Genomic DNA, 72,089 nt, shown 5'->3' on the forward strand with positions numbered 1-72,089 from the left:
ATTTATCTATTTCTAGTACAGTTCAAGATAGTGCTTCTTAAGAGTATTATATCTGACAAGGGAGGTCTCATTAACAATTAACAAAATGTTCAAAAGCTTAACAGCTTCGCTCCTTACCATAACGTATTCGTACGTCGCACTTTATGAAAAGCTTATAATGACATAAATCTTTTTTAAAACGAGTGGGATGTATACGGCTGAAAGGCTGACGAACTACTTTTTTTCTTACAAAAATAAAAGTTTTACATTTCTCCAGCAGACTGAAGATAATCTTAAATACACCTCCTGGTTTTTTCCTATTATTTAGTTATCATTTGCGGCACTGAATACACTTTTAAACATCCTAAAGATAAACTGTGCATTGTCATTTTAATGCCTTACGTACACTCGACGGAGTAAACAACCTACCCCGAACAAGGTCACGGGTGCCTAATCACTGAACCCGACATTAGCTACCTACGTCTTTTGTAAACACCTTTCCTATTGGACAAGAAGTCGTGCCTCTTCACTATATAAATTACTTATGTGAAAGTTACGAAATTATACCGTTTTCTTTAAGACTTGTGTTGGTAGCTCTCTTCTCTTGAAATGAAAGCCATGGTGAACACTGGAAAAGGATCGTTGCTCCGCTGTGTTATGCTTGGTGACGGGATGGTGGGGAAGACCTCTGTTATTCACTCTTTTCTGGGATATACACTGTCACCTAGTTATACAGCCACTGTATTCATGGATAACTACTGTACTCACCTCAGTTTGGCTGGAGTCAAGCATCAGCTGCAAATCACAGATCTCTCAATTGAGGTAGGATACTCTCTTTTATTTCTAGATTCTCTAAAATAGCAAAACTAATACATTTCTGGATTATTTAAAAAAGAAGAGAGTTGATGCAGAATTCTTATGGTTTATATTTTGTTTTTTGCAGGAAGACCTCCACGTGAGACCTAACTGTCAGTCTAGTAACCTAGTTACAATCGTCTGCTACAGTGTGGTGGATAAGGATTCTTACTATAACATCAAGTCTTTCTGGCTACCCTTGATTCGAAACATCAACCCCAAGATCCCCATACTGCTCGTAGCCACACATACAGACTTAAGATGTGAAAATAACCCAAACCACGTCACAGAAGTAGAAGGAAGAAACCTGTGTAATGAACTCAATATGTCCGCTTTTCTTGAATGTTCTGCTGTTCAAAAAACTGGTATTTCCAATGTCTTCGAAATGGTAGCTGGTCTTTCACTTCAGCTCACCCTGAAAAACAAGAAAGCAAAAGTCAATCAAAGGAAACACGACCGGTGAACTATAGAAATACGTGAACTGTTTCTTTATCCATCCAAAGCTTTCAAAGCTTTTTAAAGAGGGCCCATGTCTCCGTACAGAGCGGCTATTTCGTTATGTGTAATATGATTTGTAATGTGAGCATAACTCTTGCAAAGAGACACAACGACTTAGCTATACACGTGAAGCACAAATAAGAAATTGAGAGCTTGTACAAACCAAAGCATGTCGCAGCAGCATAGTAAAACAGTAATCCTGGTGAATACTCTTAGATCTGACTACATGAATCATTTGTTTCCTTTTTTATGTGCAATATTATTATCGTTCATGAATGTTTTGTTTGTTTTGCTCGTTTGTAAGATTTGTTCTAACATATTGTTGTATAGTTGGTGCATTTTTCATATTAATTTATATACGTCATAAAGAAAGGTATTAAATCATCTATATTTAAATCTCGAGAATCTTATCTTTTTTTAACAAAGCAGATACACTAATAATTTTAACAAGTGTTCAGATCCGGACTTCTAAGCCACTGCTGAAGTTCATCGACTCCTGGGGAAAAACTTTCATTTGATAATAAGCCAAAGTAGTCCTGGGCTATTTATTGTATGTATATTAAAGATGACATCGCTGGAATACAATTTATAGAAGTATTTGGGTCATAAATTTGTTCAGTTCTGATCCCTGTGAATGTGTCTTCTCTTTCAGCAAGACCGTGTAGTCATTGCAGGTAACAGGGTACACAGGATTAAGTCTAAGCCTGTATTTGTCTGCGGAATGAATAATATGCAATGAAAATTATTTTTCTTTTACCTTTTAAGTATCATTATTTCTTAATCTATCCTCGGTAGTCCGAGAAAGGCGAAATTGATAACTGCAGATACCAAGAAAAAGAGTTGGGATCATACTGCGTAGTTATGGTTTCAAAGAACTGGGAAAAGAATTCTGAATACTGGAATCAAGAAAATACGATATTTCTAGATTGGAATACCAATCAACATAAAAGTGTAGTTTGCTTTTTGTATCCCCCTATCAAAGCAACAGTATGTTTGCTTATTGCATTCATACTCTCGTTTCTAGAGTTAGAAACAAAGAACATGTTTACTTAATCACCAAAGTTGAGCCAATTTAAAGAAGTTCTAACAGAACTCCCTGACCACTGTCCGAATCTAACTTTTGATAAATGACCAAGTACAACACGTTTACCAATCACGTGAATGTCCCTGGGTGTTTGTCTGTTCGGGAGGGTAAAGTACAAGGCCCGTGGATTCGTTCTAGCTTTCCGCGTTAGTTATTTCAGGATTCCTCCCAAGGTCAGAGGCATTAAAGGATACTTGGTTCGTCACCTTTCTGGTGGACAAAACATGTTGAAAACACAGCAGGTGTCGGAATGCTAGTGGCTTAACAGACTTGGATAAAGATTCCAGTTTGGTAACCTGTTGCAGAGCAAGTTGTTTACTTGGATAATGCGACGTTTGACTTTTATCACGTAACAACTCAATGGTTTTGGAAGTTTTTGCTGTATCTGGCATCAACTCCATCTCAAATTGTAGCCAAGATTAAACACTGCGCAAAAATATCAGGTCTGATCGAAAACAAAATTCCGTATTGTGCATCTGTTATATCAGTTAAAACAAGTAGAATGATTTAATATGCTTCAATCGAATGACTGGCGCACTTCATTATAATCAAGTGCATAAAAAATATAAATAAGACGCCACAAACTACAAATATTTAATTGCATTTTAACTTCTTTCTCATGTCAAGTGCATCAAAAATACTTGTAAAATAAATCGATTATACATGTATGAAAACAGCTAAACCAATCAAAGTTCATTTCTTGGAAAACGAAAAAGTCATTTTAGAGTACTTTGTACTTTTAATTCATTAATTATCATTTTATCAATTAACAGTATGTCAGTGTGTCAATTCGTCCATTAATTAAATTTTAAAACTAAGACAGGTTTAGAACAGGTGACATATGTAAGGGAAGTAAAAGGTGTGCTCTCTGCTGTCTAAACCCAAATATATGAGAAGGTGTGTTCTACAATTTGATCACATATAAGAGTCCTAATCATGACTATTAATGTATAATTAGAAGAATCTGAAAACTTTGTAAAATACACACGAACGCAAAATGATTAAATGGTACATAGATTTTTTTTCTTACTGAGTAAATTATCAAAATACATTGTACTCAAATGTACTGAAATTTCAGCACATAAATAAAAAGAAAAAATCTCTACTTTTTTATTATTGTTTTTTTTTATTTTGATTTGCAACTAATTAAAAACCTTTTGTTCTACGCACAACTGAAATTTATTTAGAGAAAAGCGGCTGGATGATGATCAATCAAGATGTGCATATACAGTAGATGTTACGACACAATCTTGTTGCATTTGGTGAAAGATTTAGGTTTTTGTTTTTCCTCTTGCGTCGAACATTCTTTTCAAATTTGTATACAGTATCTTTTTGCAAGACTTCAACTTGCCAACACTTTTGAGCCAGAAACTTTCACTATTTACATTTCATCCTCATACTGATTTATTCCAGTTTTAAGCAGAAAAAGAGGTGTTTTTGCTACTTCTTGCTACTTTATTGTTACCTTGAAATACAGTGCCATGTTATGTATGTCAGAAACTGTGACGGTGTTCCAAAGCATCATAACAGCGTTAGTAAAATTACGTATTTGATTAAGGTCTTTCATTTTTACAAATGATTTTTTGAATGAATATAAGGATTGGAAAAGCATGAATGAAATAACTGTACGTAGTACTAGAAGATCACCAAATGTTTGATTATAACTTGATTCCTCAATAGTAGCACGGTTCTCCAAAACCAAACGACAACAAATTGTTTAATATATTGACAGAGTATTTATCGTCTTTTACCAATTGCTTCTCATGGCGCCCCGCATTGTGGACTTATCTTGGTCGACAATGGTCCCGTCTTTTTGGGGTTGTGTGTCTTACTGATTTAAGGTCTGCCACAAGATGTACATAAAACCCCTCCATTGTATGAGTTAACCATTCCGGTGATCCGGTGAATGGTGCTCCGTGTTTGGTTTGTATTTTGTCCGTCTCTACTCTATTTGCTCTGGATTTGTACATGTCACCTTAAGCAGTACAAATCGAAGAGGGTTTGGAATCATTTATTTTACAAAAAAGGTGCGGTCCCCTTAAAATCCCGTTTTACTTTTTTTAAGAGTTCAAAGATATATATTTTATGTTTCATTTAATTTATTTGATATTCATCACATTGATAAGGGTTCTGGGTTTCCGGAATGGTCTTACTCATCGGGTAAAAGATCTAGATCACCTAGTTTTCTTTAGCTACCATCACGCTGGTGGTCCGAAGACAAAAAATTATATCTTATCCCGCCTTTTTCATGCTTGTATTCCCTTCTTAAATGTATACTTTTTGCAAAGTACATTTAAAGGAATACATGCATGAAAAAGGTGAAAATATCTTTGAAAACAATATAAAATTAAGTTGCAGTGTTTATGTTTTTTTTGGTTATTTTAATGACCTCTTAGTTAAATAAAATTGTGTAAAATCGTAACTAAAACTGCAAATTTTGCAATACAAAATGTCATGCTTAAATTCATTATCATAACAATCTTTGTAAAAATCATAGGAACCTGGAAATATTTCTTTTTTCTGTTTGTGGGTATTTGATTGTTATAGATATCGGTAATTGTCGCGCCTGCCTGGTGTGTGTCTCTTTCTTCTTCTGATTCCAACAGACACCCGTGATAAAATCATCTCCTCTGCATTTTTGTCTGACTTTTACATGAAGCTCATTTCTTACACAATACCACACTTTGATGCATTCAAAAATTGGGTATTTAACCGACACTCGAGCTGCTTGTGTTGAATACACATTTAACCCTGAATAAACAGGGTCGTTTAAAGAGGTAAGAAAGTAGTTATTGCCTACACCAAATGCTAATGAAGAGGTTAGCCTCTTATGATAATAACCAAAGCCTTAAAACCGCAAAGTCTTTTTTCTTGTTGAAGACAGACGATCAGAGAACGCAGTGATCTTAGTTCGGGACTTAGAGACTCGTGTTTTAAGTATAATATTGAAGAAGTTCGGTTTGAAAGAAAAGTTTGCGGTGTGTTTATCTGTTTCTCTGTATTGACTGTCTTTTGGTTGATCTTAAATCGGTACTTCACGAACCCATGATGAAGCAATTTGCAAAATTCAGAAGTCATCGCATTATACAGAGAAATGTTTTGTGTGTTTATGTTTTTAAAAGTGTATTTGTTATTTTCTTTGTTAACTCTCTAAGCATAAAAACTGGTGCACTGAGTACGTTTTACCTCGTTATATTTAATTTGAAGAGTCGATGTACAGAACGTATTATGTAAAGCAAATGTTATATAATTTGTAATCCATTTGCTTTTATTTTAATATAATAAACGTGGTTCGGTTTTTATATCCATTAATTCTCATTACCGAGCGAGAAAACATACCAGGATAATATCAAAATAATGAAAAACATGTCATTAATTTTAACTACAAGTTCATAACACAAAAGATGCAAGCAAACTATTTTCAAATTGGCTAAATGTACATTAAATAATTGTTCACCATTGGATATATAAAACATAATTTAATTCAAAATTTACTTTCATAATAGCTCTTTTTCAGATTTTTGTTCTTCATGTAGTTCACATATTACAAATTTCTTTACAAATAAAAAAAATCATCTCTTTTTCGAACTTTGCAGTTCTTGGACGAGGCTGAAAATTCAGAAATAATGATGACTTCAAATTTAACAATTTAAGGCGTACTCCCACAATCAGTACAATGATAATGATTGCACATCCTAATTGGTCAAATGGCATTATAAATGGATTTGTTTTTAAAACAGATTTTCCAGGTGAAGTCAAATTTGAAATCCGAAACATCGAAAATCATGTGCCTAGTCGGGAAGAATAGGCAACGCTGTCTGCAGGGGAACTGTCGAAAAAAAGTCAACTCTATTGATATGTCCTTGTTGTGGGTTTTTGGCGAACCATTGGTTTCCTTATTTAATATAGATTAAAAGAAAACACCAAACCATAAAAAGTCCCTCAAATTAAAAATTTCATAAATCATAGACTGCAGCTCTCTGCACTGAGTTTTTGACAGTCATTCAATTTTCTTCTGCGTCTGAGAGAAATCTCCCGGGAAAGTTTATGTAATTTATAAATATACAAAGTGATTTATAATGTTTAGTTTTATCAAATTACTCAGGGGAAAGGTGACAGATTTGGTCCCGGTACAATCGCTAGTACAGACTAGCATTTAATGCCTCTTAACGCGTCAAACAGGAAGGCATTCCGCGGCTGTCGTTCAATGCGGACCGTTGGAATTCATTTGACCATTTAATTATAATCATGCTGAAACGTCTGTATACAAAATTGATAAGCACATTCCTATGTATTCCTAAGGTCAGGTTATGTAGTACAATAATTTGTGCTTCTTCCACAACAGAAAATCATATTAGAAAAGTCTGCATTAAAATGCTACTGAATACCGCACATTAATAATGAACTACATGTACTAAGGGTTACATAATAAATTATTTTAAATACTGCTCGTTGATAAAGACCTACTTTTTAAAAGAAATTGGTTCACGTGCTCTTGCTATGCATACAGATTGCATGTAGGGGGTACAAATTTCAAAACCGTGTCAACATGGGAGAGAGGAATTCGATACACCCTAAGAGAACTTAAAACAATGGAAAGAACTACGACATTACTCTCCAGGAGATATGGAAGACTTATATAACACATGCTTTCATTTCAAATGAAATAATTGCAACAAACTTTGCTCTAGCTGCGAACAAGTCAGAAACAACATGGTTGTGTCTAAGATGTCTGTCAGCTGCTCTGTAGTCGGGGATGGGATGGTTGGAAAATCGAATCTCATTCAGTCCTTCTTGAACAAAGTGCCATCTGAAGGGTATTTGGCGACAGTTGTAGAGAACTACGTTGCATCCGTTCCAGCTTATGGGGACCATTATTTGGTCAACATTACAGATTTTGGTGGAGAGGTAAATATTTTTTAATTTTTTTTTTTACATTGAATCAGTGCTTGAAATTTTTTTACTACTGTTGCAATCTGATTAAATTCAAAAATTGAAAGAAATTGTATACTGAACTTTGTTTTTGTTACATTGCAGCACCAAATGGACTTTATAAAGACAACAAATAAAAGTCGTGATGTCTTTGTAGTCTGTTACAGTGTTGTGGATCGAGAATCCTTCAGGAATGCAAAAGACTTTTGGATACCATCCATCAAAAACCTGAATAAAAGACAAAACATCATCCTGGTGGCAACCCACGTGGATCATAGAGAAGGTGATGACCCTGATCACGTGACATTTGATGAAGGTTTTGAATTATGCAAATCGATTGGTGGAAACTCTTTTATCGAGTGTTCCTCAAAAGACAAAGTTCGAACCCAGCAGGTGTTTGAAAGTGTAGTAGCTTCTGCTCTGGCACAGAAGAAATGGCGATTTAATATCATAAAAAGGATCATTGGACGCTGAAAATGGACATTTTAGGTTTCACCCAAGAAACTGGAAAATAATTTCGGATACTGCACCCGATTGCATTGAATGGAATATCGTGATGCTGGGTAACTACACTATCACTGAAGTGTACGTTGGTGTATGTTACGCATGCATGAAAGACGTGATTTCAGACATGTGAATGATGAACTTAAAACTGAAAAATCTTATTAAAGATATCATTTTTTTTACATGTACATATTTGCATCATGTTTCAAAATTAGCAAATATAAACATTGATTTTGATATTGCTGTTTGCTTTTTATGTTTTCTTAGGTTACTGAATGGACATCTTTTTTCAACAAATAAATGAAAGATTTTTTTCGGAAATTTAAGTGAAATGAAGTTATCTAATAAGTGATATACCTTATGTGTCCTAATCTCCATCTTATTTCTAAGGTCAACGGAAATAAAGCCGTATTTATTTGAAATTTAAATTACAAAACATGATGGCTCTTCCTCCAGATGGTAAATGGTCTAATAAGTAATAAACATTCTGAAAACACGGCTAGTTATACAGTGTAATTTTTATTCTGTCATTTTCATGACAGAAAGTTCATATGTTAAAGGTATTCCAGATTTTAAAAATTTGGTTGGAGTTAAGAATCCATGAAAAATTGATCCTTACGTCGCGGATTCAGATTCTACTGCGGGACGTGGAGACAGGTCCTTCGGATGAGACCAACTGAGGTCCCGTGTCACAGCAGGTGCTGGCATAATAAAAGTACCTCATTGCTCAAATGCCCATAGAGGCCGAATATAGATCTAAAATCAGCCCTCCCCGGTAAGTGTTGCCAGCTCAATATGAGTGAAAAATTCTCGAAAGGGTTTGATTGATAGTATGTTTTTTTACGTCCCATTCGAGAATTTTTCACTCATATACGAACGTCAGCATATACCACTGAAGTGCTTCAAATTTAGAATTTTACTCGGCGTTGAGGGTCCATTTAGCAGAGAGGGATCTCTATCGTGCCAACGCCTGTCATGATACGCACGGGGCCTTGGTTTTCGGGTCTCGTCCGAAGGACCCACAACTTGCACTTCAAAGTGTCAAGCACCTGTAGAAAGAAACGTTGCTACCTTTTTTAAATTTAATTTTTTTTTAAGTAAAACCATAAATGAAAATTCCTTCTTCTATTTTCCTCCTGTAGCAAAATCGAAATGTACAATTTTGTAATAAAACTTGAATCACTCAATTTGATAAATTAATGTTAATTCACGGTTCGGGGAAAAATTCCCATATTTCATGTTTTTGTAACCTTATTTTGTTTAGGCAAAGTTTCACGGAAGAAAAGAAAAGAATTTACTGTGGATAACATTACAAGTAAAATATGCATATGTTTTTTTTTGTTTTTTGTTTGGTTATTGTTTTCTTAATCAGAAACTAAATAAGGCCTTTTGAATTCTCATATGATTTATTGAGAGCATCTAAAAGGCGGTAAAGATAACCAGATATATGAGGCTGATATTTTAAGTCATAATTATGAAAAGTTTAACCTCACACAGTTTCCAGAATATTTCCCCTTTGTTAAAAGGAATGGAAAGTTTACCAAACAGTGAAGGGGGTCATCTTAAATTACAATCAAAACACAATTCATGTAACGGAACAGCTGACCTTGATTCTAAACAAACCCCCCTACTGAGAGTCTCTTTCGTTAATTTAGTAAGACCAACACTTTAAAAGTTCCATAGTTCAGTGATATTAAATTCCATTATCAACAAGGTAACTTAATATATTAATGATTTTGTAAATGATTGATTATATAAATGTAACCAACTTTTGTTTTGGAACTTCCTGAATGATTTTTCCATTCCGGAATATATCTAAGTATCCCTTTATACATGTATATTTATCGTAGATTTATAACTTAAAAAATCGATGTATTTCGTTCTGAAGCAACACTCCGAAATTTTCAAAAAACCATTTTTTCCATTGGGAACTCTGCAAATGACTGACACCCACTGCCATATGTAGTTGGCATCATTTCAATTATTCTTAATTTTGATTTACATGAACAAAGATCCCCTTTGCTTTTTCATTTACAAAAAGGAAATGTGTTCAATGAACATTAACCAAATACTAAGTAATTACAATATTAAGTTTTTAACATCTTTCAGAAAAATCCCCTGTCTTAATTGAGCGATTTACATTACATACTACAATAGTCATAATAAATGTACTGTAATTCATTTATAGCAGTACAAGTATATACATGAATGAATGTTTTAGAAAAAAGTTTCCTGCTAACAAAGTATTCGTAATCTTTCTAAATTGCACCTTTCCATCAAAGTCATGTTTAAAAAAAATTTAAAATAATGTTCACCAAGGAAATGCTCCGCCAAATGATGTCAAGTTATTATAGTCGTGATATTAAGAACTATTTAGATGGATATACCACCTTAATTGACCAAGACAAAAAGTTCCATTTATCATTTCTTTTTTTTTTTAATTTAGTCATATCTTAAATTTAAAATGTTGCGCGGCTTTAACTGATATTTAATCCCTTAAAATCGGGCGTTTTATAAAATATCGCTCAACGAAAAAAATTACAGTTTTAATTTTCATTAAGTAATCATTATTATAAGATTTTATTTTCAATGTTGACACAAAATTATCTATTGTACTAAATGACGCTTAAAATATCCCTCAATAGCGAAGAGAGCATTCAGCCTACGGTAACCATTTTCTGAATTTAATTCCATTCCCCCTCTTACGTTTCTCTGTTTTATTTCTTCTGCACTTGAAAAGAAACATCAAAAGTACAGTTTAAAAAGAGATATTTGTTAATTGCATTATTTATCACTCTCTTTAGATGCATTGAAAGATTCTTTGAATTGATAGAAGTTGTGTAAGAAGGTGCAGAGGAAAGATGAAGCTTGTCTGCGAGTCTCCTTCTTGGAATCTGCACTGAACGACAGTAGAAACTCAGAGATAAAATACAAAGTGCAGCAATTTTCATTCATGGATTCGTCGGGCAATTTCTGAAAATGCTCTCGCTGATAACGAAGAAACGTGGTGTTATTGGGTTATCTGATCCGATATTACAAATTTTATATGCAACATAAGGAAGTGAGAGAATATCTATATTTATGTTAGATGTACCTGTCTAGATAACACATTAACTGAAAGCCTTGTGACTTTTCACAGAAAAGGGGTGGCCTTTTTTTCCTATATAGATAAAGCATTTCTGTAAAGTAGGCATTTTTCTTTTTTGCCAATATAAAAGTGTTTTAATTCTTTTAAAGAGATACATTTTAACAGATTAGTTTTCCAGAAATAGACTTTTTCATTTCACGTTTAAAAAGCTTTCTAAAAGATGATTTAACGCTATATTTTTACTTCCTTAAAAATATATCGAGTATCGCTTATAAATACATGAAGAACGCCCAGCTAATGATATTGACTTTGTGTGTAATGGTGTAAAAATCAGGTCCAGTGTTGCATTTTATTGCTCTGACACATAAAAATTGAATTTTTATTGTCTGTTTTGGAAACAAACTGGTGTGTTTATAACTAGACTGGATCCAGCCCTAGAAATACATCCGTCTTCACGACATGATTATTTAGTCATACACCTAAACTTTAACAAATTACTTAGATGTTCATAATGTACTTTTACATATTTATATCCATCAGTTGTAGATGTCTTGATTTTAATTGTTTTCACATGGTCTATTTTTCAAATAAATACTTAATATTTAATTGGAGAAAGAAAAATAGAAATTATTTGAATTTTCAAATGTGTTTATAAGTTTTTTATGAATTATAAACTGAATTTCATTTTACATGTATTTCTAATAAATTTAATATCAATTTATCAAATAACGTTTCTCTCATGTTTAGAGAATAAAAACTTCAAGGTTAAAATCCTTCTGTAAAGTGGGACATAAATACACGATAAAAACCATTGGCTGCACGTAATGCATACAACTTATTTAAATAAATACATCTGCATTAGATCGATCGCAATCTGTGTTTACCTGGCTGATAAAGCATACAAAGTGATTTCGGCGAAAAACAACTTAACCCGATTTCTTAATTTCCCGGGTTTCAGGTATAATTTTAAGAAGATACATGCACAGGTAACTGCCTGACAGGAAAAATGACCAAAATCTGCAGGTATACGTGTACAGGTCATTACCACTGCATGACGGCGTAAAAGGACCGAGGGGCTCCGCAGCTAAAGGTCTTGATCTTTGGGTGATTGACCGCAACTTGAAGCCAATTAGTTTTAAATTTGGAAGAGTGTACATATTTATAAAATAAAAAATTTTATAAGTCAATATGTCGATTTTCTCAATAAAAAAAGTAATACAACCCTAATTACATCTTATTATCAGGTGTATAAACATATCAAAATCGTAGGCGAAAAACCTTGACATATTGACAACGGTGGTTTTGACCGTAGAAGAGTTTACTTTTACACAATTTCAAGAATTCTGACGGAATAACAACGGTGATTTTGACCGTAGTAGAGTTTACTTTTAAACAAATTCAAGAATTCTGTTTTTACGCTTTAGATAAAGTCAAATACTTATAGTGAAAGAAAAACACATACTACGTACTTGTCAATTATACAAGGAATACATGTACATGATAATGATTACATTTCTATATTAAAGGTGCACATTTTTATATGAACACGACAAAATGAAACAGTAACATCATAATCGATATTTTGATTTTAATTTCAGTAGTAAAGTCTGCAAAAGTTAAGTATAAAGTTAGTATAATAGTATTTATAAACTATATTGTAAATTAAAAGGATTAAAATACTTTGAAAAAATAACAGAAATTGTTTTTGTAAATTAGTCATGGTCCTAGTTGGTAACCTTTGTAGAAGAACTTGCAACATTTAGTTAAATTTTTCTTGCATCATTAGTCGCGACGTAAACGGAAGTTCCAGAAATAAGGACTATCAGAAAAATTGATAGTAAATACAAACAAAAGACACACCTCGTTACAAAGGTAAAATCTTTACACAGGTAATCAGAGTTAACTAGATCCTCGTGAGCTCGCACATGATTGGCTGTCAGTGAATCCCATGACTCGACGCACGTTTAAAAACTGGGCGATATCGTCTATTTATATCATTACTTAATTGCAACAGAACCAGACGCTGTGTCTTTGCTGTATTGCCTGTGTTAGGATATACAATGGTTCATTTAAGCGATATGAAGAAACCAATTAATTGTACGGTGATCGGGGATGGAATGGTGGGGAAAACTTGCCTGTCGGAGGTTTTCTCTGGACTAAGCATGCCCCAGGAGTACGTGTCCACCGTGTTTAATAATTACGCCGGGAACTCCACCGTGGGAGGGGACAAATATGTGGTCAGCGTCTTTGATTCTGCAGGAGAGGTAAGCATCAATTCCTTTTTTCATTTCTAGATGATGTTTTGATCTTTATATACATTATAGCATAGATTTAGTAATTCTAAAGGGTTAGTAAATATATGTATTTTTATTATGTAATTTATATCTCTGACATTTCTTATTCCTTGTTTCAGCATGAATACACGGAGCTGAGGTCCTTCAGTTACAAAGACAGCGAGGTCCTTCTCCTCTGCTTTTCAGTCTCAGACAGGGACTCGTTTGAGAGCATTAAGGAATTCTGGGCACCTGAAGTCAAAGACTTTCTGGGAAAACGTGTTCCTATTATCGTAGTGGCCACCCAGACTGATACCCGCTCTACCCTGGGGGGAGTCAGCGTCAGTAATGATGAGGGCCATAAAATGGCCAAAGAAATCGGCGCCGATCGGTACGTCGAGTGTTCGTCTTCAGACATGGAAAGTGTACAGAGAGTGTTTGAGAACGTTGTGCTCACAGCTTTGAAACAGAGAAAGAAGATGGGGAATATTTTCCGCCGAGTGCTCGGACGCTGAACTTTATAGAAATTTAACTTTGGTTTTATTTCGAAGACGTATACCCCATGCGTCTGTTTTATAAGACTCTCGCTGTACTGAGAAAGTGCTGGTCAAGGACTCGGGTGTGTGTTACCCAAGTAGGGAAAACGCTGATAAGACCGTCATTCAAAGGACAATTTGCAACAACCTTTGGACTGGCTTGGAACTGACCCAAGCAATGTGTCCTTATTTGACCAAATGTGCCGTGCTGGACTTAGAACACTCGCACTTATTTTAAGGTGTGGACTTGGTTTTTCCATTACCGTATACTAGTTCCTGGTAAATGAGAAAGAGGAGCCATGCATAGACTTGATAATGTTGTGAAGACATTTAAATCAATATCCATCGTAAACATCAGTTGATTCATATAATATATACTTCTGTATGATTTTGAATAAATAATACATTTGATAGAATCTGATACGCTTTTATTTTTGTACTTTTAAATTTATTTCAGAATATCGGGGGTGGGGAAGGTAATAAAAAGTTAATTGAATGAAAGGATTTATCATGCTACGGATCAATGAGTAGTACAAAAACAGTGGGCCTTATCCAAGGAAATTTTGAAGGCATCTTTTAATATTGATTTTGACGGTATCGGATTTATTTCTTTTTGGTTATATATATACTTTGACTTATACAATCAATACAAAGATGGCAGTCTAGTTAGGAAAATACCTTGCAGTAATATGACATTTTCGATTATCCATTTAAAGAATGGTAAATACTTCCTCAAAGCTTAAAGAATAAGAATTTTTATGATAAAAAGTGGGGGGAAATTCTACATATATATTTTAAATGATCTCTCTATATCGATTCCTCTCTTGCAAAATGATCAAGAAATTTTTTTTCCCAAGATGAAAGTGTTTTGGACGCTCTCTGAGCCAAGTCGTTAGCAACAATACATCTCTTGGAACAAATTAACATTCATACGGTGCTCTATTCTCAGATGAATGTAAACCATTAAAAATAGTTCATGGACCATATTAAAAGTAACCGGTATCGATTTTTAATGAGTTTCTATAGAAGTTTCCGGATGCGAATAATTGGACTTTTATCCAAGCAAGGAAACTGTCGATAAAGAAATAAATGGTCTGACTTGCAGTTCCTTTATTTTTGAATATTTTTAATGTTAAATTTAGAATACCTCATTAACCTTACGCTATAAGGTCGTGTGATTTAATTTTCACGTAGAAAAAAAAATCAATATATCAATTTTCACACGTGCCACTTGGCATGCGATTTTTTGAAAGCACAAGGATTTAAACTTGTCTATTGGGGATTATGATGCTAAAACAACTTGGCTATACACGTGTATATATACCTTACAGTTACAATCCTTTGAAATAGACAGGCTAATTACACGGATTACAAGTTATTTTATTTCTGTTTTATCTTTAATCTAATCGGAAGCTATTTTTATTTCGGCTGGTTATGAATTATATAGAACCCATACTGTGTTTCGTCCATATATATAATGATATAGAAATACCACATATTTTATGCCCAGATCAAAGCCTTGAAACCGACGGAGACTTGCATATTGGTTTTATTTTAACAAAATTTAAACAAAACGTGGGGCGAAAATAGTTCTTTGATCAAACTGTTCTGTATCAAATTAATTATTTGATAACTCTTGGGAGAAATATAATTTTTTTTTACACTTGGTTGCAAGCCATATATTATATACACTCAGTTTGGTTCAAGGTTACTGGAATGGGGTTGTATATAGAGAGGTTTCGTCAAAGTGAAATATATTTTTTTTTCTTTTTGATTTCTCAGTTAACTTAAAATATTTGCACACTTTTTAAAAGTCTTGGCAAAGATTAAAGCTTGTCAAAACATTTTAAAACGAGTTTACTTATTTTCAATAGTATGATAAAATGTCTTGTAATTATTTTCAACTTCATATTGAAAGTTGGTAAAAGAGGCATGGTTTTCATGTTTTCTCTTATGCTTGGAAATCCTGTATTTTCAAAATCTTCCTTTTAGAATACGAATAGGTGCCAAATATGATAATATAATTCTAATCGTACCTTAATCATGTTAATTGTCGATGATTTTGCTGGAAAAGATACATCATATATAGTGTTATGTTATTTTACCACTCTCATTTCTCTCTGTATGTATTATTTGTTTAAGGTGTAACTGAAAATATAGATACAAAATCTCCTAACAGAAGAGAAATATATATTTTGGAATGATGTTAATGCAGCTCACACGAAGTTCAACATAAAAAATACCTGAATTTTTTTTCAGGGATTAGGAAAGGGTACAGCTCTGACAGGCAGATACACAGATGGCAAACAACACACAACAATTAGCTTTCCGTTGGAGGCGGGGGTTGAGAGACGAGTAACTTATTTCCGGGATTCGTCAAACAGTTCCACCTTTCATCCCCTGCCAAGAATTTTTTCTATTTATCCAGTTTACTTTAAGTTCGTAATAACACGTCCTCCTGCAAAAAAACAGAAAAAGAAACTCAGAGCAACAAAACACATTTCTAATGAAACAGTCAGGCATAGGCCTTGATAACTGCTAAACACTATCATTTAAATTCTTTCTGCGTTATTTTTGGCTCTCCCATTCATACAAGATGTTATTTTCTGCAGTTGGCGTAAATGAAAAGCAGAAAAGTACAAATTATCTTGTAAATTTCGTTGTCAATTGAACTCTCTTCCTTGTGTGGGTAGCCAATGGGATGCAGAGTTCAATAATAAAAATAGCTAAGTAAAATGCAGTGTTTAATCTATTTAATTGCGGGCGTTTCACGGTTGTCAGCTACAGACTTTTTCTAGGCTTTTTTTGTTCTGTATTCCCAGGAGAAGGAGAACACCAAACCTCTGTGAAGCGTAAGGCTGATGTAGGCGGCCGTGATTGATTATGTCGGGGCGACATGAAATGATTGAAAACAAAATATATTATAGGATTTACAACAATAGATAATCATTAATCTCCTTTATTTTTTATATTGTTTTGCTCTATTTCGTAAATAACAAAAATAATTGACATTGACAAGAATTTAAGTATGAAATTATTAATTGAATTAGGACGTTTGATGAATAATCGACAGTGATTTTGACGATTCCATAGTGCTTTGGATTGCGGGGGAGGTTTTGTGAACAAAGTTTACTTGTTTTTCTTTTTGATTTTCTAAACATCTAATAGAAATATGATGAAATACTGTACTTGTACATTTGAATAAATATATATTTTAAAAAAATCATTAACGACACATTTTTCAATATGTATTATTTATACATCACATAAATATAGATGAAATCCAAACTTTTTAAAAATTACAACAAAAACCACTTAATGTGTATTTTTGCAATATTTTATTTTTTCAAAAGAACTAAAGTTTTGAAAATTTCAAATCAGTTTTAAAATCAGTTTTAAATCAGCGTATTTGCAAGCCTATTTTATTTTCATAAAACTCGTGTGTGGCACTATAAATTCGCTTTGTCTTTGTGTTTTATGAACTCAAATTAAGTATTGAAGAAAAAAAAAAGAATGAGGAGCGATATCTCCCGCTGATCTGCCACCTTGTTTGTTGTTGTTTCTTTGACCAGAACATTGAACTTCTCTCGGTTCCGATGACAAGGTCACAAAGTTTCTCGTGTTTTTTGAGTAATTTACATAATTATTTGATAAATTATGTTTTTTACACCTTGTTGAGTTTGTGTACATAATCCACCTTCTTCTTGACTCCTCTGTGACTTCTACCAGGGAGATACATTATAAATGTTTAAAAATTTTATTTTTAGCATATGTTTACAAAAAATTAACGTTAATATCATTCATCATTTGATCGCCGTGTGTGTTTTTGTCATTGAAGTCTATTTGTGTGGCTTAAGATAACAAAATGAATAAAAAATCACACAAGGCTGTCAAAAAGACTCAATTTGTTCAATAAAGCAAAAATTTTCTTTCTCGTTTTTATTTTATGATGGGGAAAATGATAATGTTCAACAAGCCTGAAAAATGACATTCTGAATATAATCAACGGTTCAAGGTTATATGGGCATCAAACTACAAAATATGATAAAACCATCGTCATCAATTTGTTCAGTTATGTAAAAAATGATTATCCTTCTGTCGAGGCCTTGGAAGTAATAAATAAAAGTGTTTGACAAATACTGATATCTCACAAGGACATTAAATTGACCATTGCAATGTCCACTGTGTAGAGACGTGGCCACTACTGATTCCACGACAGTTCAAATGAAAGGCGCCGAAGGTTAAAGGATCAACATTGAAGAAATAAACAACCTTTTCGACCAGTTCCTGATTTATAACCTAATCCAGTCATTTCTGGATTTATCATTACAAGTTATCGTGATAGTACTTTTGACTCGCTGCAATTTGCTACATAATTTAAAAAACATCTTCATTTTTAAGACAAAAATTAAACTTTGGTGATAATTAAACAGGATTTAAATTGTCTTATTAATGGAGCTTCAGCACATACCCAATTTCTAACATGTTTAAACGGACTAATAAGAATTTTAGGTGAAAATTTCTATTGAACAAATCCATCAGCGCGAGAGCGAGCAGTACTTGTATAATTTTTTGGATTTACCATGTGCACCGCCAAGATTTCTGATACACGTACTAGTATTTCAAGGTCAATTATCATTTATATATACACTAAGAAGTAAACATTTTAGGAATCCTAGAAACCATAAAAATGTGTTAAAGTGCACGAAAAAAGAACATAACCAACAACCAATGTGAAGAAATTTTTTTCGCAGATAAAAGAAATTAATAAAAAATTATCATGAAAGCCTTTATGATAGGAATCACATGTGATAAGTTAACAGAAATTAACAGGAACTAGATCTAAAGTCAGGAAAATGTTTTTTTGAAGATGAACTTTTTCGGGGTGATTGCGAGTTTAAACACACGTTAAAAGTACAGATCCTCACACTATACCCTAACGAGTCCTTCATGAGGAATAGTACAAGTATCCATAAATAACAATCATTTCATACCTCTATAGTGGAAAACCATAGAGTGGTCAAAGGTTCTAATGGTCAATAAATAGGGGCACCTCTTGAAAACGTGAAGATAAGACCAGAGAGTTCGTCGCAGGTGAGAACAACTTGATTCTTTGAAGCAAATGATCACTTTAATGAAGACCTTGAAACAAGTGATTGAAAGTGTACGACAAATACTGATAACTTTTAAGGGCTCTTTGCTTGACCGCTAAGGTATCCACTGGGAAGGAGCATGGCTATTGCAGTGTTATTCGAGTTGTGATTGCAATAAACGATGCCTTTCAAATAATGAATTTTGTAACCTTTTCCTTCCGAAAATGGATATTTGGAATGCAATTTTTCATAAGAAAACAAGTCTTAAACTGTTCTAATAATATCTATGAAGTAAAAGACCCCAATATCAAAATGGTTTGATAATGAACATTTAGTGGAGGTTCAACATTTACTCCTTGGCCAGATAATGTTCATTAAAAAAGTCAGATAATAACTCACGGTGAGTCTTGGCATTTTAAAGATCATGTACAAAAATAAATTTTAATGAAAAGCTTTTATCCAACATATTGGGGTAAAAAGATTTGTATAAGTTTTATTTCAAGGCAACATAATCTGACTTTCATTATAAAAAAAAACATATACGATAACACATGTATTACACATTCTAAAATTTACCATAATCTGACTTTCATTATAAACTTAAACGAATTTAATTACAATATTTCCCATTGTAAAAATCTAATTGAATGGCTTATACTTGAACTTCCACTGAATCTGCATATTTTTGAACCTTTGTTATTTGCCAAAATATCAAGTCGAACATATACAGGCAGAAATGGAGACTCATAAAAGTTATGCATTATCACAGTGAAAATAACATTTTAGAGGGAAATTAAAAAATAAACTTTAAAAATGTGCCTTTTATGAAAAAGAAATTAATGGTGATTCAATGAACAATGCTTTTTTAAAAGCGTAAATTCTTTAACCCCAAAGAAGAACACGAGAAATCATTGCTTATTTGTTTGTTTGTTTAATCCCACGTTTCGTGCCAGCTACATTTACCACCGCGACTTGAGACTTCGGTATACAGATCTCATCCGAAGGACTGGTCTCCACCTCCCAAAATGATTCGAACCTGCGACGTAAGGATCAACTTCTTACTCCGCGACTCTAGAGCAGACGCTGTAAGCAATGTTCCACATGAGCGTGCGACTTAAGGTTCATAAACCTTTCATATTTTCCAAAAGAAATGTATAGGTAAAATACAAACAATTTTAGCTTAACGTACGGGTCAAAATTGGACAAAAATAATTTTTAACCTGACAAATATAGAAATGAATAATAGACATTAATGGCTAAGAGATACATCTCTTATCACAGTATCAAGATGAACTCTGAGTACAGAGAAACAGCTTAGTCAATGACCTGTCCACCTCATTCGTTTTGATCACACGGGAGAACGTGTCAAAGTGTTCTCTCTGAGAATTAAGTGTTCAAGGCTAAAAAACACTTAATCACCGAAGAGCTTAATGAGATTTCAAAGACAAATTGTTACGGGCAATTCTACTTGTTGTCCTTTCTGGAATCTAGAGAAAACGTGCAAAAAGGCACAGAATCCAGTCCAGGCTTGTCATGTCAGTACTAATGAAATCGTAAAAAAATAATAAAACATGGAAAAAGGAACAAATATTGATCCTTAAAAGGAACCATTAATGATATCTTACTACGTATTTTATATGCAATTAGGGAAGTAATGGTAATGACAATGCGAGTTTCTTCCCTCGTTAAAAGGTTCAATCTATTGCTGATGAGGACTAGTGAAATATAAAAAAAGACAACCGTATTTTTCTGAAAATGACAATATGATAATGGGACCTTCGTCCAAGGTCTTCAAGGAAAAACGGTAAGACTTGAAAAAAAAAATTGATAACAATTTCTTGATAGCAGAAATGAAGCCAGTTTAGTGAGAAATATCTCCATTTAATTAAAGGCCTTCAGAATTAAAATAAAAATTTTGCACAACAAAATTTTAATGACAATTCTGTAGAGTTTGTCAATGTTCATAATGATACAATAAAAGACGTTAAAAAATTAAACTAAATCATACACATATATGTGTATGGCCACGTTAATGGTTCTGACTATTGATTCTCGTGTTGACTGTTAAGCGCACTTTTATTTTGCAGAAGTTTACGATTCTTTAAGCCGAGAAACGTTAGGATTTATAACCCTAGGACGTGATCTTATACAACCAAATAAGTATATTAGGGGTTAAAAACGTGAAACAATAAAACGATCTGAAAGTTGTTGAGCTGAAGTAATTTATTCGCACTGGTCATAAGGACTCAATCATATCGTATCGTACTCTTGCTCTTGCGGCTTTATTTCACGGTACCATCATACACAAATCTATTTCTCTGGTATCTAAAATATTAATATGAAAAAAGCACGCAACAGCACGAGGCGCAAAATTCAGCATCAGCAGTAATTGTATCATCTTCACAGATATAAGTGGGAAAAGGTTATAGAATAGAAAAAAAATTATTGGAATATCAAATGGAATTAACTGATCATCATAAATAGATATTTGTTTGATTTTGATGCACGCTTTGAAAAAATGGTCTTTTGATAATGTACTTCTTTCAGAGGAACTCTAAGAGTAAACACATGATAAAAGTACACAAGTTCACATCACAGTTTTATTGCTTCCTTTGAAGAGTAAAATGTAAATTTGCAAAATAAGATCATTTCAAACCTCCGAAGTTGCAAACTGTCACTTCAGTGTACAAATATTAAAATGCTTGTACAATGGAGAGAACAAGACAATTCTTCACAAAATAATTTGACCTTAATATATTGAGACCTTGAGAAACAAGTAAAAACGTTGTACAAATACTGATAACCTGCAAGGACATTAGACTGACCAGAAAATGGTCACTATCATTGTTACTGGTTCTTTATATCACCAGAATATTGGACACTATCAGGGGTAGTGGTTCTTAATATTATCACTGCTTTGAAAAGCATTAGGACCTTGAGATGGTTAACCAAACAGCAGGAAAGACACAAACAACACTATTAGGAAAAACTTAGATATTAAATCAGACCACTTCTAAGATGGTTATGAGATGTTGTAATTGTTGATATGAATGTTACTACGTCTAGTATTAACATCTGAAGGTCAATCATTCTGGGGATTTTGCCGTTGATTTAGCTTATTTTGCAAAAACTGGAAAAATCAAGGTCAAAACTCTTCAGAGACATTAAAAGACATTCCTCAAAATTTATGAAAAATATGGACTTGACTACTTCATTAGGTTTGGTTACCAGGAAGCCTAGATGGGCTTTCTTTGATATTTGTTCTTTCAAGGTTGAAGAGCCTTTGAACATAACAAGTCGAGAGAGAGATTTTAAAGACAAATAGATATATACCGTGCTACAAAAGCATCATTCTGGAATGGAAAAAACACGTTCTGGAAAACACGCGTAGTAGAATATAATCCGTTTAGGTGATTTACTGGTTTTTGACGATTTTTCGAATTAAAGAAAGTACATGTAACATAGATTTCAGTGTCATCAAAAGACAAATCATATTGAAAGAAAATTTGGTTTTGCTTTTATCTTAATCATGATCCAAATTTTCATAAACTAGTAAATTGTGTTTTTGTGTTAATAGTATTTTTATGGCTTTTAAGAAATAAATGTCTAGCATTCTTTTCATTTTGAAACAACAAGTTACGCAAAGTCATGGTCGTTATTCACTGAAAGTGAAATATTTTGACATAAATGATCTTGGATTCCAAGACCTTCGTGACATAAAGAGAGGGCCATGATGAGGAACACCCTGTCCCCCTAGTACCTACAGCGAGGACAGAAACAATGGCGTTCTTATAAAACGATGGTAAGGTGATATTTTGACGACCCGACCCTTAATGATGGCGGGGATTAAGGTAAATTTTGTCAAAATGTGGGGCAGCCACCTTAACAGAATTGATCTCTTTGTTCCTTATGTTTGTTTATGGAGAGTCAACTACCTTTGGTCGCATTATGAACACAACAGGTGCTAAAACACATACTGCACTGTTCAAAGCTGATCGTAAATTAAAATCTTAGAGGTGTCAAACTGTTTACACTTCCTTCATCTTCAGCTATTGAAAGTAGAGCACTTGATAAATGACGTCGATTGAACCGTGCTTTTCTTACAACCGCCTTGCTTAGTTTTGTGTGATCATCTTGCAGGGCCGCCCGGGTAGGATTTCATCTCATGATCTGCGTTGTCAAACTCATACAATATTACGATAATTAATGGGTTGATCTTGCACAATACATGTAATGTTAATTTTTCACTTAATTTGTGTACACTATGAAAAAATACAGCTTTGGGACATTGTCCATTCCTATATTATCTTTAGGAGTTGTGTTTATGATATAAATGTTAACAACAATGTTCAAACAAAAAATTCCCTCGCTTTTCGTTCTTGAAATGCATAATTATGTTTGATTATTAGAAAAAAAGTAGCCTGGCTTCGTACAAGGTTATTATCGCCTAAATTGTGGTTATTTTTGCCAACTGCCGGTATGTTAACCAGAATAACTAGCTAGAGGCTGTTTAAATGTGTTTGAGTTTTTTCAAGAAAAAAATATTGTAATGGATAAAAAAGTGCCATACAAAATATAAATCGTCAAGAAAATTTAATTAACAACAATCGTATTGACAATTATGCTTGTCTAAAAACATGTGATCTCCAAAACACATGAGGAAAGGATACCAACAAGAGGCAAGAGAAAATGTGAGTGATCGAAATCGATGATACTTGGTACGTCATCGTGTATCTTACAACACCAGGCAGTTCATAAACCCCGGTATTTGATCAAGTTGATGACTATTTCTTTTTTACAAAACGTGAATACACGCAATATCGACACAGATATTGTTATATGGAAAAAATAATAAGTACAATGTATCATGATTGTAAATTATTAAGTAAGTTTGTTTTAGAAACAAAGAGGGAGAAAGGGAGGGGGAGAGGGAGGGAAAGAGAGAGGGTTATATAAAAACATTCTTATGGTACATGTACATACAAATGTCCTTATTTGATGAGAACACCTGTGGCAATAAAGGATTCTGTGTAGATTTTAATCTATTCCTTTTTTACAAAACCTCACAATTGACTAACTTGGTTCTGATAATAAGGGTCTTCGGGTGGTCTGGGTTTTACAAAGTTAAGTCAACACAATTATACTCCTTTTTGGATGATCAAAAAATTCCTTCTTGAATCTTTCGCAAACCATGATTCTTTACCACGAAGATCATTTTTATCAAAATGGCTTGTTGATAAAATGTCATTTAAAAGAAGAAAATAGAAAACAATAATTATTTAGACATGAACATAATGCTTCAACTACATCAGAGATATTTTTTTTTATCAGAAAATAATTTTTTTTATCGAAACATTATAAAATTATCAAGTACAATATACCATTCAATGTTTTAGACAAGAAGGTTTGTCTCGATGTTGCCAATAAAATATATTTATTTTAGAACTAAAACTGAAGAGAAGCAATGATTTTAAGAATTTTCAAGCATTTATTTATTCATAATTTTCATTGAACCATTTTCAATTGAGTTTAACTAAAAGTAAAATCTCAGCAAAATATTTAGAGAAAAAAGAAGTCATTTCTTTCAAGCGATCATTATGACGAATGCTTCTTTTATTCCTTTCAATAGACTAAAAATTCCAATGGCGAAAAACCGCCCTTTGAAAAAAGAAAGGAAATCATCATGACATTAAATATATTAAAAACATTTTTGGTGCACTTTTAAATACATATTTTAAATGTTAATGTTATGAACACCTTATCTTTCCAGTTTCACTTGTCATCATCCAAATAACACGAGGACATATATTTTGGAAGCTATTGTTATTTCTATAAACAGACAGGTGGAACTGTTTTGTTTTCATTTACGTGAAAATTTCACATCTCGGAAAAAGAGGAAGACAGCATGTTCCTTACGGGGGAATATGTGAAGAATGACTGTTGGTAATCCAATCTGCTGTTTATGAACAAATTTGGCCAATCTGTATTATTTCATAGGATTGTTTGCAATTCATGACTTGCAAAACGGTTTCAAAAATATCTCAATACATTTTCTGCATATTTAAAAAAAATTCCCCCTTTTTTAAAAAAAGGATTATAATGTATAATAGACATCGATTCCTTAATGACCATAGAATTCCATACTAATGTGCAGAATGAACATTCAAAAAGATTCTATTTCAATAGATAACCCTTATACACTGTAATTGATGTTAACATTTTTTTCAAATATTAATGTGATTTGTTTTTCTCGTTGCCAGAGTTTTGTTCTTCAAAATTAATATGTCGTTATCGAAAATTCGAGGGTAAACCTTTCTTAGGGTACCCATATATTTGACATTACAATGTTCTTTCACTCATATCAAGAAGCAACCACTTGCAGACGGAGTGCTACATTTAGCTTATTTTCAGCTTTTAGAGCGATTCAGCTGTGAAGGGCATTTTCTCGCCAGCATGCACATTCTGCGACACGGGACCTCGGTTTGTACGGTCTCATCCGAAGGATCGATATCCATGTCTCGAAGTTAGATTCAAACCCGCGACGTAAGGATCAACTCCTAGCTCGATGACTCCATTTAGAACAAAATCTCTAACCACAAGGCCATGCGGTCGATTGCAGGAAAAAAAAAGTATGCCGTCAGTGTCATGGAAGTTATTTTACTTCTATCGCAGCTCAAATATTTGTATATCATACCAAGGATGCAAAAAATATATCAATAGATAATGTGATGACCACCTCTTGTTTCCAATTTCACTTGTCATCATCAAAATAACATGGGGGCATATATTTTGGTAATTGTTGTTATTTCTATAAACACTGAGGTGTAGCAGTTTTGTTTATATTTACGTGAAAAATTCACATTCGGAAAAGAGAAAGACTGCATGTTCCTTACGGGAAAATATGTGAAGGGTGACTGCTAGTGATTCAATCTACTGTTTGAACAAATTTGGTCAATATGCATTATTTCTTAGGATTGTTTGTAATTCATGACTTGCAAAAAAGGTTTTTAAAAAACCTCAATAAATTTTATGCATATTTTAACATTTTTATTTTATTTTAATAATAAGGGTATGTTTAAAACATTCATGAGATTCCCTGTATATAATGTACAGAATACTAATATGTTAATAATTCGCAGATTCAAAATGATTCTACATGTAGTACGAAAATTGGTTGCAAAACTTCATCTTTATGTAGATGCTTACATTTAAATAAATTATATACATGTAATTTTTTTCTTTTCCTCTTTGCTTTAATAAAAGACGGATCAATATTGATTTATCTTTTTTGGTTCATCTATGTTTTCAGAAAATGAATCTGATTAAGAGGTCAAGATTGCATCTTTCTTTGACAGGTCATTTTATTCCAAATATTATTATCTAGATATCTTTCCTATACATACCAAAAGGAAGTTTGAGGTCAGTATCCCGGATTTGTTATTTTTACTTATATCTAAGTTCAAATATTTGTATATCCTCCCAAAAGGTGCCAAAAATAAAGCTCAACGGGCAAAGGAGTGTTAAAAAAATATGTCAAAAAATTATAATTGGCATTGATACTATTTATAATACATGGATTTAGCTTATCACACCACGAGATTCCTCAGAGGCAAAGAACTTTGCTCTAAAGATGTATACTTTGTCTACCAAAACTATGAATTAAACGGTCATTAAATGCTACGTCGATGACTTGTTGCTTAGAAAGGATAGCTAATTTGTTTAGATTTTTTTCTTGAATAAATTTGCACAAACATAATTATGTCATTAAAAGCCATCCCTTAACTTATAACAACACTTACACAGCTAAAAATATTTCTCTGGAATTTTTACCGAAGTTTACAATTTGAAATAAATATGTATGACATTGTTATGAAAATATATGATGTAAAGAATTTACCGGATATATATTTGATATATGTTGTTATTCCTATAAACAAGTAAGAAGTCTATAAGATATAGCTTACGTGAAGTCTTCGGTAAAGAGGGTACGTTTTGCCTCTGGAAAAATGTGAGACGATGGTAGACATAAGATTGGTCAAACCACCATTCTTGTTTACTTCGAACAAGCAAGCACATTCATTCTGAATATTGTATAATTGCAGAGAGAATCAGATCTTTGCAATGTCGATTAGAAGTTGAAATCGAGTGAAAATGCGTTTTAAACGCAAGTAACTTACTGATTATTCAAATTTAATAATGAATAAATCTTTTTTGTTTTTCCTTGTTTAAGTTTATGGTATACATGTATACATCAAATATTTACAACGTATATGCTTGTGAAAATAAAAAAAAATATGAATTTCTACCTATGTCTTATTAAATTAAATATACTAAACTAGCTGATTTGTTAGATATTTAACAAAACGGTAAAGTGGATCCGAACTTCTAAATGATTTTAGATTTTCTATCTAATTTGTTTTCCACAGTAGTTTTTTTAATATAGACATTGGATCATGCAAAATGCATATCATCATGATTTTCTTATTCAATTATTCAACGTATCTGCAAAATCACTGTTATCTCTAAAAACATGAACGCCAAGGCAGTCCGTCATGTCTACACGTATATAGGTATAATTATGTTTAATTAAGAGACCACAAACGCGACCATAGATCCAGTTTTGGCGTCTCTTTACGGTTTTGATATTGCTTCAAATTCAATAAAGCAAAGCTTCTCTTATCTCTGTCTCTAATATAATTTTTTTTTATCAAGTTGTGGTTATATAGAAATAATGTTTTACAGCGTTGTTCTATATTGAAATAAAAGTTAACATTTATCTGGAAATACAATGATATTCGTTATAATTTTGTTAGGATAAGATCAGATATTCCAAACCTACTCCAAAAACCAAAAGCATTTACACTTAAAATATTTTTTTAAATTTTATCAGTTTATACTTATTCAGGGAAAAAAAGGAAATAAATGATTTCGAAGATAACACACTTTACCAAAAAAAGAGTTTTAATCGATATATATATATGTATTTTACTATTTTATTTCATTACTTTATTGCTTTAATTTTGAAATCTCGATATATTTCATTCCACAAAACTGATTATAGCCAAGATTGAAAATTTCATTACAGACTTGTTTAATATTAGCATTGGTTAGTATAAAAACTGTTGGAAATAATTATGATAAGTACTGGAGAAATTGACTTTTAAAATTCTTAAACGTATTTTTTAGTTTTATTTACATGTACTCTCATAACTTCAAAGTGCAAATGTTTTAAATGACATTTATTCCAATAAAATATTATTCTATTCCTAAATATATCAGGCACTTTTATCGGGGAATTCTTTGATAATTTTTTCATTCAGTGATCAAGTATTCCAAAAATACTCCAGAACCAAAAGAATTTACTCTAAAAAGATATTTTCCTCTTATCACTAGATATATCTCTGGCGAGAAGACAAAAATAGAGCGTGACCTTTCATTCAAAAAAAGAAGAAAAAGAAAAAAAATTAACACGTGATTTCTGCGGGAGATATGGCACCTTTTCAGGTTTTGTAATAAGTTTATACGGTACGTTGAATATGTACGCAGATTGATATATCTACTTAAACTGTGAAGATTATACATGTTTTTATAAAAATCCCATTAGTTCAACACTTCAAATCGGTGTCTTGTTCGATATTGGTAAATTTTATCAATGTAATGGCAAAAAATGTCTTTTTTTCAAAATTCTTAAAATAATGTAACTGTGATAAAATCAAAATGTTAAGATAGTCATTGTAATGTGTTCTACTTCCATCTTACACCACAAAAATATTAATTTTTAAATGGAATTCTTGTTCAATAAAAAAAAAAATAGAATAATGTTTCCGAAAGATAAGGTGGTTAACACATCCTCGACAGGGAATGCTCAGTCCTCCATGGCTTAAAATGCCACCTCTGATGTTTCGGAGGTCCGTGTTTGCTCTGCTCCAGGTTTTTATTGTTTTATGGACGTTTAGGCTTGAATACTGTACGATTTTTTTTAAATATATATTTCAAGTTAAAGGCGTTTAAAAGAAAATTTACAAAATTAATTAGATTTTTTAATGATTATCATTAATAATATGATGTATGTAAAAGTGAGGCAGAGTATATTTGGAAAATTGTAATTGCAGTTACTATATAGCTAGTTAGGTAGAATCACTGTGTTAAATGGTTGTTTTAGAAAAGTTACATTAATAATGAATTTTTATCCGTTAGTAGCAAATACTTTAAAAGATACCTGCTGAAGTATTTCCAGTGCATATATTAAATTGATTAAAAACAAAGCCATTAGAAAAAAATATATTTATAATCTCTTTAAGTTTCGTACGTTTTGTAATTTACCATAATCTAGAAATTCAAACTTCATTAAAGCAAAAAAAAAAAAATAATAATAAAAAAAAAAAAAATAAATAAAAAAAAAAAATAAAAAATAAAAATCAAGTTAATATAGTTACATTTTTCTATGTCATTGCCAAAAATTCTACAATTTTAATGATAAAATATGAAGCTAACGAACAGAAGTCAAGCTCAAAAGCTCTTTGAATAAAAAAAAACCTGGAGCAGAGCAAACCCGCAGTGTGCCTCTGATCAAGATTGAGAAAATGCAAGTATTTCTGTTATATTACAATTTACCTGTAAATTTAATTATTACATTTTATTATATTTTATAAAAGTCATGTTGTTCAAAAGTACTGAGTATAAGGAAGAGTGTCAAAAAAGTATACTAGTCTCTTTTAATTCAAAGAGTCAGAAGAAGATTTGATTTTTAAATACATGAATATAACAACAATTTTTCAGTGAAGCAAACCGTCTTAAGAAATTAGAAAATATTTAACATGTTTCAATACAGTTGCATATTTTATTCTTAACAAAGGCACTGTAATGAAAGTTTTCCCCATTACAGAAACCTGTGCGTTCGATTTTAAGGATACTCTAGTAATTAGTCTGCATATTTTCTCTGCGATAATCTTTATTTTGCTGTGCATATCCTATTAATTAATTTAACATTACAAATCAGCCCTCTTTGTAAGAAGCCAGTGAGGAGGGGAATAATGTTAAACAGGTTTTATTTCTTCGTACTTTTTATAGCTTTTGTAAATTCACTGCTAATCTTTCTTAAACGATTTTTATTAGGCAGATGAAACTGTTTAAATTTAGTTATCGGTTGCATTAATTACACATATTAATAATTCAGTTGCCTATTTCCGGTACAAGTCTATAATGTGAGTACTTTTCCAGTTAAAATCAGATTATCTCGATGGTAGCACTTCGTACCAGGCAGCCTTAGTAATCAATATCTGTCAACAGGTTTGAAGAGAGAAAAAAAACTTGAAACACCCTCACTGACCCAAAATTTACAGATTAACTCACTATTACCCATTTCCTAGTACAGAAACTTCTCCCTCTCTTCAAAGACAATTGTTCTTTTAGTTCTAATGTTAGTTGAAAGTTTGCAAGAACACGTAAGAAGAACACTCGTATTTCGATTTCAGTATTGACTGCTGAACTCAAAATTTGCTGTGTAAGAAAGGTTCAATTTTGGTACATTTAACCTAGATTGCTCACAGTTTGAGCAATCTAGGTTAACTGTATCAATATGTAGGTTAAGGCATCCTGTATTTAATTTGATAATATACACCATAATAGTTATTTAATGAATATGTTACAAGGTTCTCTTTTGTAATTATGTTCATCAAAAGTTGTTCACTTACATTTTACAATGCTAGAAGCAAAAACCACGCATTGTAATCTTTAAAATGAATGAAATGCAGAAGTATATGATGATATATCTCAGTTTCTGCATTTTTATTGCTGATTACAATAATATACGTACCCCGGGTTATTAAGAAATAGTATCAGCCCACACGATCCTGCCGGATAGTCCTTGTACAAGCATTGCAAATTATTTATTGAAAGGTCACACTCGGTGACCCAAATTCTAAGTTCAATATCTGAATCCGCGATGTCATTTTCTGTTGTTTTTTGGAGTCTTGGGTTTGTTCTGTTGAGAAGTTCGCCATGAGCCCTTAAGTGTTAATTAAAATGCTACCCGGTACAAATAAACAAAACCCTAGACGATGTTACTGCTGAAGTCGTACAGCTGACTACAACTTAATAACTACACAAACGTTTGTATAGCTCTCATAGACGACGAGTTTTTATTTTCATTAGATTTAACATATTTGTATATGACTGTTGAATTTTCCTTGGGTACGTTTTACTGGCGGCAGTCAAAAATATTGTTTATGGAATGATATTAATGTTAGTTGTCCCTGTCTGCTTTCTGTAAAAAATGAAAACAATAACTAGTGAGCAAAGGATTAAATTTCTAAAACTGAAGCACCATTGCAAGCATACAAAACACATACATGTATTTTATGTTACAAACCATGCTGTTTTGCTTACGTCTTTACAATGAATGGTTCATGTTCTATCCTAAAAATAATACAACTGCACTGCCTACGAATACTACAACTACAATGACATAAAAAAAAATCGTATCGTCATACCCTCAAAATAAATACATGTACGTATACACACCACACAAAACCCATATACCGTGGTTAATCCACTGGGTAGACCGACAGCTTGTTAAGTTATTGAGAGTAAATAGCTTAACAAGACAAACAAATTATTTTAAGTGATACACAATATGTCCTACATACAATAAAGAAAAAGAAGCTAAATCTTGCAGAGGTGTCAGTTCGATAGCTTAAAAAACAAAACTGAGATTTACAGACACCGCATTGATCACCACCGGAGAGGGTCACGATATCGACTCGGTGCGATCTTCCGATCACTATCCTACTGAGTTCGTGTTATTGACGAGTGCAGCAGGTGCCTGTCTATTTAAACCCCAGAAGCTGGTCGGTTGTGAATCAGTTGACGCTGAGTTACAGAGGAAGATGGTCGTTTCTAATGAGATGAGTTGTGTACAGTGTACGATTGTGGGGGACAAGCGAGTGGGGAAGTCTACTATTAGTCGAGGCCTAGGGGAAAGCGAGGCCGACTTAGATAGGCAGAATAATAATTACGAGTCGACGATTTTTGACAATATCGCAGGTAATTGTCATTTTTGGATGTTTTCATTATTTTATTTTTAAAGAAAAAAAATTAATTTCAAATTAAAATGAAGATTTTTTTTCATATATATAAATTTGAAATGTTCTTGTAATATTTTAAAGCGGGGAAAATGCACAAAAATATGTACTCTATGTTTAAAATACTAGTATGCCTGACTGTTTGCAAAATTAATATATTGCTTCTTTTATTGCAGGGACAACCAAATTAGACGGAGAAGATATCACAATTAACTTATTTGACTGTTCAAGTGAAGAAGAACATTTTGCAATCAGAGAATTTGCATACAAGGACAGCAATGTTTTTATTCTGTGTTATAGTGTCATAGACAGGAGTTCACTTCTGAACATCAGAGACAAATGGATTCCAGAAATCAGGAAATTCCTTGGCAAAAAAATCAAACTTTTAGTGGTGGGAACACAAACAGACATTCGTGACTCTGTGTGCCTCGATCAAGACCCTCCCGTCAGTAAAACAGAGGGCGCTGATTTTTCCCGCCAAATTGGTGCAGACTATTTCATGGAGTGCAGCTCAGCCTTTCCGTCCAGTTTCGCAGAACTTTTCAATCACGTGGCTAAGATCGGCAAAAAGACGAAACGAAGGCGATCGCCTGTGAACCTTGTGCGAAGACTGTTGGGCACAAACTAACTGTTATCTCACAATGTTCTTTTATTCTAGTCAAATTCCATTCCTTGTGTGTTCATCATTTCATTTTATTGTGTTTTCAAATCGTTCAAATATTTTTTCATTAAAATGCTTAAAATTTACATTTACTTTTCCTTTATTGATTTTCGTATTATGGTCATGATTGTTCCCGTTTTGCACACAGTTGAAAAATGAAAAATAAAATCATCAAATTTTAAAAACAATTAGAATTAAAATAATCCATTTTTCAGTTGATTAATTCATGTGTTAGAAACTCTTTTTACAGCAAAACTTTTCAATTTTTATTTATTCATTTTCTCATCGCTTTCTCGGGTATTTTTGCAATCAATATATTGTTGAAACTACAAGTTAATCCAGATAGCAGAATGCAGACAATTTTTTAATGAAAATATAATCTACACCTATTGTTCTATATTTTTTTATTAAATGTGTGCAAAATGGGAACACATCTCAGCATCTGCACCTTAGTGAAGATAATTAATTAAGGAGTAAGGTAATGGTACAAAGGTTCAGTGATTAAAAATTCACAATGTGGCGGAAATTAAAACCAATTCTGACCTTCACCTGAAATATGTTTTTGCAAAGGCTAAATTATGCTTTCCTTTGTCAACCTATACCAAAAACGAAGGGTGACCCTATAGAAGTATATACGATACATTGCCATAATTAATTCACATAAACATGTAACTGTATAGTAGGTAACTCAGTAAATGAGGTTGCGCGGGTTAAAAGTTTAATGTTTTCCTAAGAACACTGTTTCGTAAGAATATGAATATATTGGTTCGTGGTTTTGATTTAATATTGTAAGGTGTGGTTGCAAAGTAAGTATAACGTACATATAAAGACGAAAATAAGCGCTTTAAACGGACGATTCTTATATAATTCCTTATTTGTAAACCTACTGATCTTGGTTATTGTTATATGATATTCTCAAAATCGTCTTACTTTTCCATTTTTAGTACACACTCTGAAATATCCATGTGATATATTTGCCTTCAGGAACGCCCTGCTTTGATTTATATAATTTCAGTAAGTGAAAGAAATATTAGCGCCATACTTCATCATCAATGTAGAAAATTAGACCAAACAACAATTTAAAAGAAAACAAAAAAACCCTTTGTTGTTTTCTATTGTTATGTCATAAAAATATTTACATAGACAACAACTGATGCACTGCACTTAGCCAAACTGCCAAGGTGCGGAATTCTTGTTGTTTCATCGTAAGAAAGTATTGTTTTCTTGAATAGGATCGTTAATTGGTTATTTTATTTTTTGGTTTTCATTATCTTTTAAAATTGCAAAAAAACTGGCGAAGAACAAATTTTACCGACTTGTTCTCTAAATACAGTTACCATGGTGATTATATACACTTGAAGAGGTTCCTTGAGTTTACAATTTTCTTTGACACGAAAAGAAAGATTCAGCACCAATTGCCCGGTCCAATACGTACAAATAGATCACCCGTTTTCTAAACAGACACAACCCACGCTAAACGCTCTCCTTACAATTATTTTCCACTAGAGTAACTTTCCCTACATACAAGTGTAAGCAGCTTATGTATTCTGCCTTGTCATGAGAATACGTTAGATACACAAGCCTACGAATACAAGCTGGATTACCCGGGAGTCAATTATCCTAACCACCGCACGGGTTCATGTTGTTGATGGGTACATTAGGAGAAAGAAAGAACAATGTTTTAATAGGCTAAAATATTAAACTGTAATATGCGGTTGATTTTTTGTACGATTTTGAAGTGCCCTTACTAACATTTGTTCCAAACCAACCGCAATAGGTTATATTGTTGTTGGGTGCTTTTGGATTAGTTTTAGATTAGAAAACTGTCATAGCGTCCTTAAATGTTTTGTTTGTAAGAAATAGTAAAATTTCTTACATTTTTTAAGAGCCTTTCAAACATGTATTTATTACCTCCACAAGGGTTAAGATTGTTGATGAGTTCTTTGGTATTTAAGTAGGTTACACGTCATGCAGTTCAATTCTGCTGGTGTTCAAGGGTCCTTTTAATATTTGTTGCCATTATTTTTTACAAAAAAATCAAAATGACATTATTTTCATAAAGCATATCTTTTAGGAACGAATGAACATTTCAATATTGGTAGAAGAGGGTTTTGATAATTTAAGAAATTTATTTTTGTACTTTTATTTTTTTCTTGTGCTTAATTCTGGTATACTTCATTGGTCTTTATTGACATATATTTATTTAATTTGTTCAACCTTAAGGATAATTGAAATATGAGATTGATGTTGAAGGAATGTTTTCTCCAAATGTACCCACCAGCAACACCGAACCATTGCAGGGGTTATGGAATTGAAAAAGGATAATTGACTCTCGGTTCTCCTGTATATAGTCAGGTGGCTGAGCCCCTCAAGTTCATCTGCAATGCAGTTTGAGATAAAAAGACATTTCATGAAAACAACAAATGTATACACTTACTACTTTTCCTAATATTTAACATGGTAACATACATATTTTAATTTTTTTTTTAAACGCAGATGTTTTCCTTGCATTAATTCAATCAGTGACAATGTAAATTTCATTTCGTCCTTATATTGTAAATGTTTTAATAGTGAAATAGTTAAAACAAGTCTTACAATTTTCGAGGACCTTTCTAAAATGAATTTCATTGCCTCTACAAGGGTGTAGGTTGTTGGTGTGTTCTTTTGAATTCAAATCAAAAAGGCTTTAGCAGGTTATACATGAATATATTCCCTTGTGTTCAAGGGTCCTGTTAATATCTGTTTCCATTACCTCTTACTAAAAATTAACAAAAGTACATGACATTGGGGATTTTTGGAGGGAAAAGGTTTTATTATTTTTAAGTTATTTTATCTGTGTAACATTTTACCTTTTCTTGTGGTTGATTCTGGTACAGTTCATGAGTCTTTATTAACATATGTTTAATTTGTTCAACCTAAAGGATAATTTAAATATGATATTGACATTGTCACTGAATTAATGCAAGGAAAATATTTAAATTTTTAAAAAAAATTAAATCTTATGTTTTTCCCACGTCAAATCTCTGGAAAAAGGAGCAAGTGCATTAACTTTTTGATTTTCAAAAATTATGTTTTTCCTCAAACTGCATTTCAGTTGGACTTTAAGGGCACCTGGCCAAAGTAAGGAGGAAATGCACCGATTTTCACAAGCCTTATTGATACATGTACATTGAAATTCTAATCAAAAATGTATATAAAATGAATAATTAAAAGAATTTTAGTGTATTATATTTTGCAACAAGCTGTTACAGAATTGGTTTCAGTATGGAATAATTATTTAAACCTTTAATATTATCATTAGACTTTGCTTACGCTGTAGATGTCTCTACAGAAAATGAAATAGAATTTCAGCGATTGTGATTAAATTATTTTACCCATTTAATACATCTACATGTATTTTAAATTTCATTTAGTGGTATAAAAGGAGTTGGGGTAAAAGTTAGGATAACACAAAGCGTAACAGACGCGGGCGGACGGGTGTACAGACAGACAGACAGACACCCTCATCAATATATACCCCCTGCTTTTCAAGCGGGGGGGGGGGTATAATAAGGAACAAGGGGCACTCTGGCGTCAATGTTCTAATGAGTCACCTTAGCGCTGCTGTTTCTTGTGTTTTTTTTCTTTGTTCCTCTGTGTAAACAAGGAAAAAATGACCCCATATATACTATAATATTATGAAGGCTCTAGCACTAAGGATAAAAAGTACAATCAAACATGGAAATGCTTCAATTTTAATTTGATTACTATTGTCTTTCTGTTCTGAAGTCGAAACCTTTTATATCCCCCGCTTGAAAAGAAGGGGGTATATAGGGGTGTCCATCCGCCCATTACGCTTTGGGTTACCCATCTCTTATCTGTAACTCCTCTTATATCGCTGATTGAAATTTAATGAAACTCTCACAGAATCTTTGTTATACGAGGGTTGTTCGAAAAGTTCGTGGACAACTGTCACATCTTTTTTTATTTGAGGACATATGTTATCCAAATTCGGTAGAAATATTTTAACAATAAATCCAAATGATTTGTATTAATTTTTTCAAAATATTACTATTTACTTAAAACTTATCTAGATTTTAAAAATGCAAAAATCGGATAGCGGAGCATGTCAAAATTTAGTAAGTTACAAACGAAACACTTAATAATGTCTGAAGTCATATTCTCTGAAAAATGGAGCAAAAACGAAAAACAGCCTAGAAATTCAAATTACGAATTGTTAGATCGATTCGTGTAAAAAATATGACTTTACATTTTGCTTTGTTGAAAAGCAATCGACTTGCGAAGATAAGTAGTCCTTATTGAAAACGACAAAAACGATGACGTTTTAGAACGTCACGGAGCAGCAGATGGCGATGCAATTTTGTGTTTTTCTTCGGAAAAATCCTGAATAAACACTAATAAAGTTGGATGAATCGAGAGATATGTCACAAGTGAGCTTTGCATGTGTGTACAAATACTACAGGCAGTATTTCAGTGACAGAGACTCAGTATCGGATGAGGAAAATCTGTGAAGAAACGGTTTAACTTTAAAAATCTGAACAAAAACTTTGAGAAGTTTGAACTTCGAAAAAAGACATGGGCGCTTCAGAGTTGCTTATCCTGTGAAAGCAGAGTTAAGTAATAAAAGCAATCAAAACCTTAACAAAGGAAATTATACAACGAGAGCAATTCTTAAAAGTTAAAATTTCAAATATTGGAAAAAGGATTTAATGAATGGACAGTGTACTCTGTGAAATGTATAGAGATAGTATTTTTTAGAAATTCTTGACGCTATGTTTTGATAATACATTGCCGTTAAGTGTGCTCCGAGGTACAAAACATGTTGATTTTAAACTGAAGTAAATTGATTTCTGTTCAATCGAATGGAATGAAACTTCACACATCAACAAATCAAATATTTTAACATATTAGATTGTACTTATTTTAAATTTCTAGTGAGTAATATAAATTAGACTGACATCGTCCACGAACTTTTCGAACAACCCTCGTATATATAGTGCCATTGTGCACCTCCTATTTTACTTTTTGATCGGACAAATATTTCGGGTTTCCCTTGGCAAAACATGGGCACTTACATTCTTTCTATAATATTGAAGGGTACCCTTCTCTTTTTCGCAAAAAAAAAAAAAAAAAAAATTACGATACTTTTATAGATTTTCTTTACTTGATGCCAAGGTGCACTTTAATTCCTACATTACTTTTTGATTTGACACTAATTTCTGGTCTCCTGTAGGAAAACATGGACTTTGTCATTATAATCATACTCTTTTGAGCTCAGTGCTCACGGTACCCCCCCCCCTTTTTTTTTTTATTAAAATGCAGAACATGAATTTTAATCTCCATTTCTAGCCCCACCCTATTCTCAATGTCAAAAACTTGAATAAAAAAAAATAATACAAGTTCATGCAGATCGATTCAATTCAGTATGCCCGTGCAACCTGAAACAAAATTCACCAATTTACTGGCTATACATGAGGATCAAGCCCCCCTCCCCCAAAAAAAGAAAGCAACTATTTTCCTTCCCAGGGCACAGTAGAGTGAATAATGTGATGAATATTTCACCATAAGCATATTCAACGGTAGGGTTAATAAAATCAATTATAGGGTGCAATTTTGGGGGGGGGGAAATGATTATGATATGGTTATGATTTCAAATGAATCGTTTTGAAAGATGTATAGCTAAAGTAAAACAACATGAATATTTCTCATGTTTGACACAGGGATTTAGCAAAGCTGAATTAAGAAATTTTAATACTAAGATCGACAACTCTTACCAAAAAACATAAAATGACAGTATAATGATTAAATATTAAATAGACAAATTCTTTAAGTTACTATTCTAACCAATTCTTTTAGATGTTCGTGCATTGATCAAAATTAATCGGAATCACAGTTACTGTCTTGGTAAAGCCGAATTAAATTTTAAACGCATATTATAATTTTATTTCAACAATAAAAATATCAAGAAAGAACTGAATACAAAATAAATTTAATCTGACACTTATTTCTGGTCTCCCATAGCAAACCATGGACTTTGTCTTTATAATCACAATCTTTTGAGCTCAGAGCTCACGGTATCCCCCCCCCCCCTTTTTTTAAAATTAAAATGCAGAATATGAATTTTAATCTCCATTTTACCCCACCCTATTCTTAGTAAAAAAAAATTTAATAAATATATAACATAAGTTCATGCATATCGATTCAATTCAGTATGCCCGTGCAACCTGAAATAAAATTCACTAATTTACTGGCTATGCATGAGGACCAAGCCCCCCCCCCCCCCCCCAAAAAAAAAGAAAGCAACTATTTTCCTTCCCAGGACACAGCAGAGTGAATACTTTGATGAGTATTTTACCATAAGCATATTCAATGGTAGGGTTAATAAAATCATGAAATTATAGGATGCAATTTATGCAATTTACAACATGAATATGTCTCATATTTTACACAGGGATTTAGCAAAGCTAAAGAAATTTTAATACTAAGATCGACAACTCTTACCAAACAAGAGGCCCAGGGGCCACAGCGCTCACCTGAGCACATCGGCTAGGAAACAGCACAGAACTGAAAGCTTACTGAGGTGGGGGGGGGGCTTGAAATCTAAACCCCCCAGGGGGTCATGATTTTAACGAACTAGAATCTACTCCACCTGAGGATGATTCCATATAAATATCACTAATCATGGCTTTGAAGTACTTGAAAAGAAGATTTTAAAAGATTTCCCTATATATTCCTATGCAAAACTTTGATCGGCCATTTTGGACCCACCCTAGCCCCGGGGGTCATGATTTTAACAAATTTGAATCTACACTACCTGAGGATAATTTTACCTGAGTTTCATCTTACCTGTCTCAATGGTTCTTGAGAAGAAGATTTTTAAAGATTTTTCCAATATATTCCTATGTAAAACTTTGATCGGCCATTTTGGCCCCATCCTAGCCCCGGAGGTCATGATTTGAACAAACTTGAATCTACACTACCTGAGGATGATTCCATATGAGTTTCATCTTTCCTTGCCCAGTGGTTCTTGAGAAGAAGATTTTTAAAAATGCCATTAATTTTTCTCTAATTCATAATTATCTCCCCTTGGAAAAGGGCGTGGCCCTTCATTTGAACAAACTTGAATCCCCTTTACCCAAGGATACTTTGTAGCAAGTTTGGTTGAAATTGGCCAAGTGGTTCTTGAGAAGATGAAAATGTGAAAAGTTAACGTTAACAACGACGACGACGATAACAACAACGACGACGACAGACAACGGACAAATTTTGATCAGAAAAGCTCACTTGAGCCTTTGGCTCAGGTGAGCTAAAAACATAATATGACAGTATAATGATTAAATATTAAGTACCAGTCCACATAAAAATCAGACAAAACTGTAAAAAAGTGATACATGAAGGTTTTCAGAATTTGATGATTTTCCACTCATAGATTTATTTTGAAGTATGAACAATGTATGTAAAATGAAAAATGTTTTGAGTCATGGTAACCATGGAACCCCGGCCAAAGAAATTTCCTTAGCAACGGGCGGATTTTTCAGTCTTGAAGGACAAAAAATCACCTATCTTTGAGGCTTAAAATAACATGTAAATACCATGAGAATTATTCTTACTTACGGGTGTAATAAAGATACACATTTATTGTGTTCTAATAATGTAATAAGAAATATTTAGGTCTGAAGTCAGTTCTGTGGTAGACATTGGAAGGTACACATGTTTTACAAGTTTTGCTGATTCAGCATTTTTCGTGATTTTGGCAATATTCAAGGCCAAATTTCAAAAATGGCCAGATTAATACAGTTGTTGCATGTATTTCACATAAAAGCAGAGGTATTTCTCTTTTAGAATTTGAAGTCAATTCCATGGGCTCTTTTGAAAATCGAAACTGTTGCCTAGCAACAAAAATGGGCTTTTTGATGCATAAAATGAGAAACAATGTGAAAAGTTTACGAAAAAATCAAATGAAAGGTTATTTATGATAAACGAGAAAACAATTTTAAAACAGTATAATTAATTTCGGTCTCCCTAGCAAATAATTGAATATTGCATAATTCTTTATCTCCATAGCAACGGCAGGTTCTCCATAGCAACAGGGCAAAGAAAGGTAATTTTGGCGTGTATTCATGTTATCTTCTTAAGGCTTATTCAAAATAAGTCAGAAAAATCTGGATGAGCAAATTTGACAATGAAATGTTGGTAATCTTCATTTTTTTTTTTTTCGTCTTTAATTAACACATGGCAACGATTCCCAGTGCATGGCAACCAATGTACCCTATGCCTCCTGTAAAGAGATTTGACTTTTGGATCAGTGTTCGTCATGGAAATGAATATTAAATTAATGTGTTGATGATTGTATTTATGGAGAGTGGTGAAAAAATATATGAAATGTTCCATCAATTGTCATGGCAACAACTACATGTGAGTGAATTTAAAATGGGGCGATTAAAAAAACACAGTATAAATTCTTGAACAGAACTGTGACTGGGCGAATTTAAAACGGGGCAAAATTTCTTGTATGTGTGAACGGGCAAAAATCATATGAAACCTAATTAAGGATGTTTTCCATAGATAATGTTCTAATGTAACTTGTACGATACTGTGGATTAGACTCAAGACACTCACGGTGCATTTTATTTTTCCGGAACTGTTTTCATTTCCGATATTTTTAAGTTTTCATCTCTGACATTTTTCAAGCAGTCCTTTTCTGCAATGAAAGTAGCTAGGATTTTTAAAAAGACTTAACTCATGAAAAATATTACAGAATATATCATGAATAAATCATTGAAATCCAAAATAATGAGTTTTGCAATTGACTTTGGGTTATGTTTTAAACCAAAGGCCATGACATGGGGGGGGGCAACAGCACCACTTTTAATTCCTAATTTTAAACCTATTCTGCAACATGTCTGTGGAAAGTGAGGGGCTAAACCTACGCAGCAATGTTCAATGTCTATCCTAGTAAAAGGCTAAGTCCCTATGTATTTTTCAAAGAATTAATTCATGTGAACTAATAATCATTTAAGCCCCATCCTAACACCAGAACCTCTGTCCAAAGGCCATGGAATTCACTACTGTAGAACAGGAATTCTTTCTCATCGTAACTATGTGCTTAATTAGTTTTACCCAGGAGCAGAGGAGAAGATTTTCAAAGAAATAATGCATTTTCACTATATAGTCTATTTAGCCCAGCCCTAGCATATACAATCCCTGACCCTGGGGCAAAGATTTTACTATTTTGGTACAGTGTAGAGGACTCAATGCTTATAACAATCATTCCAACAGTTTCACTGCTTGATGTCTAGAAGTAAAGAAGATTTTTAAAGACTGCATTAGTTTTATTGGTTTTGGTTCCACCCCTCAGGCCCAAGGGACCCTGAAATTCACAATCTTGTGTTCCTCTTTTACCCATAGATGGGTTATTTCAAATTTGGTTGAAATTGGTTCAGTGGTTCCAGAGAAGAAGCTAAAAATGTTCAAATGTTTACGACCGCCGAATGACGTACGACGACGAACGAACAGAGATAGCAATAGGTCACCTGAAAGACGCAGATGATCTGAAATTCTCAGAAGCACATCTCCCTTTTAAAGTGCAGTTTTAAGTTTGAACTAAAATATGCAAAGGTGGAAATTAAAGGGCATATAGAAACCACTTCTGGTAAATACAGACCCTTAGTAAGCAATTTCGGGGGTGGGGTGGGTGTTACAACCATATATTTTCAGTTTGGGCACTATCAACAACCGAAAATTCCTTGGCAAACAAACCAAAAAATAGAAGATCTCCAGATATCATTATTATTTAGGGGGCACATACATTGTATATTGTAGTGAAGTTTTCAATAGTATTCTATAGCTAAGTATCGGCAAAATAGCCCCCCCCCCCCCCCCACCGCTTCTTACACAGCCATAGGGAAAAACAATCATCGTTGAAGGAATTCTCAAAAGACAGTAGAATGATTTTAATATGAAGACATCACAATTACCCCTGTACATGTAGCACAGGGAAAGATATTAATATAAGTATTATTGCTACTTGTATAAGTATGTATTGAATTATAAATATGTTTTTATTTTTTGAACATGAAATAAATTTATTTAAAATTCTTATTTCCAGCTGTTTGGCAAGCAATTAAATTGTCAGAAAGGGATCCTGCATATATCCAAGATATACAAAAAATGTCGGAAATGAAATAAAATTGTCGGAATTGAAATTTTAAGCATGTGGGAAATCTTATGCAAAATACTGGAAATTAAATGCAGTGAACGAAAACATGAATATGAAATGAGCAAGCACAAGAAATTGTGTAGACCTAATAAAACCCTTAACCCTGGTAATGTTTATCTAGCATATATTGTGTTCATTTGAGATAATTTCCATTTTTCAAAAGATAAGATATTTATAAGCTTGTATCTTTAACCACAGGCACCTGACGTTACTTATTTTTCTTTTAATAAAAAAAATATACACATACCTAATAATAAACGTTAGGTACGTGTATATTCTTTTTTATTAAAAGAAAAATAAGTAACGTCAGGTGCCTGTGTCTTTAACTTGTTGTTGGGAAGATGACGCTTATTCAGTTCACAAGGAATCTGTAGCTCTGGAGCTTCAAACGCTATTACCCAGAGAACAGGCCCATATCAAATTAGTAGGAGCAACCTCCAACATCGCTCACCTGAGCACATGGGCTAGGTAAAAACAAATCAGCTCAGCACTCAAAAGTTTACTTGGGGAAGGGGGGTGGACTTGAATTTTATACTTCTTGCCACCATATCAATATAAACTAGTGCTAATTGTAACAGGGACCGTTACAGATGTTCCCCAGACGCTCCCTAACTCCCTTTTGATGCCATATTCCCTCTAAGCTTCATTAAAGAAGACAAACGATTTATGCATTTGACACTTAAACAACGTTTCCCCAGAAGTGTACCAAGTTCATTCAAATTTTAGCATTGCATGCGTGCACATGTGAATGCATGTGCGTAATGACCATATCATCTTGTCTAAACAATCTAATTAATAATGTATTAATGTAAAAACTTTGGGCCAGGAAAGACGAAAGTTATGTAGAAGCATCCTCAGGTAGTGTACATTCAAGTTTATTCAAGTAATGACCCCCGGTGGTAGGGCGGGGCAACAATGGACGACCAACGTTTTAAATAGAAATAAATAGGAAAAATATTCTTCTTAATAACAGCAAAGCCATGATTGGTCATGTTTATATGGAAGCATCCTCAGGTAGTGTAGATTCAAGTTTGTTCAAATCATGACCCCCGGGGGTACAGCCACACTGGATGATCAAAGTTTTACATAGGAATATATAGGAAAAATATATAAAAATCTTGATTGGTTTTGTTCAAATGTTAGTATCCTCAGGTAGTTTAGATAAAGATTTGTTAAAATCATGACCCCCAGGATTGGGTGGGCAACAAAAGTACATAACTTATTTGCAATAACAGGCACGTAGCATCGTTTTTGAAAGTAGGGGGGCCAACCAGAAAATTTTTTTTTACTTACCTGAAAAAATTGACAAGCAAAAAAAAAAAAAAAAAAAAAAAAAAAAAAAATTAAAAGTTGTCCAAACTCGAAAATCCTATTTCGAGGGCCAACTTACTATCACTTCCAATTTTTTCCCTACAATCCTTGATATCACTTTCCTATGGTTATAAAGTGGGGGGGGGGGGGAGGGGGCAAGCATCCTATCAATGAACATTTACTATAGTAAAGGTTATGTTGGGGAAAAAAGTGGGGGGGGGGTGCAGGCCGCCCCTTGCCCCCCTGGTTGCTACGTCCCTGAATAAAGCCACAGTTAGTCAAAAAATAAGTAAGCACCCTTAATTAGTGTAGATTCAAGTTTGTTCAAATCACTTCCTCCCCCCCCCTTTAGGATCGGGACTACTTACGCATTTACTGAATTGATTTTTCCTAACCACAGTGCTCAGGTGAGCGATGTGGCCCATGGGCCCTGCGTTACATGGATGAGTTCGATCTCAATTGTTTTGTTTTTGTTGCATAATATTTAGATTTTAAGATATGAACTAACCAGATACATGAAGATGACAATCTGACCATCGTTTGCATAATTTTTAAAATATGTTTGCACTACATCAATGCAAATCTCACCAAACAACAAACAAAAAATAAAGTTTCTAATTGTGTGACTAGCCATGTTTTAAATTCATTTGTATTTGATCTAGCTTTGGACATCTTGCAATATTTCTTTCAAATGGTGTAAACTTCAATTTTACGTAAATAACCGTAACTGACTGCGATGCTACTTTTCTTATTTTGATTTATTTTAATGTGCCGTGTCGCCCTCATGGAACAGTGGTTAGAGCGTCTTCCCTAGAGTCACGAAGTAAGGAGCTGATCCTTTTGTCGCGGGTTCGAATCCCACTGTGGGACACAGTAGGTGCTACCTTTGAGCTACCGCAAACGTTTTTTTTCGTTTGGAAAAAAAAAACTTTCCAATCTATGACAAGTATCAATAGAATAATTAAAACCTGATATTCCTATTCAATTGGAAATATCATGGGAAATGTTCCATAGTGACGTTATTCATTTTATTTATCTATTTATTTTCATGAGGAATTAATTCATACAATGTAATACTTTCTGAGAAATCTGTGACAAGTGCCTAATCTTTCAATATTACGAATAACGACTACAGAGTATCCCATACTGACAATGTAACATTGTTTGCTATGTGCTAGAAATACATGTAGTTGTTATGGATTAAATGAGTTTAAAAATACTTTCGAAAAACAAACATTTCAACATCATTTATTTTTCTTCATGACATGATTTAGATAAAGATTTACAGGTAACATGAATAAAGGTCAAACTTTCTTTGTGTTGTTGCTAGGGGAGTGGTGTTGTTGCTATGGAAATAAGTCATCGAACAATATTCAATAACTTGATACAATATTTTAAAGTCTTTCCGAACTATCAACATGCAATTATCAGCATATTACTTAAATATCCAATTCCATGACAAACAATACAATCTCAAAGTCAAATCTGTTTTACAGGAGACATAGGAACTTTGGTTGTCATGTACACAGAACCCTTGACATTTGGGTTGATTAAGTACCAAAAAACAAGATGTGTTTGTGAAACACTATGCGCCCGGCGGCAACAAAGTTCGGAAAAAGCTATTTTTAGCATTAAGATCACAGTCAAGGTCACAAGGTCATTGACCTTGGTGTCACCTGAAAGAACATAATTAGTGGAGTTTGCATACCAGATATGAAGTCTCTATCTTTCATAGTTCGAAAGTTATGGCGAAGGTTAAAGTTTGCAGAAAAAAGCTATTTTTAGCATATAGGCCACAGTCAAGGTCACAAGGTCATTGACCTTGGTGTCATTTGAAAGAGCTTAATTAGTGGAGTATGCGTACTAAATATGAAGTCTCTATCTTTCATGGTTCAAAAGTTATGGTGAAGGTTAAAGTTCGGGACAAACAAACAACAGACAGACAGCTAGACAGACGGACAGACAGACAGACAGGACAAAAACAATCTACGTCCTGGATCTATCGATCCGGGCGCATAAAAAATAACAATATTAAAACCAACATTTCATTGTCAATTTGCTCAACCGGATTTTTCTGACTTATTTTGAATAAGCCTTAATAAGATTACACGAATACACGCCAAAATTACCTTTCTTTGCCTTGTTGCTATGGAGAACCTGCTGTTGCTATGGAGATAAAGAATTATGCAATATTCAATTATGTGCTATTGAGTCTAAATTTAATTAAACTATTTTAAAATTGGAATCTCGTTTATCATCAATAACCGTTCATTTGATTTTTCCTTAAACTTTTTACATTGTTTCTCATTTTATGCATCAAAAAGCCCATTTTTGTTGCTAGGCAACAGATTCGATTTTCAAAAGAGCCCATGGAATTGACTTCAAATTCTAAAAGAGAAATACCTCTGCTTTTATGTGAGATACATGCAACAACTGTATTAATCTGGCCATTTTTGAAATTTGGCCTTGAATATTGCCAAAATCCCGAAAAATGCTGAATCAGCAAAACTTGTAAAACATGTGTACCTTCCAATGTCTACCACGGAACTGACTTAAGACCTAAATATTTTTTATTACATTATTAGAACACAATAAATGTGTATCTTTATTACACTCATAAGTAAGAATAATTCTCATGGTATTTACGTGTTATTTTAAGCCTCAAAGATAGGTGATTTTTTGACCTTCAACACTGAAAAATCCGCCCGTTGCTAAGGAAATTTCTTTGGCCGGGTTTCCATGGTTACCAAGACTCAAAACATTTTTCATTTTACATACATTGTTCATACTTCAAAATAAATCTATGAGTGAAAAATCATCAAATTCTGAGAACCCTCATATATCACCCTTTGTCTGATTTTTATGTGGACTGGTACTTAAATAGACAAATTCTTACTATTTTAACCAATTCTTTTAGATGTTCGTGCATTGATCGATTAATCGGAATCACAGTTACTATCTTGGTAATGCTGAATAAAATTTTAAAAGCATATTTTATTTCAACAATAAAACTAGAGGTACTTTGAGCAATGAGCTCACTAAATGATACCCAGCGCCCCCATATGACTATAACGGGAGTGTCCAATGCATGTTTTGTTGTGGAAAACCCGAAATATAAGTCGGATCGAAAAATAAAATAGGTGTACAATGGCAATATGTAATAAAGATTCTGTGAAAGTTTCATCAATTTTCATTCATTGGTATAGGAGGAGTTGCGGATAAGAGATGGGTACCCCAAAGCGTAACAGACAGACGGACGGACGTACAGCTCGACGGACGTACAGACGGACATACCGATTACTATATACCCTCCCTCTTTTCAAGCGGGGGGTAAAAAAAAAGATCATGCAAAGAACTATATAAACAAAATAGATTTAATGCAAATTTTATTTCAACAACAACAACAAAGATAAAGCTAGAACTTTATATGCAAAAGAAAATCAAAGCATATTTTATTTCAACAATGAAAACAAATCATGCAAGAACTATAATTATACAAATGTGCACAAAGTGCATAATTATGTAAGTCAGCTTTGTACAGATTAATAAAAGCATATAAAAATTACAAAATAATAAAAAGAAAATCTATAATGACACAAGCATTGTCTTTGCATACGTCATCACACGTGTCAACATGACCGCATAAAAATGCAATGTCAAATAGAGGCATGGTCAAAGCCAGAGCACAAGCTTCCAAGATGGTCAAAAACTTTCGCAATGTCATTGTCTAATCACACATAGACCATAAAAGGGGTGGGGGGGGGGGGGGGTTGTCACCCAGTCTGAGGAGAGCAGTCCATGAACAGTATAAAAACAATAAGTCTCTGCCAGTGCCTTTTGAAGGCAAATGGGTTTAAGCTTTGCAAAATAGTACTTGACGCACGCTTACGTATGTCTGCAAGATATGTAAGAAATGCCTTGTCCATCAACACTTGTGTTCAGTGATGCATGCAGCGACCTAAGAATGTAATACGCGGTGTAACAGTCCCATAATGCAATACACTATGTAACGGTCCCAGAATGTAATACACGGTGTAACAGTCCCATAATGCAATACACCATGTAACGGTCCCAGAATGTAATACACCATGTAACAGTCCCAGAATGTAACACACCATATTATGGTCCCAGAATGCAATACACGATGTAAAATTCCCAGAACGTAATATACCATCTAATGATCCCAGAATGTAATACACTATGTAACAGTTCCAGAATGTAATACACCATGTAATGGTTCCACAATGTAATACACCATATTATGGTCCCAGAATATAGCTATGAACACTTCGTAAGTGTGAATCATCAAAAACGAGTACAGTGGTACCAAGATGGTAGAGGCGGCCATTCGGCTTCTGACATTTGCATAAACACCATTTACGACCATGCATAATCTGCAAGAAAAGGGGAAAACATTAATGCGCAAAAGAATACTATTTAAAAAAAACTGGAAAACTCTGATGAGACTGTAGCTTTACAGACTACTGGCATACAAAAAAAAGACAAGAAAAAAGTCCCTTGCAGTTGAAACTGGGGTACTTAATCATGTATCTTTGAGTAATCTGCTTTAATAGGTGCAAAGTTATTTAATATATTGAAATCAGACTACAACTGGAGTGTCATTTTGAAAAATTGTTTACAGACGGACGGATAGGCTGACAAATACGGAAGCCTGTTAGTGCCACGTACGAAAAATATTTATCTGGCGGCCGCCAGATAATTATGTGGCGGTCGCCATTTATTATTTGGCGGCCGTCACTTAAATATCTGGCGGCTGCCACTTAATATCTGGCGGCCGCCAAATATTTATCTGGAGGCCGCTATATAACACGCCACATATTTAACTGGCGGCCGCCAAATATTTATCCGGCGGCGGCCACTTATATATCTGGCGGCCGCTACACAAATATTTGGCGGCCGCCACATAATTTATATTATCCCGCTTCAGACAAATTTGTCGATTGCTGATTGGATAAAAGCGAATCACGTGACGCCCTGAAATTTTCCGTATTACGTCTCCGTTACAGTATTACGTCTCCGTCGAGGCGTAATATGAAAATCGGGCAGGCGATTTCGTTCGAAGTGTTGTTATTGTAAATAAAAATGGCGGCTAAGAAACGGTTTATGTCGATAGTTTAGTTAAATTTCTTGTTACCGTAACGATATTTTATGTTGATTGTTATTGGATTAAAACTTAATAGCGAGCGCAGCGAGCGTCGCGAAGCGACGCTCGTCACTGCGAGCTCTTCAAGCAACGCCTGTGCGAAGAGAAAATTCGGACTACTGCACATTCATTCGATAGAATTTTTTGACGCAGTAAGTTGGACCCACAATGCATCAGTTGTTAAAGCCACGTGCTCACGAGAATAACGTTAAAAGTTTAACAAAAAGTAAACATGCCCTGATTTAAGAAATAAATATTGAAGATAAATCGTAAACAAAACGTTCTTCATTTACTTTCAGCACAGTCCAGGCTTCTTTTTGGAAATGTAACTTACATTAACATCATGTGACGTCAGAGTCTAGACGCACCAAATGTCACGTGCAGTTTGACGAGCCCGATCTAAATTATTTATAATTATAACAAAATCAATATCTGCGCTCGCCATGACGGTCGCACCGTCAACATATTATTTTCATAATATGCACAAATATTTTTTTTATATTGAAAAAGGTCTTCAGCGGGATAAATTCGTAACACGGTCAGTTAGTGACCTAATACGGATTCATACAGGGTGTGAAATGGAAATCCGTATTGGGTCTCGGCTTCGCCTCGCCCAATACGGATTTCCATTTCACACCCTGTATGAATCCGTATTAGGTCACTATCTGACTGTGTAACTAATATGACGTCCGCCAGATAACACCTGGCTTCCTGATGCACGCGCATGTTTTAACGTGTGATATCAGAGGTGGATACAGTGTAAAAATTATAATAGCGACATCAATCAACCAAACTTGTAAGAGATTTATAATGAACCAACACTCCAATCCACACTTCTAGTAGATATATTTTTGCATAGAGCAGATTAATATTTGATTTGAATTATGCAAGTATTTGTAGAGTGTTTCGGTTATTCAGAAGCCTCATCAGAGGTCACGGACATAAATCATGGTGTTAGTATTAGGTGAGACCGGGTTATCTCGTCACCTATATTCTTGTGTTTACTGTAAGCTATGATTGGTTGAGAATTAAATAAAGTTTTGCATTTTGGATTTCTAAGAATGGTGTTCCAATATTTCAGAATTCTTATTTTTATCAATAAGCAGCGGCTGTGTCAACATCCATCTTCTTAACCCAATAACACCCACCTTTTGCAAAATAAGTTATGTGGCGGCCGCCAGATACATAAGTGGCGGCCGCCAAATAATAAGTGGAGGACGCCAGATATGTAAGTGGCGGCCTCCAGATAAAATATTTTTCGTACGTGGCACCAACGGGCTTCCGTAGACAAACGATGGACTCCTTACTATCGTAAAAGCTTTTATGCCCCATGACCAGTAGAGCTAAAAATTATTCAACTGTCGTAAAATTAATATGCATGTATTTATGAACTATTGTACTCAGGAGAAGGGCTCACCAATATCAGTCCTCTCCTCAGTAGACGTAAAAGGAGGAATTCATGTCTTGTTTCCTAGAGACTGTGTGATAACGTCTCTGTTCTGGCACGACACGGCGCACTGGTCTGTGCTTAAAATTGACTCTGGCCAACCATTCGATCTGTTGTAGAGTAAAAATACAGGGTATCATATACTAGTAATTGTTATTTCAGTTCAAATGACATACACCTATTAGGGAAATATTAAAAAAGGTTTAGTTTTTTTTTATTTTCACATTTGTACAGGTATATTTTAGAAAAAGGAAGTAAACAGAATTTATTTCCTGTCTTAATTAAAATATTCTTATATTGATAGGAAGCCCGACACATACCTTGTGCGTAGGTTGTGGTATGGTAGGAAGCTCCCTACGCTCCTCAGACTTATTGATGGCGCTGGTCAACTCACGCTAAAACAGATAGAAGTAATCTTATCAAACATGATAACCAAAATAAAGTAAAATAAAGTAGGTATGAACATAAGACAGACAAGGAAGTGAATTTGATGCAAAAAATGCCCTCATTCAGATTCTTACCCAGTCCCGAATGTGATCTCTCCATTCATGAACATCAGAAGCAAAGTCTTGCTTGTACTGGAGAGAATATTATAGAAATGGATTAAGAGGTTTAGAAAGAAACACGGAGAGAGAGAGAGAGAGAGGTTGAGCGTGAGAGAGAGGGGTTGAGAGACAGAGACAGAGAGAGAGGGGAGTTGAGCGAGAGAGAGAAGGGGGTGAGAGAGAGAGAGAGAGAGAGAGAGAGAGAGAGAGAGAGAGAGAGAGAGAGAGAGACTTACAGCTGATTTGGCCGCCAGGGCAAGCATCACCTCATACCACTGACGACTTTCATCTGAAGAAGCCTCTACACGGCGCTATAGAATTACAACAAGAAATCTTGTTTATCATAAATTTAATGGAGTCAAATTTTCACAATTCTGATTTAAAATACCAGATAGATTTAAATACATTTTTAAAAAAAACTTCAAAATTTTAATCTTCTAACTAACCCATGTAGATAAAAAAAGTAATTTCAAATACATAACTTGTATGTATCTATACATGGCCGTAGGTACAGGAGGCACGGGGGGATTGATAGCCCTTAAACTACTATGGTCGTTCCCCTCCCCAACTAAAATTCCTTTCTATGGGCCTGATATATAAGAATAAAAGGCTTCTACCACAGGCACTTTTTACAGAAACAATTTTTTCCGGGGGGTTGGGGGGGTTGGGAGGTTTCCAACTAAGGAAAAAAATCCAGCCTTTAATTTAATAACTCCGGGTTGGGCAGCCCCCCTCCCCCCCCCCCCCCCATGTAGCAGAGTGAAATGCTTTTCCATGTAATGCTTTTCTATGATTTTTAAATCTGAAATTTGACTGCTTTTTTAAAATGTGAAATTGCGATCGAATTATTAATTTTTATTGAAGCCCAATATATATACATGGGGTGGGTATCGTTGCAAGTCATACTCTTCAAAAAAAAAAAAAGAATCATTTTTGTATTGAATAGATTTAAAAAAAAAAAACGACGCTTGCCAAAAGTATGAGGTACATGTAGCAGAGAGTGCGAATTTTACATTAAAAAAGCATAGGCCCTAAAGATAGTATACATTTAATGATCAAGGGGAAACAACTCCCATAGCGATTGCTCCCAGCAATCTCCCCTTTTCTATTATCAACTGATTATGTTACAGAATGATCGAGAGAAATAAGATGTCCTTATTAGCATTTAGCGGGATAATTTTAAGATTGAGGTAAGTTTGATAACGGATAAAACAGGATTAGGCCTAACTGACTAAAGCTTAAAAAAAACTAGAATGAAATGAAAAAATTACAAACATTTATCTAAACCGAATTTCCTCTTTCATCTTTTTCCTCATGTTATATGAAAAATAGTTAAATTTTAATTTTGTATAAATTTGTCAACTTTTCTACACTGAGGCCTAAATAAGGCAAGGTTTAAAAAAAAATAAGCCTGATAATATCAAACGAGATTAAGAGTGATGTTTTCCTCTCACAATTAATCAATATCTTAGATCCTGTATTTTTGTTCTGGTATCATGCATGCCCTGTCCAAACACTACAAACCCCTCCATTTTTCATACAAGGCCCTATATAGATCTACATGTAATTTATGCATTTCTAAGCCGGTTAAATAAGACTGTTTCTCAAAACATTTTAAGTAATTTTAACACGTCTCTCGTTTTACCCTTTGACGTCGTAAAATTAGGGAATAACTATCTTTTAATTTGGTATTTGCGACCGTTAATGCTGATTTAACGGTCGCAAACTGAGTTTTACCGGCGACGCGTAAGCGGAGCCGGTAAAACGGATGTTTGCGACCGTTAAATCAGCATTAACGGTCGCAAATACCAAATTAGAAAATGAGTTATTCCCATTCTAATGCAATCCATGCATTTTGTTTGTTGTTTACGTCTTATTTTGATGAATTTTGTTATTGAAATACGTCACGGAGCATTGTGTTTTTGCGTCGCTCTATTATGACGTCACAATGAAAAAGCTTTCACGCTCGTTAATGCTCCTTTTACTGCTTCAAACATCAGTGCATTAGCCAATCAAATAGTGTTTTATAAAACTATTGCATTAGAATTCATTCTATCTTACGAAAACAAACAATAAAATCCAAAAAAATAATTTATTTTCTGACGAATTACCCTCTTAGATACATTCTTGCTTCTTCTTTCGCAAGATCTTTCTCTTTTCATAATGATAATCTGATATTTTTGTCGCTCTGTGAAAAACACGTCTGCTCTCAACAAATCGAATTGAGTAACTAACGACAGTAACCACATCGCAACGGTTCCTTGTGGTTTCTAAGAGTGACGTCGTCACCAATGGCAACACCTCGTTCAATCAGACGTTCGGCTGTTTCCGTAAGTCTCCGATCAGCATCACTGCTCGTCGGAGATTTACGGAGACAGGCGAGTGTCTGGTTCAAATTCTAAATTAGATAGCATGATCATGAAATATTGCTGTGAAAAAGATTGATTCAGATGTCAAATGATTTTGTGATTTTGAGATGAAATCATTTTTATATCAATGCAAATAGTGTTTAATAGGACGGAAACAAGCATAATTACAGTTTACTCAGCCATTTCCCTATCCACATTTTATTTGTTTCAGAAAAAATGCGGAAAATCACAACTTTTTAACAAGCTAATTCATATTGAGAATCTGTCTTTCTGTCTGTAACACTTTTCGTTTTCGCAATGTATCTCGACTATTGAGAGGCCTCTCAGCATTTGCAAAGTTTGCATAACAACTCCATATGGCACGGATAAATTTAATAAGACCCCACTTGATTTTGAGGTCAAAATGCCAATGATCAAAGTCATAAATTCTTTCTGTTTCAACACTTTCATAATCATTTCCGAGGGATATCCGAGAAGCTTTTGGTTTTTAGCAATGAAATTTTATACCCAAATCACTGTGGCCTAAAGAGATAGATCCCTATTAATTTTGAGGTCAAGGATCAAGGACATATTTTATACATTCTTTCTGCGTGTATTAAACTTTGGATTCTGGGTGATATCTCAAGAAGCTTTAGCTTTTGCAATGAAATTTTATGACTCCCTTTGGCTCCGCCCTTCCTAAAGTGTCCCCCTCTCGACCAATCCACTACTTCTAGATCCGCGCATACGCCAATTTTGTCCTTAAGCATGGGACACAGATTCTGAAGTACAATATCCAACACATAGTATCACATGCTTCTCAATAAACATCAATTAATGAATTTAATATTTTTCACATTATTACAACAAGAGGCCCAGGGGCCACATCGGTCACCTGAGCTAGGAAAAAGCACAAATCAAATCGAAAATGAAAGGTTTACTGAAGGGGGGTGGGGTGGGGGGCTTGAATTCTAATACTACTTGAGAATGCCTCCATATCAATACTGCATATAACTTCTTCAGAAAAAGATTTTTTTAACATTTTGTTTGTATATATTACTTTGTAATAATTTGAATTTGACTCCCCATTGTTTCCCTCCCTACCCCCATTGTGGCCCCACCCTATCCCTGGAGGTTATGATTTGAACAAACTAGAATCTACACTACCTGAAGATGCTTCCACATAAATATCAATAATCATGGCTTTGCAGTACTTGAGAAGAAGATTTTTAAAGATTTCCCTATATATTCCTATGTAAAACTTTGATCAACCATTGTGGCCCTACCCTACCCCCGGGGGTCATGATTTGAACAAACTTGAATGTACACTACCTGAGATGAATCAACATGAGTTTCATCTTTCCTGTCACAATGGATCTTGATAAGAAGATTTTTAAAGATTTTTCTTATATATTCCTATCATGTAAAACTTTGATCGGCCATTGTGGCTCTGGGGTCATGATTTGAACAAACTTGAATGTACACTACCTGAGGATGAATTAATATGTTTCATCTCTCCTGTCCCTATGGATCTTGAGAAGAAGATTTTTAAAGATTTTTCCTATATATTCCTATGTAAAACTTTGATCGGCAATTTTTTGCCCCATCCTACCCCCGGGGGTCGTGATTTGAACAAACTTGAATGTACACTACCTGAGGATAATTCAACATGAGTTTCATCTTTCCTGTTCCAATGGTTCTTGAGAAATAGATTTTCAAAGATTTCTCCAATATATTCCTAAGTAAAACTTTGATCGGCCACTGTGGACCCACCCTACCCCCGGGGGTCCTGATTTGAACAAATTTGAATGTACACTACCTGAGAATGATTCAACACGAGTTTCATCTTTCCTAGCCCAGTGTTTCTTGAGAAGAAGATTTTTTAAGAATGCCATTAATTTTTCACTAATTCATAATTATCTTCCCTTAGAAGAAAGTGTGGTCCTTCATTTGAACAAACTTGAATCCCCTTAGTCCAAGGATACTTTGTAGAAAGTTTGGTTGAAATTGGTCCAGTGGTTCTTGAGAAGAACATGAAAATGTGAAAAGTTTACAACAACAACGACAACGACGATGACAGACAACGGACAAATTTTGATCAGAAAAGCTCACTTGAGCTAAAAAAGGGGATGGGGTGCAGTTGTGACAAACGGGATTTTGAACAAAGCATTTCTTCCTTCTATAAGCCTGTAGGCTGCCAGTAGAAATTACAATATATTTTCTGTCGGTAGTGGCAACTATGAATTCAATTTCCCACGCTTGCTCGGGATTACATCTAGTACCTCTATATTTATATAGAATACAACAAAGTATAAGTGCATTTCAGTGCAGATATTTGATTTTCTTCACTTGTCTATTTCCATATTGAGCAACAAACAGATTGTCATTTGTATCTGTACACAGTCCCCAGAGTTTACTCAGTCCACATTCTATGTAACGGAGGAACTGTCCATCCTGGTCTATGATGTGGACACAGTCATTGTTACGATCAACTATAAGGATATGACTCTGACTGTCTGTGGCGATTCCTCGTGGACTGAATGGATCATTCTTTGGAGAAAAAGTATGTCCAGTGTACCTGAATCTCAGTTTCCCGGCCTGATTGACCACCACTACTGCATTAGCTCCCTCGTCAGACACACAAATATCCAGGTTCCTGTTCTCATTAATGTATCTTGGATAACGAATACTAGGTGAATAGAGAGGTTTAACTTTGTCATCAAACTGAATGGCTTGTTTCTCTGTGGAGCCAGAGTAACGGACAACTTTTGTTTGTTTCCTATCATCACTGTCCATAATAACCAGGAGGTCACCAGAGGAGGTACTACACACACCTTTAGGTTTCCAGTTCTTTAGTATGATCACCTCCTCTATCTTCTCATTCTTCACAATGTTCACAGTTCTATTATCATAATCAGTATAAACTAGATCTTCACTTTTTGTCACTGCTATGTTAGATGGATAGTGCCCTGACTTGGTTGTGATTGACTTGAGTTCTGATCCCTGATTGATGCTGTAGAGTTTCATGGTGCTGCCATCTCCACTTGTCCAGATTTCTTCATCACTCAGACAGGCCACATTGTAAAGGAAATATTTATACCCAGTGTCTATGGTGGTGACAGTCTCTGGTTTATCAAGCAGCTGTTTGACTGGAGGAGAGGATCCAGCTTCTGGTGATTTCTGTGTTGTCTTCATGCTGTAGCCATGTTTATCTGATGTTGAAGAACTTAGTGATATGGCTCCAAACAGCTTACTAAGTTCTTCTCCTTGGATTTTTCCTGGTATAAATTTAAGTAACGACGGATTGATTTTGTGTGGAAGATTTCTGTATGTGTGTACATTGGATCTGACACTAAACATTTTTGACAAGTCATTGGTGTCTGTTGCAGTTTCCAATGAATCGATTTCATCCTTGATATCAAATATTGTCTTGTTTATTTCATCCAGATGTTTCTGTAGAGTTTGTAACTGTGTGTTTTTCATTTCATCAACTTCAGCTTTAAGTTTCTTGACCAGTTTGTCAATTTCTCTGTGCCAGTCCTCTCCATGTTTTGTTATGGCTGTTGAGAGATCTCCATATTCCTTTTCTAACTGACTCATTCTGTTTTGTATATTAGAGGCGATGTCCTGGTAGGTGGGATAAATTGTCACATTTAATTCAGTCTGTTCTTTTATGAATTCATTCTTTCTTTCATCCACAACTCTTAAGATTTCTGATACCTTATGACCTAGATGTTGATCAGATCCAATACACTTATGGCAGACAGGAATGTCACATTGATTACAGTACATTTTACATCGTTCTTTGTCATGGAATTTACAACCAGGGTAGAGGGGAGTGGATTCCCTGTCCTGAAATTTAACAACTTTGTGATCCTTGAATTCATCTGTTGAAATGTGTTCTCCCACGCAGGCCTTACACAGGTTGACAAGACATGTATCACAGTGCATCTGTACCACAGCGGTCTCACACAGGTCACATCGCATCACATCCTGGGCACTGGTACGGGGTTCCATCGTTACGTTTTGTGACTAAAGCATAAAAAAATAACTTTAATGATTAAACTGGTACATTCATCAGTTTTTGGACTCCAAAACAACAGTTTGACTGAGGCCATAGGTGAATACACATGTAAATAAACAGATCATCATATTACATATATACAAGGTTCACTGAATTTTTGTGGGAATTAAATTTCATACCCTTAGTTAAAGCCTGAAGTATTGAATTTTCAACGACTCTGAACTGTTATGCACAGAAATACTAAAAACATTATTACCTGACTTTAGTGATGGCGGTTGTCCTTGATCAATCTCCAAGTAGAGTCTCTATGTACTCTGACCACATGACACACCTGTGTTATCTACATGTCACGTGTTTATACTTCCTGGTCTAAAGTGGGATAATTATGTAGGGGTTACTTAAGGAATAACTGTCTTATTTTTCGATTTCATGATGTGATCAACCGATTGGGTTGCGTGATTATTTGCATAAACGCCGAAGGCGTTTATGCTTAAAATTATCATGCAAGCCAATCGATTGATCATCGTCATGAAATTGAAAATTGACAATTATTCCTTATACTAGTATTTACATGCTTTGATTCCGCCAATCCACGTGCTCCAAGCCCTGCTTCTGTCTAGCTGTTTGTTCCGCCATGCACGTGTTTTTTTTTTTTTTTGGAACCGCGCCAATACATTGATGGGGAAAGGAAATAAAGTACATTTACAATTTGTAATTTTATCCCGGACAAAGACATTGAAAATGTAAATATATATGTATATAGGTCACTTCATGTTATGAATACGTACATGTATACACGTGTAGTAAATGTATATTTTTTTAAATTAACAACCAAAGGAATCTGAAGTGCAGTTTCTAGCCAAAATATATACTGTCGCCAGACATATATCTAGTTGCCTTAAGATTTTGATAGATCTTAGGATTATCATAAGATATGACAGTTTTAATAATTTGTGAAACAGCTGTGGTGCAATCTTAAGATAATTTTCGGTCTTAAGGATATCCGATCCTCAGCCAGGAAGGATAACTCCAAAAATTAATATTTTATTTGAATTGCATCAAAATGAAGCTTAAAAATGAATTTTTTTCATGCAACAATTTTCATTTTACTCATCTTTATAAGATTCAAAGTTTTTGAAAGTCCTTAAAAAGGTCTTATAATAGTTGACATTTGTACCCTATGAAAGAAAAAAAAATCACACAGTTTTAGAGAAATAAGATTTTCTTGAATCCAGCCTAAGATACCAATGCTTATTAGCATGGTATGAAATGAGAAGTGATTTGTGATGTCTGGCAATGATAGAGAACGCTTTTTACACTATGTATTACAGAATACATAACAGAAATAGAAGACAAAAAATACCAAATAAGTATAAAAATCCTGACAATTTCCCTGCATGCCTGGATACCTATCGTTTTTTAACTTAAAATATATTTGTTGATCAATTTGCAATTAGAAAATTCATTGCTGATATTCCAATTCGCCTTTTCAGCAAAAATATTGAAGATTTGATAATTTTCCCTATATAACATGATTAACTTTAATCTTTAACTAAAAAGAAACATTGTGGATAAATTTACATAACTTTGTGGATTCAGAGATACTTTTATAAGTATTTTTGATTACTTAACTGCTAATTTTATAAACCTGAGGATCGGACTACCTTAAGACAGATCTTAGTCATAAAACAGGTTTGTGAAACTGGCCCCTGTATAACAACCAGTATAAAAAATTGAACTTGGTTGAATGATGAAGGAATCTTGGAATGTTGCCCTACAACATGGCGACCATGGGGAATAACTCTTGCTTAAGGGGGCCGACTGGGGTTTTATTTTGTGAAAACTACAAAAGCGAAACTCTTCATTTTTATACCATATATACCATATATATTTAACATTTTTATACCATATATAATTTACATTAACTTCAGTGTACATGCCAAGTTTGGGGTAAATCTACCGTCCAGGTATTTTTAAGGGACCGTCTCAAAATACAGGTACATTTACTATAGGAATATATAGGAAAATGCCAATTTTAGCACTTTAAAGCAAATTATACAAATACTACAATATACTTTTTGTTCAAACTATAATATTTGATGAGTAATACTGTATTGAACAATATATAGAAGAAATACCAAATTCTACCGTCTTTTAAGCAGAGGGGGCATCTCAAAATGCCAAAAATTGACGAATTTTCCTTTTTAAGCGGTTAGCTGGCTAACCGCTTTATGGCATGGCTCCAAAACCGGAAACTTCCATAAGGCGCTACCTATCGACATCGCTTCATGGCACGTAACCTTATCCTTCTGCAACCAAAACCGGAAACTTCCACAAGGCGCTACCTATCGACAACGGTAACTTCAGCAAAGCGCTTCCTATGATTTGTATACTGTTGGCGTAATACGCCCCCTGGTGAGAGATTGACAATATGCTGTGTATGAAGAGTGGCTATTATAACGATTATATCGAATTCTTATTAGTATTTACCAAAGCATTGACAATACTTAGAAAACTAACTTCAAAGAACTGAGAATTTGGTCCTTATTACATGTACATCGTGCGATCGCGATTTATAGCAACTGTTAGTTATTTTTGAAAGTTGAACGATACGGTAAATTATACAGCAGGTTGAAGGTTATAACAGACTGCAAAAACATCAGCAAATCTCTCGATCGAGTTTGATTTTCCTTGCCAAAGTATTGAGAAACACCATTTATTAAGTTAAGTAATACCTGAAAAACGCTTTTATAAAAACACCGAATACGTCTGTAAGTTTTACACTTTTTGTAACATTTTTATGGAAACAATAGGATTACCTCCACAATGAAACGTTTTTTTTTCCTCTCTTTTCTTCTCTGTCTAATAAACAGATTATAAAAGCTCTGCTCCCAGGGGTAAATTCTCTACTCCGTCTTTGATAATTTATTACAAACGATCATAAGGAATCACTTACTTTTATTTTTGAAAAAAATAATGGGGCACTTGAAGTAGTAAAATTAATTTTGAAAAAAAAAAAGGTTAAATATATATTAATTTTAATCGGCATTGTGATCCTCGTCCAAAAATCAACCGATATTATTATTCACAGAAGAATGAGGTATGAAAAATCTTGGCAATTAGCAAAAATTAAAATATATACTTAATGCTTACTTTTAAGTTTTGAAAATTTGATCAATTCATAGGGAACGTACGTATTATTAGCTGTGAAAATACTTTTTAAATTTGAATTTTCAAATTTGCCAATTTGTCGATTATTATTTTGAGCGTTTGAGAAGAATTAAATTAAAATACAGGTGTTTAGAGGCACATTGATAGAAAAGAAATCAGTGTATATTGTTTAACCGACATATTGAAGAAAGTGACACTGATAACTTCTTAACGTTACACTGACTTTTAGTGTACATTTGAATTTTTAAATACTAGTATTGATTGATTAGACAACTTTCCTTTTCACATGTTTTATTTGAGAACAATATTGCATGAAGAGTATATGGCAAATACACATTATATGTCCTTATCTAGACATATTGTGCAAGACTTCTTTTAAATGATTCTCAGATACCATTTACTTTATTCGAACATTTACTTGTTTGAAAAGTCAATAAAGTACATTTCATAAAGCTTGATAATCTTGCTTACTCGCCAGTCTTCCCGTAGAAGTAGTAGTTCATAATATTACTAAACGGAAGTATTCAGTATCTGTATCAAAATACAGAATGATCAATGATCAATTTAAGAAGAAAAACTGACTGCTGAAAGTTCAAGGGGTGGGATCCGTTGCCTAGAAGAAGTAAGCATCCCTCGTTGACAGGTTACTCATCATTATTGACAAGATAGGATGTTGTTAGATGTTTGAGAAGCAGTAGCGGATTCGGAACATTTAATTTTAATTAGATATGCAGACTTAAATATCATCATTTCATGCACTTTTTTCGGTACATATTAGATGAAAGCATGCTAACCGCTTTTCAGTACTTTCAGTACTTTGATTTTATAGAGTACTACAAAATATGACGGTCACAAAGGATTTATATGAAAACATGATAAAAATAATGGAGATATTCTCAAAGAACTGCGAACGATAGTATTGTTCTCCCGCCTACCTCCAAGTTAAATTTCAAAAGTTAACATACTCGATGAATTTTTAATATTTTTTGTTAGATAATTATATGGATTTTCAGAGAAAACAAAGAGAGATAACTCTAAAATATTGGTAAAACTAGTGTTTTTAGCCGGGCTTATTGCTCAAAGAGCAATTGCCGGCTTATGTGATCCTGTTCAAGGCAGGATGTTGACCCCATAGTCGCCATTTTAAAGTTACGTGCAAAAGTATAGTTCTTACTCTCAACCGCTTTTGAGATAATACAAATGCTAAATAAAGCAACAAAAATAAAACGAAGTTTTATCTATATAAAATCAACATTAGTAGTAATGACTTTGAAAACTTCATAAGTCAAAGAACATAGTTCATTAGCGTAAGGATTTTTGATAATCAGTGTTACCGTAGATCTCTACACATACGAGGTAAAGCAGGATAGGGGACCAGACTGGCCTGTTTGTTTACATTCAGCTGCGGTACCAGATTAATTCTAATTCTGACAAAATCGGACCGTGGTATTAGGATTGAAAAACTCACTGTCAGTGTCTTATCATTTATATTGATAGTTTTAAAATAATATTTTCATCAGAATATAAGCGTGATTCATGTAAGAAATCCATTCTAATCTGTAAATAAGCCCGGCTCTCTGAACTTCTGAGTACTTTGATTTACTATAGAAATCGACGGAAAACGGAAAATATTTTCAAAACATCTTTCCCCTCCGTGTCAAAAAAATTCCTTTTTACAGGTAATATGGAATGTTATTTCACAAATTCATACGAAAGCTTTTTGTGTGACATGGGGGGGGGGGGGGGCATATGTTTATTGACAAAAACGATAAAAATGCTTATTTTCCATCAATTTCAAAGCGATATACAACTGAAACATTACATTTTATTGAAATATTTATGTTTTTTTATTTGGATTAAACATAAGAAAAGATATCAGTAACATTAAAATCATATCCAAGACTATTTCAAAATATGGTGATGCTTGAAACTGAAAAATATCGTGTACCCCCCTTTTTTCAAGAGCTGAAATAAGATATATTTAATATTTAGCACTAGTTTCAAACAATTTATCAATTACCATTGATCTGTTCTTTGTATTAAACAAAGATGTTATGGCCAACTTGCTATTTATATTGAATTAAACGGTTCCAAAATGTAGTCGGGAATCGAGAGTTAGCGTGCGTATTTCTTTCTATGTTTTAAATTTCAAGAGCGTATGTTTTTTACTTTTTCTTTGATAACATTTTTATTACCCCTTTCTTTAAGAGCTTCAGCTTATCATAACGTCAAAAACACACTGTAACGACGTCAACCTGCCTATAAATTGCAAAATCGATTAAAAAATCAGTTAATAATTTTGTTTTAATTTAAATAATTAAGCGAAAAAAGTTGCTTTAAAACATTAAGTACACTTCATTTTACTATGATGCGCGAAATATTGCGCAATGAAAAATACAGTCGGATTCCTATCTGCGCAGCAGGTACTTGGGCCGAGTTGGTAATGTTTGAAGAATAAGACTTGTACAAAGAAGGATAACTCTAAGACTTGTTTTTAATCATGGTCATTACTACATATTTAACCAAAATTAATAAGCGTTATGTATTTACCTTAAAACGTAATAAACTTATAAATACTTTTGTTGTTAAAATAAATCTATGCACATGGAATGCAATAAAATCATAATAAGAAGACACATTTCTATCGCCGAGATATTACATGTGTGACATTGCCCACTATTCCCATCTCTAATGTTATTTAGGGACTTTTTGTCCTCCACTTTGAGCTTTATGGCTCTATTTCCAAAAACCTTTACTTCCCCTTTGTGAAGCGGATAGGATCCATCTCGAAACATTACGACCAATGACATCCCTTCGTCCTCTGAGTCCGTAACTTTTATGGACAATGAATTTTCTTTCAGATGCAAGTCGAACGTGAACCCTCTGTACTTCAAATCATACATAGCCCATTCCGATGCTCCTGGAATATCGGTGATGGACACCTGTAGATGGTCGTCCTTTAAACGCAGTCCACCATAACCAAATATCACGGCCTGAAGAAGACCTCCCGCTGCCGTGATGAAATTTACACATCGCGGACCTTCACTGGAATTAGCGGGCTTTTCGCTGAAAACCTTGGAAATTGAATTGTACAAACATTTTTAGCTCACCTGAGCCAAAGGCTCAAGTGAGCTTTTCTGATCACAATTTGTCCGTTGTCTGTCGTTGTCGTTGTCGGCGTTGTCGTCGTCGTCGTCGTTGTCGGCGTTGTCGTTGTCGTAAACTTTTCACATTTTCATCTTCTTCTCAAGAACCACTGGGCCAATTTCAATTAAACTTGGCACAAAGTATCCTTGGGTGAAGGGGATTCAAGTTTGTTCAAATGAAGGGCCACGCCCTTTTCCAAGGGGAGATAATCATGATTTAGAGAAAAATTATTGGCATTTTTAAAAAATCTTCTCCTCAAGAACCACTGGGCCAGGAAAGATGAAACTCATGTGGAATCATCCTCAGGTAGTGTAGATTCAAGTTTGTTCAAGTCATGACCCCCGGGGGTAGGGCGGGGCCAAAATGGCCGATCAAAGTTTTACATAGGAATATATAGAACAAATCTTTAAAAATCTTCTTCTCAAGAACCACTGGGCCAGGAAAGATGAAACTCATGTGGAATCATCTTCAGGTAGTGTAGATTCAAGTTTGTTCAAGTCATGACCCCCGGGGGTAGGGCGGGGCAAAAATGGCCGATCAAAGTTTTACATAGGAATATATAGGAAAAATCTTTATAAATCTTCTTCTCAAGAACCACTGGGCCAGGAAAAATGAAACTTATGTGGTATCATCCTGAGGTAGTGTAGATTCAAGTTTGTTCAAGTCATGACCCCCGGGGGTAGGGCGGGGCCAAAATGGCCGATCAAAGTTTTACAGAGGAATATATAGGAAAAATCATTAAAAATCTTCTTCTCAAGAACCACTGGGCCAGGAAAGATGAAACTCATGTGGAATCATCCTCAGGTAGTGTAGATTCAAGTTTGTTCAAGTCATGACCCCCGGGGGTAGGGCGGGGCCAAAATCGCCGATCAAAGTTTTACATAGAAAATATATAGGAAAAATCTTAAAAAATCTTCTTCTCAAGAACCATTGAAACAGGAAAGATGAAACTCATGTGGAATCATCCTCAGGTAGTGTAGATTCAAATTTGTTCAAGTCATGACCCCCGGGGGTAGGGCGGGGCAAAAATGGCCAATCAAAGTTTTACATAGGAATATATAGGAAAAATCATTAAAAATCTTCTTCTCAAGAACCACTGGGCCAGGAAAGATGAAACTCATGTGGAATCATCCTCAGGTAGTGTAGATTCAAGTTTGTTCAAGTCATGACCCCGGGGGTAGGGCGGGGCCAAAATGGCCGATCAAAGTTTTACATAGGAATATATAGGAAAAATCTTAAAAAATCTTCTTCTCAAGAACCATTGAAACAGGAAAGATGAAACTCATGTGGAATAATCCTCAGGTAGTGTAGATTCAAGTTTGTTCAAGTCATGACCCCGGGGGTAGGGCGGGGCCAAAATGGCCGATCAAAGTTTTACATAGGAATATATAGAAAAAATCTTAAAAAATCTTCTTCTCAAGAACCATTGAAACAGGAAAGATGAAACTCATGTGAAATTATCCTCAGGTAGAGTAGATTCAAGTTTGTTCAAGTCATGACCCCCGGGGGTAGGGCGGGGCCAAAATGGCCGATCAAAATTTTACATAGGAATATATAGGAAAAATCTTTAAAAATCTTCTTTTCAAGTACTTCAAAGCCAGGATTAGTAATATTTGTATGGAATCATCCTCAGGTAATGTAGATTCTAGTTCGTTCAAATTATGATCCCCTTGGGGGTTAAAATTCAAGCCCCCCCCCCCCCCCCCAACTTAAATTAACTTTCAGTTCTGATCTGATGTGTTTTTTCCTAGCTGATGTGCTCAGGTGAGCGCTGTGGCCCCTGGGCCTCTTGTATCATTATGGTTTAAAAAATGACGAATAAATAAAGCAATGTATCGTTTTAAGACTTGCCTTAAAAGGACCGTTGATGTTTCGGAACATCATTTTGAAGTTTTCGTAAGCCCTCTGGGGTTGTCCTAGCTCCAACCAACCTACAGTGTGCATGCTCCAGGTGCCTGTATCAGGTCCATATTTATCTGTAACCTTTGTTTAGATCATTTACGATGAAATAAATAATTTATGCAATTTCTCTGGAAATTTTTTATTTTGAAATCACTTATTTTGATACAATTAAGTTATTCTTCACTTACATTTTCATAAATTTCTAAGTCGTTTTTTCTTGTTGACCTGGACATTGGCATTTGGAGAGGAAATCCGAGTAAGACAACATCTGACTGTTTGATTTTCTCTGGGTGATAAAAATTATAAAATAGATATTTTTTACCGATTAAGACATCAAATTTTGACACCTCCCCCTTCCCCAACCCGTAATGCACGAATGGTTGAAAGGAAGACAAACCTGCGAGTGAGAACGAGTCATACTGAGGATGAAAGTCTCTTTGTCGGTCGTACAGAATCCTGATCTTCTTGCTGACCTCCATTAACTCATCCACTTCCGTCTGGTTCACTGGAGTCAGTTGTCTAAATGTGAAGGTCAGAAAAATTGAGAAAAGTTTTGTTAAAGTCATTTCGAACAAAGCTAACGTCAACTATAATGTATTTTATAAGCACGATACTGTGCAACTTCAATAACTTATAGAAAATCTTCGTCATAGCAAAACAGAAACCGTTACTTAAAAATTACAATTATTATTCATTGTATTCGAAATATCTGTGTACGAGATATCTAGGTTCAACATTACTATAGTATTTTGACCTTACCTTTTGTGAAGAAGATTTGGTAGTTCCAGGCTGAGTTTTGCATTGTAGTTTGTAAAAACTGAGTTATTGATGTTGAAATGATATTCGTCTGGTCCCATAACACCTTCCAAGAAAAGGAAACATTTTAACACTGTAAAATCACTTATTTTCGTCAGGTTAAATGTTTGTGCTTTGGGTACTACAAAGCGTAGCAAACGGACGTACAGACGGACATCCAAATCACTACATACCCTCCCACTTTTCAAGCAGGGGGTACTGTAGATCACTTAATTTTCGCGACACCTTATTTTCGCGAGATAGTCATTGACTCTTGATAAGCGAGACAAAATTTTCACGAATTGTGGTTATTGCTCTATATAATCTTAAGGAATACTATTATACGCGAGAACAAAATTTTTGCGAGCACACTATCTCGCGTAATTACGCGAAAATAAAGTTCTCGCGAATAAAAAGTGATTTACAGTATAAAAACATTAACAAGAATTTTGCCATTTTTAGTGTGTTTTACTTCAGTTTAATAGATTACAATTTCGATTTATTTTAAATTTCTTAACATCGATCGACGATTGATAAGACAATTAACATGCCTGTTACACGCGGAGATGCGGTGAGGGTGGCAGGAAAGCGGGGGGGGGGGTTGAGGGGGGGCTCCAATCCTTTCCTTCTTTCTCCATTTATTTCTGAGTTAAGTTTTGATATGTAAAAATTCTTTATTAGATACTGCTTGCCCCCCCTTTCATACACACTTCTTGTCGCTGTTATGTCAAAGTCGGGCTAAATACAGCATTTGAAAAGAAAAAATAGAGATCCCCCAACACGTCCCATAAAAATAGAATATATGTGGGCCTGAAAAAGAATTAATAGTAAACTTGCACGTGGAGCGATGGATACCATGCTTATTGTTTACACACGCCAGTATACTAGAGGTACTGTGAGCAATGAGCTCACTAAATAATACCCCCCGCTTCCCATAATGTCGATGTGTTGCTTTTTATTGTTTTACGGTAATGTTTAAAGAGGAATAACTCGTCCTATGAAATGTTATCCAGAAGCTTCTATTATGTGACGTCATAGGTAAACAAAAAATGGCAATGTCCATGTTTTGCTCTGGGAAACCTGAAATACGTGTCGAATAAAAAAGTAAAATAGGAGGTGCACAATGGCAATATGTAATAAAGATTCTGTGAAAGTTTCATTAAATTTCACTCAGTAGTATGATAGGAGTTGCGGATAAGAGAAAAAGCGTAACAGACGGACGGACGGACGTACAGATGGACAGACGGACGGACGGAAATCCCGATCACTATATACCCTCCCGCTTTTCAAGCGGGGGGTATAAATATACACTTACAAGTTGCGTCTGTGTAAACTGGTCGTTGCGTTTTATTTTCGGAAATCTGAAGTATTTTTCGACATCTTTTATTAAACCCCTAGCTTGAGAATGGGAGGGTATATAGTAATCGGTATGTCCGTCCGTCCGTCTGTTACGTTTTAGGGTACCCATCTCTTATCCGCAACTTCTCTCAATGGCTCTCATACCACTGAATAAAATTTGATGAAAATTTCACAGAATCTTTTTTACATATTGCCATTATGCACCTCCTTTTTTACTTTTTGATCCGACACATAATTTGGGTTTCCCATCGCAAAACATGGACACTGCCATTATATTCATATAGGAGGCGGGGGTATCATTAAGTGAGCTCATTGCTCACAGTACCTCTAGTTATACCTTCCGCTTTTCAGCGGGAGGTTATATAGTAATCGGTATATCCGTCTGTCTAGCTGTCCGTCCGTCCGTCTGTTACGCTTTAAGGTACCCATCTCTTATCCACAACTCCTCTCATACCACTGAATAAAATTTGATGAAAATTTCACAGAATCTTTTTTACATATTGCCATTATGCACCTCCTTTTTTACTTTTTGATCCGACACATAATTTGGGTTTCCCATTGCAAAACATGGACACTGCCATTATATTCATATAGGAGGCGGGGGGTATCATTTAGTGAGCTCATTGCTCACAGTACCTCTAGTTATACCTTCCGCTTTTCTGCGGGAGGTTATATAGTAATCGGTATGTCCGTCTGTCTAGCTGTCCGTCCGTCCGTCTGTTACGCTTTAAGGTACCCATCTCTTATCCGCAACTCCTCTCATACCATTGAATGAAATTTGATGAAACTTTCACAGAATCTTTTTTACATATTGTAGAAGCACAAATTTTCGTTGGGGTAAAATTCGTTGATTTGTCATCAAAAATAGTCTCGTTGACATTAAATTTCGTTGTTTTGAAAGTAACCCTATTCAATACATAAACATATAAAATTTCGTGTGGGATTTAATTTCGTTGAAAATTGTTAACAACGAAATAGACGAAATTTAATCCACAACATATATTTGGGCTTTTACGTATTGCCATTGTGCACCTCCTAATTTTACTTTTTGATTCGACACATATTTTGGGATCCCACAGCAAAACATGGACACTGCCGTTTTATTCATATGGGAGGCGGGGGTATCATTTAGTGAGCTCATTGCTCACAGTACCTCTAGTTTCATTTTCGATCATTTTTCTTTTCATTTCCGACATTTTTTTCATTACCGACATTATTAAGCACCCCTCCGACAATTTAATGTTTACCAAGTAGGTGGAAATGGAATTTTAAAAGAATATATTTCAAACAACTTTTTTCAAAATATTAATCAAGACATATTAAAAAAAATATGTGTATTATACGTTGCACATACTAAGTCAAGTTAAAAGAGTTCAAGCAGCATGCAATTTTTCAATACATTTAATATTTACTAAATTAAATGTCAGTGACTGCACTGAACTTATTTCCAAGACATTTGATATACAGGTACTATACAGTATAATTCATTCTTTAAATTTTTTCATGGGTGAATTCTTCAATCCTGCTGTCATTACCGAAAAACACTCCCTAAAAATTGTCGGAGATGAGAAACATTAAAATGTGGGAAACGAAAAGTTAAAAGTTTCAAATATTTCCGGAAGCAATAGCTTTCACACTTTACCACTCCATTGACCACAGATTACCGTTACTATGGTCACTCGATTGAGAACGCTTCATGGTAGAATGGCATTACTAATTCCATGTTTTATTTTTTTTATACGTATTAATTAACTTAATCCTGTTAAATTTTAACAAATATGAAACATCCTTTTAGGGGGACAGAGAACGGGTTTTGACTGACAACGTGTTCCTTCTGACTACATGTACAAATGCCCTGTTGGTGGAAACAGTCCTTCAATGTTATTGGTCAGTATTATTGAGATATTGATAGACTCTTTACTTCATATGCAAAGTAGTATTGATTTCATTGAAATCAGACATCCAATCACCGAATACCGAGTAATATGGTAATGAGATTGTGAAAATTGTTCTTGTATACGTTTGGTCAACAAGATTACATGCGGTGACTGGAAATTTATTTTTTTTTATTATTGTTGAAGCCTTTTGCAAATTGAATTGTGTCATGGTGGGGTACTTTTTCCTTTGATGTTAGTCGTACTTTAAATCAGATAGAAAACCTTTGGCTGAATTCCAGCATACTATAACTTCTAGGAGGCGGAGCTTAGCCGTTCTATAACTTCCAGTATACTGTACTGTAACTTCTAGAAGGCGGAGCTTAGCTGTTCTATAACTTCCACTGTACTGTTCAATAACTTCCCAATGATGAAATTTCAAAATACTCTTTTTTGATTGAATTAATTTTATTTTCTAAACAAATAAAATTTTTAACTTTTGAAAACACATAAAATTTAAACAAAGTATGACAATATCATAGATTCAAAATCTCGTCAACTCAATAACTCGAACATAAACAGTGCTGTACTTGCTTCTTACATTGTACATGTAACACGTTGATTATAAAGAACATTGCATAACACAAATTTAATACAGGGATTATTCAAATTCAATTGAAATTGAAAGAAAATTGACAATTTTGAAACAGAGCTTTTTCAGTAATTTCCGAGAGAACACTCCTGTTTCCTGGGTTTCTTGTGCTACGAGAAATGGAATTATTAGAACATTTCACATCAAATTCCATGGGTTCGTCTTCAGCAGCTGTAGCGGCATTTAAAGAACAAGTCGGTGGTTCAACTTTGATCTTCTTTGGTGCGGGCCGATCCAGTACGGAACTAACTGTTTCAAGTATTTTATCAGACGATCTCTTGTACTTTCGGACAGCTTTCTCCGAACGATGACCTGTACGCGCCATTATTTCTTGCTCATCGATTCCGGACAAATACATCTGAGTTGCGCAGGTTCTTTTACCAGAGTGGTTTGTAAAGTTGCCTGTTAAACCACCGGCCGCACACATTTCCTTCATCATCGACTTGGGCTTGTTAATTCCAAGTGCTTGAGTACCAAATCGGATCTCGAGACCAGGGGCCCGTTTCATCAAAGGTCGTAGATTTAAGCCTTAACTTAGGTGTACTTCCGGGACTTACGCCAAAATTTAGTCAGGAGTAATTTGCGTTTCACCAAGTGGCGTAAGTCTAGTCGTAAACGATACGCTTAGTCGCAGGACTAAGTCCTTGACAACGCTGCATTGCGCAGGCGCAAAAAATAGAAACATTGTCCACTGCGTACAAATATGTATATAATTCTAGCGCGTAAAAGAATAGAATAACACAAATTATAGAATAATAAATACTTGCACTGACTGAAACATGTATGGATTTAGGAGACATGTACCTTATAAGAAATCGATTTTAGGTTTTTACAACATTTCAATAACAAAAGTCTTATAAATTGAAAGTGAAAAAGGGATCGTACGTAGGTATTTCAGAATTTTATTAAAAGCTAAACTGTTTATTATATACAGCCCCCCCCCCCCATTCATCTATTAAATTTTTGTCAAATGATTCATTATAATTTTGATTGACTATTAAAATGGCACAAAGGTTCATGAAATAATTTCGAAATACTAGACTCTAGGTACAGTCAGTTATAGACAAAAAATCTTTACTATCTGCAGCTTCAATTTAATGTACCGTTTTACAAGTATGCAGAGGGAGGGAGAGAGAGAGAGAGATAGAGAAATGACTACAAAGATATTCTTACAGAGAGTCTCTGCTTGCGTGGCGTCTCTCTTAGAAATTAAGTTACATTTAGTCTTTATTTTGTTTTTCATTAGAATTCAAGTTATGCAGGAAATCAAAAATATGTATAATGTTCTCTTACGTGTGTTTTATATGCACTAAGATTATGTTCTAGTATGTAAAATTTACTCTTTTAGACGAAATCACGAAAAATAAAGATGTCTTCTGCATCAATGTTTGTCTGAGAAAAAAACATTTTTAGGAATAAATCATTTCTTGAACTTAACTGTGTAATTATGACCGTCTTACATCGATATAATAAAAGTAATAATGTTTTCCCAATTTAAAAATTTCTTATTGTCTATGAGACCCTATCCGCGGGCTTGGTCTTTGAT

General features: G+C 34.2%; 7 protein-coding genes across 7 annotated transcripts; 4 read left to right on the plus strand and 3 right to left on the minus strand.

The window, feature by feature from the left end:
• Positions 1-410: 410 nt before the first annotated feature.
• On the plus strand, positions 411-1,707 carry LOC134230812 (cdc42 homolog). Its single transcript, XM_062712664.1, has 2 exons — positions 411-801; positions 923-1,707. The coding sequence occupies exons 1-2, from the start codon at positions 589-591 to the stop codon at positions 1,295-1,297; spliced, it is 588 nt and encodes a 195-aa protein (XP_062568648.1). The 5' UTR covers positions 411-588; the 3' UTR covers positions 1,298-1,707.
• A 5,332-nt stretch (positions 1,708-7,039) lies between these two features.
• LOC134230813 (rho-related GTP-binding protein RhoQ-like) lies at positions 7,040-7,986 on the plus strand. Its single transcript, XM_062712665.1, has 2 exons — positions 7,040-7,324; positions 7,454-7,986. The coding sequence occupies exons 1-2, from the start codon at positions 7,130-7,132 to the stop codon at positions 7,820-7,822; spliced, it is 564 nt and encodes a 187-aa protein (XP_062568649.1). The 5' UTR covers positions 7,040-7,129; the 3' UTR covers positions 7,823-7,986.
• A 4,932-nt stretch (positions 7,987-12,918) lies between these two features.
• Positions 12,919-14,165, plus strand: LOC134230814 (cell division control protein 42 homolog). The gene is made up of 2 exons (XM_062712666.1): positions 12,919-13,204; positions 13,354-14,165. Exons 1-2 carry the CDS (start codon positions 13,001-13,003, stop codon positions 13,726-13,728), a joined length of 579 nt encoding a protein of 192 aa, XP_062568650.1. The 5' UTR covers positions 12,919-13,000; the 3' UTR covers positions 13,729-14,165.
• A 17,553-nt stretch (positions 14,166-31,718) lies between these two features.
• LOC134230815 (rho-related protein racL-like) lies at positions 31,719-32,671 on the plus strand. The gene is made up of 2 exons (XM_062712667.1): positions 31,719-31,886; positions 32,101-32,671. The coding sequence occupies exons 1-2, from the start codon at positions 31,730-31,732 to the stop codon at positions 32,550-32,552; spliced, it is 609 nt and encodes a 202-aa protein (XP_062568651.1). The 5' UTR covers positions 31,719-31,729; the 3' UTR covers positions 32,553-32,671.
• A 15,282-nt stretch (positions 32,672-47,953) lies between these two features.
• Positions 47,954-53,520, minus strand: LOC134230818 (uncharacterized). Its single transcript, XM_062712671.1, has 6 exons — positions 53,383-53,520; positions 51,508-51,582; positions 51,248-51,304; positions 51,047-51,121; positions 50,697-50,836; positions 47,954-48,509 (listed from the first exon to the last, which is right to left on the minus strand). The coding sequence occupies exons 1-5, from the start codon at positions 53,518-53,520 to the stop codon at positions 50,714-50,716; spliced, it is 468 nt and encodes a 155-aa protein (XP_062568655.1). The 3' UTR covers positions 47,954-48,509; positions 50,697-50,713.
• A 2,298-nt stretch (positions 53,521-55,818) lies between these two features.
• On the minus strand, positions 55,819-58,117 carry LOC134230816 (E3 ubiquitin-protein ligase TRIM71-like). The gene is made up of 2 exons (XM_062712668.1): positions 57,900-58,117; positions 55,819-57,651 (listed from the first exon to the last, which is right to left on the minus strand). Exon 2 carries the CDS (start codon positions 57,634-57,636, stop codon positions 55,942-55,944), a length of 1,695 nt encoding a protein of 564 aa, XP_062568652.1. The 5' UTR covers positions 57,637-57,651; positions 57,900-58,117; the 3' UTR covers positions 55,819-55,941.
• A 5,235-nt stretch (positions 58,118-63,352) lies between these two features.
• Positions 63,353-66,790, minus strand: LOC134230817 (protein-glucosylgalactosylhydroxylysine glucosidase-like). The gene is made up of 5 exons (XM_062712669.1): positions 66,623-66,790; positions 66,261-66,382; positions 66,052-66,149; positions 65,813-65,944; positions 63,353-63,888 (listed from the first exon to the last, which is right to left on the minus strand). Exons 1-5 carry the CDS (start codon positions 66,718-66,720, stop codon positions 63,400-63,402), a joined length of 939 nt encoding a protein of 312 aa, XP_062568653.1. The 5' UTR covers positions 66,721-66,790; the 3' UTR covers positions 63,353-63,399.
• Positions 66,791-72,089: the final 5,299 nt, after the last annotated feature.

Source organism: Saccostrea cucullata, unplaced genomic scaffold (assembly GCF_032062105.1).
Source record: "Saccostrea cucullata isolate Sc308-1 unplaced genomic scaffold, CSIRO_AGI_Scuc_v1 ctg73, whole genome shotgun sequence".
NCBI classification, from domain to species: Eukaryota; Metazoa; Mollusca; class Bivalvia; order Ostreida; family Ostreidae; genus Saccostrea; species Saccostrea cuccullata.

Excerpts from the sequence above, each read along its gene's own strand:
- LOC134230812 (XM_062712664.1), top strand. The coding sequence starts at position 589 with ATGAAAGCCATGGTGAACACTGGAAAAGGATCGTTGCTCCGCTGTGTT. Across the intron at positions 802-922 it reads TCACAGATCTCTCAATTGAG|GAAGACCTCCACGTGAGACC; the intron begins GTAGGATACTCT and ends TGTTTTTTGCAG.
- LOC134230815 (XM_062712667.1), top strand. The coding sequence starts at position 31,730 with ATGGTCGTTTCTAATGAGATGAGTTGTGTACAGTGTACGATTGTGGGG. Across the intron at positions 31,887-32,100 it reads GATTTTTGACAATATCGCAG|GGACAACCAAATTAGACGGA; the intron begins GTAATTGTCATT and ends CTTTTATTGCAG.
- LOC134230816 (XM_062712668.1), bottom strand. The coding sequence starts at position 57,636 with ATGGAACCCCGTACCAGTGCCCAGGATGTGATGCGATGTGACCTGTGT.
- LOC134230817 (XM_062712669.1), bottom strand. The coding sequence starts at position 66,720 with ATGGGACCAGACGAATATCATTTCAACATCAATAACTCAGTTTTTACA. Across the intron at positions 66,150-66,260 it reads TGACTCGTTCTCACTCGCAG|AGAAAATCAAACAGTCAGAT; the intron begins GTTTGTCTTCCT and ends TTTATCACCCAG. Across the intron at positions 65,945-66,051 it reads ACTTAGAAATTTATGAAAAT|GTTACAGATAAATATGGACC; the intron begins GTAAGTGAAGAA and ends ATCTAAACAAAG.
- LOC134230818 (XM_062712671.1), bottom strand. The coding sequence starts at position 53,520 with ATGTGGTTACTGTCGTTAGTTACTCAATTCGATTTGTTGAGAGCAGAC. Across the intron at positions 51,583-53,382 it reads GCAAGAATGTATCTAAGAGG|CGCCGTGTAGAGGCTTCTTC; the intron begins GTAATTCGTCAG and ends GTAATTCTATAG. Across the intron at positions 50,837-51,046 it reads TACCACAACCTACGCACAAG|ATCGAATGGTTGGCCAGAGT; the intron begins GTATGTGTCGGG and ends ACTCTACAACAG.
- LOC134230813 (XM_062712665.1), top strand. The coding sequence starts at position 7,130 with ATGGTTGTGTCTAAGATGTCTGTCAGCTGCTCTGTAGTCGGGGATGGG. Across the intron at positions 7,325-7,453 it reads TTACAGATTTTGGTGGAGAG|CACCAAATGGACTTTATAAA; the intron begins GTAAATATTTTT and ends GTTACATTGCAG.
- LOC134230814 (XM_062712666.1), top strand. The coding sequence starts at position 13,001 with ATGGTTCATTTAAGCGATATGAAGAAACCAATTAATTGTACGGTGATC. Across the intron at positions 13,205-13,353 it reads TCTTTGATTCTGCAGGAGAG|CATGAATACACGGAGCTGAG; the intron begins GTAAGCATCAAT and ends TCCTTGTTTCAG.